Source organism: Lagopus leucura, unplaced genomic scaffold (assembly GCF_019238085.1).
Source record: "Lagopus leucura isolate 7727_CA_CO unplaced genomic scaffold, USGS_WTPT01 Super-Scaffold_100039, whole genome shotgun sequence".
In the NCBI taxonomy this organism is placed as follows: Eukaryota; Metazoa; Chordata; class Aves; order Galliformes; family Phasianidae; genus Lagopus; species Lagopus leucura.
In genome coordinates this window covers 2,695,975-2,766,005 of record NW_024962288.1, presented here as the reverse complement: position 1 = coordinate 2,766,005, position 70,031 = coordinate 2,695,975, and the positions used below count along the sequence as shown (strand labels likewise).

Here is a 70,031-nt window from a genome sequence, read left to right as displayed (position 1 = left end):
GACCCATTTGTACGGAGATGCAACAGATGCCGAGGCATCCTCAGGCACCACATTATCTGCGGTTCCTTCCCCGTTGTGCTCGGCCAGGTCAGCAGCTGGCAACTCTGACGGTAGCTCCTGCAAACCTGTCACCTCCTCATCGCTGACATCCTCCTCCTTTATTTCAGAGATATCGACTGGCCAGTTTGGCACAACGGTCTTCATGCAAACAAGAAAGAAAGTGCAGCCATTAGCAGAAACCAAGTGAACAAGATCAAGTCCTAGGCCATGAGCACTGATCCTTCGGCCCACTCACTCCTCCTGCTTTCCTAACAGCCATTTGGATTGTCTCACATCCCTGTTCTCCCTCATTGCTCTGTGGCATACACCACCTGAAGGAGCCCATGCAAATTAAGAGAAGGACTATTTAACTGAAGATGTCTCTCAACAGTATCCGGAAGGAAGTGGAACAAAGGCTGGGCAGGTAGCAATAACTCTACACTTCCTCTAAAGAGCCTGCCTTTGAACGTGTCATGCTTTCTTCATACAATATGTATGTGTACTTTTCCTGCTTTCCATTTTAAAGGAAGGGAACTCAGTACCTCTTCATCAACCCCTCCATCACTGCACAGCCTGAAGCAACCTCTCCCCTGCTAGCAACAGCATAATGGACCCCCCCAAAATTTTCAGACTCCAACACAGACCTGACACTGGGGTTAGCAAGATAACAATAGCAGGCTGCTGTCTTCCACTTGGGTAACACACTTGGGCACACATACCTCCAACTCCTGGAGGGAGAGATCTCCCAAGAGTCAGTGTCTTGGAGAAGGCACAGACTCTTTATATAAACCCAAAGGCAGTGTTAGAGGCAGCAGCAGGGTGATAGAGCAGCCCTGATGCACATTAGCAGAGCAGAGACAGACCCAACTGCCCACATACTTGTGCAGTACCTGGCTCCCGGCTCTTGTTCCACTTTGGCTCTCATTGTCATCCACTTCCACGAGCAAATACAGTGGCTGGGACTCCTTTGTTTCATTGAGGAAGCCTCCCGTGTCCACTTTGCGCTTGATGGTGGAGTTCCAGTGATTCTTCACAGCATTGTCAGTCCTACAGAGAAAGCAGAAGAAAATAAAAAGTTGTTATTATCAGCAGCCTTAAGGCACAGCTAACAGCTGTGAGCTCCCCAGCTTCGTCCTGTGAGACCAACACATAAATCTCCACAAGCCACCCAGCTCTGACGGTACCAGTGAGCAAAGACACCCTACCTCCCAGGCAGCAGTTTGGCAATCTCAGCCCAGCGATTCCCCAGGACCTTGTGGGCCTCGAAAATGATGCGATCCTCCTCCTCTGTCCATGAGGATTTCTTCACCTCAGGGTTCAGGTGGTTATGCCAGCGTTCCCGGCACTGCTTTCCTAAGCGTCCTTTCAGGTGCTTGGCTATCAGAGTCCATTGTTTGGTGCCATACTTTTTAACCAGTTCTATTACCTTTGAAGAAAATAGGAAGGAAATAAGGAAATGGAGCAAAGGAGAAGGTCAGTACAGGCATTGCTTTGCATTTCACCTGTGTTGGAACCAGGTACAGGCAGACAGAGAAGGATCCATTAAGGCAAAAAAGCTGGAGGGATGCAGCACTGACACGTGACCATGTCACTGACAGGTGAAAAGTGTTTCTGTGAGCAACAATTCAACCGAATGCCTGGAAGAAGCAGTTTTCATGCAGAAATTTTGCCACTTGACACCTATGGATGCAGATGATGGCTCACAGAGGACTGGGACAGAGATGGGCAGGTGCAGTGAGGAACAAGTCAGAGCAAAGCATCAAGTCTCATGTGCTCCAAGACTCCTCTGTTTTCCTCTCTTCCCAAGAACTGCATGGCTGCATGGACAGAGTTCCCACTGTGCCTGCAGGTGGGAACTCTGCCTGCTGGAACAGCATGGCACAGCCTTCCTTTAACAGAGGGTCCAACTCCCTGGAGAAGACATAAATTGCAGATCCATGCCCCGCTAAGGTCAGAACACGTGGTGCAAGCACTAAAGCAGAAATGAGCAAAATTCACTTAAAAGCCATCTGCTTTGCAATTTCCTCTTCACCAAGGGATTTGACACGTCTGCCTGAAACCCAGTGCAAATGCTTCCAGGTAAGGAATCTTTTTTGATTGGCCTGAAATACATCCATGCAACATAGCAATGTAACATAACATGCTGCCTGCAGCATTTAGCCTGCCAAAATCTCAGAGAGGGGCCAGATGACACCAAAAGACTATTTTCACTCTGTCCAGCAGTGCTTAGCTGAAAGGTGCAGGTAGCAGGTGCATCACAGATCCTGCTCACAGGGCTCTTGATCTATAGCTAACATTCCAACTGCTGACTGACTGCCTATGGCAGACAAACGGGCCACAGATATCCATGTCCAGGGACCTGGAGAGTTTGCAGCACAAAGCTATCCACGCTGGAGCCTGGCTTGGCTATGATGGCAATGGGCATCAGGACTAGGTTGGCTGGCAATCAGGACATAAAACGACAAGGGGAAAATAGGCAGCAACTGTTCTTTTGTAGGAAGGTAGGGAATTGTTATAAGCCTCCTCAGGAAGTGTTTGACATAACACAGATGGAAAGCCCAGAAGGCAGAAGGAATTACAATGGGTGCAAAATGGAAAGAAATAGGTGAGCAGGGATGTTACAGGGAATCTGACAAACTAAGAAATTTCACAGCAGAACACACATGACTAGGAATTAATTTCAACTCTTCTTAAGGATGTCTGAGCTGCTTGCTCTCAGCTCACTCTGGAACCAGCAGAGTCTCGGAACTCACAGCTCATCTGTCAATCCACCACAGCACGGAAAAAGCCAGATTTATTTTTGGTTAGGTTCATCATGGCCAGGTCAGACAGAGAACCACAGGCAGATGGATGAATTAATTCCCATTTCTGCTCTCTTCCTTGCTAGCTTACAGCACTGTCAGCAGTACAGTGTGAAAGAGTGTTCAGCTGAAGATGCCTAAGCCTGCTTCTGCTTATCATGACCATGGCTGCATTAGGCTGCTCAGAACAGGTCAAGAGTGGAGCTTTTGTGAGTACCCACAACTGGAAAGAACTACCTACAGTCTGTAAGACCAGAAAGTCTGACACCTCCACTTTGACAGAGGGTCACAGCCCAATGCTCAGATCCTGTCCTTGCCTGACTTACCTTTTGGTCCTCCTCTTTGGTCCAAGGGCCCTTAACCAAGTCTGGATTCAACACCCTCAGCCAACGGTACTGACACTGCTGGTCACTACGGTTCTGGGGAAAGGAATCAGAGCAGACATACATTAGACTGGAGGCTCCAAAAACCCCTGTAGAAACACAGCAGTCCTCACACACACAGTCTGCCCATGGAAAAACTACACAGAGAATGCATACTATGGCAATAGTAGAGGGTATTGGGTATAGAATACAGGGACAGGAACCTCAGTGTCTCACTCCAGCTCCCAACAAACTCACACATGAACTCCTCTAAGCAAGAAGGATGTGTCACCCTGCCCTAGAGAGCACTAAATTAGTTCAACAGTAGCAGCTACAGATCAAAGTCCCACCATACAAGGTGTTGCATAGAGACAGTAAGCAACCTGAGCACAAGAATCAGCATGCAAACACTACAATTCCCAACCAGGCAAAGGGGCACTTACAGGAAAGTGACTGGCCAGGAACTTCCAGTCATTCTGCCCATAATGTCTTACTAACATCTTCAGCTGCTCATCCTGCAAAGAACAAAGACATCCACTGAGCAAAATGTGCCACAATTACCCCAGGGCTAGCAACATCAAGAGAACAATCTAGATATTTTTTTAACTGTTAAGCTTTTTATATCTGCATTACAGGGAAGAGGGTATATGAGTCCTTCAACAGTGCCCCACTGCACAGAGGCCAGCTAGAACACTTTTGACTCAGAGCTCTGTACTAGGGCAAGTTCCTGGTGTGTGCATGATGAGAGCAGAGTACAAAACAAACTTAGTTGCTGTGATCACATTCAGGCTCACACTGAGCTCTGTTCCAAAGTAGTTTGGTTCAAACTACATAGCCAGAGCTACCTGCTTATCCAGCCCCAGTATGCCCCTGACCAGGCATCTCATCTCCCAGCTCACATAGTGCCTTCACCTGGCCAAAGAAACAGACTGTTCTAAGTACACTGCTACTAACCAGGCAGCCTGCTGTCTTTTTACACTGACAGCTCTACAGCACTTCTCTCACAAGCCCTGCACACAGGTTTTCCTGCTCTTACACCTCGCACAAAGCCTGCTATGGGCTTCCTTGCCTGTGGGCAAGGAAATGAAACACCCTGTGGGTGGGCAAACAAAGGTAAGAAATAATTCATTGCCCAACATAAGCCCGAGATTTTGATCTCTGCACAAAGGCCACTCTTACTCCATATTCAGAGCCCAAGAGAAATGAAATGCTTTGTAGCTTTCACAGAATAAGAAAAAAGGACTTTGGAGGGAATAGAACTAGGGCAGAAAACATGCCAGCTCATTTCAGACTCTTTGCCACAGTCCTAATGGCCCCAACAGTGTCCAATTTGACTACAGAAGAGTGCATTTGCACTGCATGAACCAGCTCCAGGCCTCCGCCACCCTCTAGCACCTGCTGCAGGCAGCTGACACCTTGCTGTCAGCCCAGATGCTGAAGTGGTCAGAGCTCTTCACTCCCCAGGCTTCAAACTCGCCTGACCTTCCTCCCATCAAGGCCTCAGAAAAACAGACAAAGGGCCTTTCCCAGCAATAAGACACCATGAGTGGGTGTTGTGGCAGCAGGCAAGGAGCAGGATGAGCTGCTCACCCTAAAGACGTACCAAACTCCACCCACAGCCCTATCAGCAGCACGCACCCTGCCCTCACTCACCTCCTCCTGCGTCCACTTGACCTTGCACCTGCCATCCCGCTGCTCGGGCACATCCGAGTCAGTGTCCTGGCAGTGCAGCTCATCCTGGTCCTCACTGCAGAGCAACAGACAGAGCGTTATCCCATTCCCTCTAGGAAAAGCAGAGGGAGCTGCCCCCCGACCAACACACACACGCAGACCCTCCCTCAGCCTCCCCGCAGCCCCTTCAGCTCCAGGACCCACTGCACTTTTGCCAGTCTCACAGTGACACTGAGAATGGACGCTCCTTCGGTTCCAGCCCATCAGCGCGGGCTCCGTGAACTCAGCCCCGCTCCATCCTCCTCCATCCAGCTCCCCAGCGTCCTCCCTCACTGCATTAGCACAGCGGGCCCGGGGCCGGACAGCTCTGAGCCGCCGGGCCCAGCCCGAGGGCAGCGCGAAGAGGCAGGCGGCGGGACGGCAGCTCTGGGCCGGGCTCCGCCACCCCATCCACACCTCTCAGGGACACCGAGAGCGAGACCGCGAGACCCCATGAGCCACAACCTCCCCCCACCATCCCCAGCGAGAAGCCGTCGGGCCGTCCCCGCGCCGGGGAGCCACTCACCCGCGGCTGCGGCGCGCCATGGCGGCGGGGCCGGGCGGCAGCGGCGGCAGTTTCCTATCTCGCGCCAACAGCTGCCCCCCCTCGCGCGGGGCCGGGCCGCGCATGCGCACAGCGCCGGCGCCCGCACAAAGAGGCGCGCGCGGGAGGGAGACCTGATGCCTGTGCCCCGCCCGAGCCGAGGGTGAACCCGCAGCGCAGCTGGGCCGCGACTGTGCTAACGGAACTAACGGAACTAACGGGAACTAACGCGCGGCGTTCCCGAATGAACTGAACGAGGGAACCACCCGTTAATTAACTGCCGGCACTATAAAAGCACTTTAAGCAGGGGTAAAGGAAGGGCTGCGATCCTGAAAGAAACCTATAGGCATTGAAGGCAAGTAGTGCTCTTCTTATTTCCCAGATATTGCTCCATTTAGAGTCTCAGAATGGCCAGGGTTGGAAGGGACCTAAAAGATCATGAATCTACAACCCCCAGGTGCTACTTAAAGATTTATTTAAGAAGCATCTGGGCCTCTTGAGTGTTTCCCTTTGGGATGATCACATAACTGTCCTGAGTAAACCTGTGTGCTCTCTGCTTTTGCTCTTAAAGGGCTCTGTGATGAGATTTCTGACGCTGTGCGTCCCCAGGTCATCCTGGCATAGCTGTGTCTGTAAGGCCTCTGTGCTGCACATAGTGGGATGCAGCCTGGCTCCACCTGGGATAAATGCTCTCCTGACCTCAGGAATGGGAATAAAGCCTCTCTGATGGCCACCCCAGGTGTCCCCTGCAGCAGGGATGCTTTAAGGCTCCTCACACCCAGGAGAACAAAGCTAATAGCACTATGCAGATCGAGTGAGCACAAACCTAGGGATGCTATCTTGTCCCCCTGCCTAACAAGGGGTCTGAAAAGTCATTTCCTGGTGCTGCAGTGCGGGTCCTGTGCCCCATTAGGAGATAGGGCAGGAAGGTGCCCTGCCTGGGTCTGAGGGGCTGCTAGTGGGGGTAGCCTTTAAACTGTGTGCTCCAACAGGGACTCCTGGCTCCTCCAGCCTTGTGCCATGCTGTCCTCCCAGCAGCACAGCATCCTGACCATTAAGGACCTCCTGGACAACGGATTTGTGACGGGGGCCTCTGGGCACACCCACTTCTCTCCTGTGTGCAGTTACTACCTGAACTCCAGTAGTGCCCCAAAGCAGAGTGCCTGGGAGCTGCTGCCAGATGTGGACACCATGAGGGGCAGCCCTGTGTGTATGGTGGCACAACCCATGGACAGCAGAGTGAGGGCTGGCCTGAGCTCCTCAGACCTCAGCTTCCTCTCCTTCTGCAGGAGCCCCTTCGGCCCTGCTGTATTCGACCTGCCAGCTGTGCCCTGTGAGCTGACTGCTGGGCCTGGATGCTTGCTGGATACAACATCGAGGAACACCTCCACACCGTGCAAGGCTAGGAGGAGCCTCCAGGAGAGAGCACTGTCCCATAGCACCGAGCTGCTGAGTGACCTGCTGTCCCCTGGGAAGCCCCCAGCAGCCAGGTGGGAGATCTCAGAAATAAAGCCTCCCCTGGACACCAGCCTGCCCCTCGATATGAGCTTCCTGGGCTGCTCCAAGCCAGACATATCACCGTTGGGCACCCCTGTAGTGCTCCCTGTGTCCTGGCCCAGGAGACACGTGGCTCTGTCCCATGAGGCCCAGCTGGGCGATACAGAGCTGGGCTCTGTGCTCCTGCGCCAGGCCCTGTGATGCCTCAGCCCTGGCAGTGGTCACAGCTGCACGGTGTGGGGTAACGGTGAGGTTTTTCTCCTCAGCGGGATGTGACTGTGGTGGGAAGCTGACGGCAAAGCCCCATGCTCTGCAGCCCACAGCCTCCAACCCAGCTCCCCGCTCCTATCCTACTGCTCTCTTTTGTATTAAGGTAATAAAGCTTTCAACTTCCCCCTCTGCGCCTTTCCGCAGGGTCACGCTCAGCGCCCTCCAACCCCCTGGGCTCGTTCTGACTGACGGAGCGTGAAGGCCCTCGGCCGGCCCCGCGCCACCCCGCCCCAACATGGCCGGCCCGGCCCCGCTCCCGGCCGCGCTGCTGCCCGTCCCGCGCCGTTACCTGCCCCGCGGCCCCGGCGGCCGTGCGAGAAGGAAAGCCGCATCCTGCCCTCCCCGGCTCTGCTATGCGGGAGCCGGGCGGCTGCCTGGCCCGCGGGTATCTGCGGGGCCGGGGCTCGGGATCCCTCTTCTGGCACGTGGGGAGAAGCACAGGCAGAGCGCGGGGCTGCAGGGGCTGTCCGCTGTGAGCTGTTTGAGATTTTCTTGCTGTTCGAACTTAAGTTTGTACTTCAGCTTTGAGCCTGGCAGAGCGCTCCCACCGCACTCCTGCAGCTGCTGGAGCTGCTCTTCCTACCTCGCGCTTCCACTCTTTTTTGTCTCTAAAGTTACTTGCTAATGCCAGCTTTCAGGGCATTTACAGGTTGCAGAAGAAACACTATTGCTTCTCTCCTTTCAGGGATGAAAGGAGAAGTGGTAAAATACAACATGAGAGTAAAAGGGGAAAGTAACCTGTTAAGCCCAGTTACCTTTGCTGGGTGCCTTCATTTCTGATGGCTAGCTTCACTTACTGAAAGCCTTCATTGCATCAAACTCCTTCCAGTTTCTGTCAATCAGCTTACATGTATTTTATTTCCTTGCCCAAAGCAGTATTTCTGTTCATGGGAAGCGTTTAAACTGTTATTCTAAGGGCCAAAGGGAAGTTTTGAAAGACAGAGTGCAGCTATTGCCTCTGCACACAGTTCATAGCAGACATTCTGGCCAAAACAACCTCCATTCAGTGGGGGGGAAAAAAAAAAAAAGCTGTTCTTTTACTTCAGCTGTCAGCATGGCACAAGAGACAAACAGCAAACAGGGAGCTGCTTGTATTCTCTAGCTGCTCAGATGACTTCTTTCTAAAAATCATGTTACAACATCAGGAACAGGTGACAAAAACAACTCTGAAAAGGGGCACAGAGGGAGAGTGTATTTACAGTTTGCAGTCTAAACACCAAAAGAACAGCACAAACCACCTCTATAATTAGCAAGAAGATCACACAGTTGTTTGGTTCAGCTGTAGTTGGTGCCGGTTGACTGATTGGTATTGATACTGCGGGGGAAAGATAAGGCTTATTATGTAAATCCAGAGCTGGAACATACAAAGTGCTTCTGTGAGTGAAAATCACAACCATATTATTAAAGAAAAATCATTGAATTAGGAAAAAATGAAAATCCTGAAACATGCTGCTATGATAAAGGATTGTCCATAAAGCATACAGATGCAAAGCATACAGTATAATCCCTTCTGCCAGTATTACGTTGGCACATCTCAGCTGGTTAGTAGCTCGCTAGGTGCATTGGGAAACCAGCTTTAGGAAAGCATCCTAAACATGAAACAGTGTAAAATGATTGGTTTTGTGTTGTTTTTTTTTTCCCCTTGGAGGGGAGGAGGATAAGACAAACCTTTTGGAAAAGCAGCAGCTTTTACATTAAAAAACATGGCAGATAAAGATAAGGCACAAGTGCACAAAGGCCTTACAAAGTGCTCGAGTGGGGCAAAAATCAAGTTTTACAGTCGGGGTGTCTGATGAAATACAGAACTCTTCAAATATCAGAGGGCAACCTCAGAGAGTTGTTAAAAATCTCCAGCAACACTGACACACAGTGCTAATGATAGTGACAGATCTGTTCCTCTCAGTGCTTATACCCTTGGCTATATTGTCACCATGCACTGAGCTTCAATATCTCATGGATGATGAATTCCATGTGAGTTTCCATTCCTGTGCAATACCTGGTTTAATGTCTCCCCGAGTTTCCTGCACAGTATCAGCCTTTCCTAATAGAGATCCATTAAATCTTAACTTCTTAATCCCAACACCATTCGCGATGTCCTTCCAACCTTGAACAAGGCAGCAGTCTGTAGCATCATCACTGTCTGATTTCAACTCTTCCCCTCCCTGGAAAGAAACCTTCTGCTCCTACAGTTACAAACCTACCTCGCCTTGGTTCATTTTTGCAGAGATCCAAAAGCCTTGGGGGGCTACAGTAATATATTTTCAGCATCTCCTATATTTACTGCTGTATTTTCTTTTTCCAGTTCACCAACCAGAGTAATGATCTTTCTCACAGTGCAGTTAAGGACTACATGTATGCCAAAAGGGCCCACAGTAAAACTTAGTAGAAGAAAATAAATACCAGAGCAAGAAATGACCAAACTTAGATTTTCTTAGCATAAGATTTATTTATATATATTTATATATATAAATATAACAAAATTGCAGTTGCAATAAAGAAATAGAAAAACAGGAAATAACCTGGAAAATACAAACATTTCCTCAAAAGGCATTAGTTATCCCAACTACTACATGTAACCGATCCGTACATTCAGTGAAATACTCAGACAGTCTCAATCAATGTACTGAACACAGAGGTTGAAGAAAATTGCTAAGTATATTTTTAACAGATCCTCTCCACCCGGGGAAAGCCAGGTCTCAGTCACCATTCTGGGCTTCACTTGCGTCCGTATCACGTTGCTTAGGGAAGAGGAAAGGAGGAACAAAATCAGAACAAAACATCTCATTGTACAGATTATATACTATCGTTTGTACAACTAGTGTCAGATTTGGACCTTAACTGAGCTATTTGAGACACTTGTTAGTAAAAACAGCTGGTCTGCCTATAAGCATAAAGTACTTCTTCACTGTCAATTTGAACACAATACTCCTTGTAAGTAACAACGCAGGTTTCGCATCTACATCGTTGCGTTAGCAAGCATAGGAGCACCCATGAGGGCACACTGCTTTTACATGTTGTGCATGTCAATGACTGGAATTACTCAAACTGCACTGTCAGTACCCCCCAATTAAAATAAATGGGAGACTTAGTAAATTGAGCACTACGCAATCTATACCACTGTAAGTATTCTGTATCAAACACCAGGCGTCGACTTTATTGTCCATCAAGTGCCTTTACGCACTGCTGTATCTCCTCCCTGTGACAAGAGCAGCTGCTACAAGGACGTATCATCCTAGTGCTGGCAGTATCAACAATTCACTTGTAACTCTGTTATGAAAAATACCTGATTCCGTTTCTTAAATTCCACCACTTGGAAGAAGACGTACTCCAGAATATGTTTGGCATCCTGCTTCTCCTTTGGGAGCTTACTTGTTACTCCTAGGATATCGCCACACTTTCGTATATAAAACTCCAGGTCATCATCAGTACCTAAACAAGCATCGCAAGCAAAGAGGCAGGTGAGCATCACACATCTGGACCAGCAGGGCAAAAACATACTGCCAATCTCCATTCATTTCTGGCATCCTGGGGATACAAACAGATTCACAGAACTAGTCATCATGTATTCCTGCAGCCAGTACGTTCTCATCTGGTCAGTACCAGACACTGAACTGCTGACTTCAAAAACCAGTCCCCAGAAGAATAGAAAGGGAGGCCAGCAAGTCTCTAAAATAACAGCAGGCTTACAAATCAAAGCCCATTGGGAAGAGGAAAAGACAGGGATAGGAAGAGGAAGATATGCTGCTGCTAACCGATGTGTCGAGCTGTAAGTCATGAACCAGCTTCCAACACTCAAAGCATACTTGGCCCAGGATTACAAAAGTGCATTTCCATAAATTATGACCAGGTCAAACACCTATTTTCTTACAAAAACTTGCATAGACACATGTGAAAAATCAGTCTGCTCTGCTTACATTTGTTTGTAATCTCTGCAAGACGAGCTTTCTCAGAGGAAAATATTTCATCCAAGTCAAACAGCTCCAGAGGAGGAGGAGGCAATTCTCTGAAAATAGGTGGAAAAACCTGGAAGAGAATTGAGAGAGCATGTTTTATTGACAATTATTTTCCTTATACTTCAAAAATCTCCAAGGCAACAGTTTTAGACTGCACTTCAATAAACCTTTTCTTAAATCAGAAGCAACTCCAAAGCCCAGAGTACAAACGTACATCCTTTTAAAAATCTCATGTGTGGTTTGCAAAAACAACTCAATATTTCAAGAGTTTAGTCTCCAGAATGCCAAAATTATCTCCTAGAACAACTACAGATGCTATATTTGCAGTTTGTTCTTACTTTTGTTCCAAGACATCCAGGTGATTCCATTTAGTACTGAGATAGTCGAGGTACTAAACAGACCATAACAACTCGCCTTGAAGCATTTCTGTGCTCATTTGGATGAGGGTATTTTCTTTCTCATGCAGTCACCACATGTGCCACAACTGGGACTCTGCATTGAACAGGGCTGACAAGTGCTTAAAAGAGCACTCTATTTCTAAATGAACCTGTTTTTAAAGAGCACTGCAAGAGATATTACTTCCAGTTGACCCCTGAAACTAGCTGTAAGTTATCACAGGAACATTTCTTCAGTGGTCAAACCAAAGCACAAGCCACAGTGGCAGAGCTCAGACAGAAAACTAAGTGTGACACCACTGAAGCTCACGGTGTTGGTGCCAGTCCAAATCTCTGCAAGTAAAAGTTTGGCCAGCCCTTGCTGTAGAAGACCAACACTTTATTTTCTTCTTCCCCCGAAAATGCAGAAGCTCAGAGAACAGTGGAACTGACTGGCTCCCCCCAGCAGTACAATTCCATTGATCACAACACCACTATTTTCTGAAACACCACTTTCTGTTTTCACAGTGAAAGCAAAAACCCAAAGCCCTACAGGGCCAGGAGCAGCTACACAAGTGATTATACATGCAAGGCATTCGTAGAGATTTAGAGAGTTTCTGTACCATACCAGATGCCACACTTTCAAGTTCTGCTGACTAAAACCATAAGTGTAAAAAAGCTACTTCTTAGGAGTCAAATATGTGGCAAGATCAGTATTGCTCTCCCTTTTTTTTCTTGAAAGAAACACAGAAACAACACACAGTGTGTCCATATGAAACAAAAACCCTCCAGGTCCCGTGTCAGCAAGAATACTTACAGCTGGCTGCAAGGGAGGCAGTGGAGTCTCAAATTGAGGCTCAATGAGTCGGAGAGGTTCATGCTTCACATTCAACTCTTCATAAGCTCTGCAGTAAGCACAAACCAAACCAAAACAAAAACCCAAAGTATGAGGAAAGAAATAACACCATTTGTACTTGCGTGCATTAAGGACTATAGAAGTTAATCTTCCACAAAGACACAAAGGTCAACATTTTGCAGAAAGTAACGGCACAAAAAAAATGGACACCCATTGATCAAAGGAACCCAGAGCACTACATATGAGTAATAGCTGACTTTGAAAGCAAGCAAACTGAAGTTATGGCAGAGCAGACAACGATAGATGGACATGTAGAATGACAAAACAGAAGGAAGTCACAGCTCTCCATTATTCAAACAACTTTTGAAGGGATGGACGCACAAAGGAAAAAGCGATCCAGTTCAAAAGGAGCTGACTGGGGATTTCAACAGTTCTTCAGAGAGTTCCTAACAAAAGCCATTTAAAAAATTATTTGCTATGGGACCAGAAGGGACATTCCAGTACGAATTCACATCTAGGGAAAACAGAAAAAACACAGAGTAAGAAGAGATGTCCATCAAGCAGTGGAGTTTCATGAAATCTGTGCCAAGCCTGCTATTATTCAACATGTTCTTACACGATCTGAGTAGCATAAGTTAGATGGGACAAAGCTGCTAGGGATAGAAGAGTGATGAAACCAAGCAGCAGATAAATCTTCAGGCAGAGAATTTGCTGGGAAGTGCAAAGATGAAAAAAACAGAGCTTCAGTAAATGCCAAGTAATAATACATGAATGGAAAAACAACCAGCTCTCAGACAGTATCTCCTCTTATCCCTCCAGAAAGTACCCAACATCATTGCATGCAGTTCTACAAAAAGTACCAGTTCCTTGAGGCAACAACTGATAGAAGAAGTAAAAAAGAATGTCAGAAACTACGGCAAAATTCCTATCAAAGAGAAAACCTGTGAAACCATAAAAAGAAACAAACCTGCAGAACAAGAAAAGACCACACTATCACCCTAAGAGCTCTGGTATATCCATAGTCAGAATGCGGTACGCAGTTCAGGTTCTTCTGCTAAGTGGTCACAATAAGCACAAAATAAGCAGAAAATGGAGAAAGAAAAAACAAAAGAACGTAGCACATGGAGAAATGAAAGAGTTCAGAGTTGCTGACTTGAGAACTGCAGGGAGGGCGGTTGTGTCCAGCTCATACAGGGACGTATCAAACAGCTGTGTGAAGTCTCTTGGGCTCTCATCTCCTTCTTGCAGACAGACCCGCAGTTGCTCAGACAGTGCAGCTATATTTGGGAGCAAGGTATAGTCTGAAATCTGAACACACACACACAGACACGCACATTATTAAGAAGACCAAACCAATTACAGTCTCTTACCAGTTTACACCTCTCCTAACGCCATCCAGAAATAATTACTCCATTCTCCACCAGGCACGACCCCTTGCAGTGCAGCTTACACCAGAAAACTGCAGACTCCATTCTTAGCTGCACCCTGTTCACAGCTGCACAGACACTGCATCTGAATTTGTCAGTTCTTGTTAAAATCAAGAGACAGCTTAACACTCAACCATGCAGGACTCTTTCTTTTCGTACACACAGTCTACAATTTTGTCATGTGTATTTCTAAATAAAAAATAATCTCTGCATATGCAGATATAAAAAAAAATAATAACCACAACTAAAATTGATACAAAGGCTGATGTTTAACCAGAAAAACAAAATCTGTCTTTGCTTCACACATTTCTCTCGACTGAAGGCTCAAAGCTGAAGCACAAACTGGTTAAGTTTGAACAGCAAAAAAATCCCCAGCAGCCAAACTGGGAAAGGTCTTTCACAGCCAGCTTCAGGAATAAGCACCAACCCCAGACTGAAATAGATATATTTTTTTATTCTCCATTTTCTCTCCTAGTCTGTCTAGGAATTCTTCAACTTCTATCCAAAATAAAGGGTCTGTAAAAACAACAGCATTCATCTGGCTGTTAGCTATTCTGCACTAAATCACGGTTGGGCAAAACCAGCACTGCTGGACCTCTCTGTTATTTACTGCCTTCTGAAGGATCTCTCTTACCTCAGGGTCTTCCATGTCTGTCTGGTTTAAACAAATATCTGATGTTGTGAGCCACTGGAAAAGCACATCCTGGAAAAGGGGAGAACTTCATTAAAATCAGGAAGGCCCAAGTTCATTCATATTAAATCTAATAACATATAGCAAAAAAAGAAGTAAAGTGGGTAATAAATCAAAGAAAATCTAGAGAGAAAAGACAAACTTGGATTTTTATTTGCTCATGGAAGCAGTGATTCAGAACAAGAAGCACACCCTGTGTGAGATGTATGCTTTCAGGAAAACCCTCTTCTTACAAATAAGGGCACTATGCATGTATGGGAACTGCTGAGTCACGGCCTGAACCTCTGATTGATCACCTGAGGTGAGCCTTGAGTCAGCCAGAGGAGCACAGGTGAAGGCAATTCACCTGTGCTGCCAGAAGGGGTGGAGCCAGGCTGCAGCCCTCCTGGACCTATTTAAGAGCTGGCTACCAGAGGGGAAGGATCTCTTCTGGAGATCCCCTCTTTTGGTATCTTCTAGTGAGCTCAACCCAAGGGTAAGCTCTTCCACTTATTCTCTTTTTGTGATCGTTGTCTGCTTTGCCTTACTCTCTTGATTATATTGCAATTATAACATCTTGATATCTATTGGTTATACACAATTATATTGTGATTACAACATCTTGGTTATACAGTGCACTACACCTTGGACAGCACACTACAACCCATCAGGAGCCACATGTACAAAGGTTTATTATTAATCACAAACCAAAAATCAAGCACTCAAGAAGCTAAGAAGTCACAGACCACAAAAGACCGACTGATCAATTTTCATAACAACGAGTGCTGAACAGGAGTAGGAAACGCTTGTCAGAGTCCTGAAGCACAAGCAATACCCCGTACTGTTACAAACTCCTTTCTGTTAGTTGTGCTGTGACAAAGCCTCCAGGATGTCAGCTGTTAGCAATGGGTGAGACTCACACCACATCACTTTCACAGCTTTCTTGGCCAAGAGGAAGCTATTCAGCTAGAATTCCTTTGTAACCCTGTGAAATACACATACTTGTTCACTTACCAGGATCTTACCATTTTCTTCTTTATCTAAGTATTGATCGCTGAACATGTGGCAAGATCCCAGTGCTGCCATCTTTCCACCTTGGCTCTATTGAGAAAGAGCACAATATTAAAAAAAACATTCCTAGTTGCAGTTTTAGAGGCAATTGTTAATGGCATCCAATTGCAAAGCAACTGAAACAAATGAGAAATGTTGGAATAAGCATCAAAGGCAGTTTCAAACATGGAAAGCTCACAAGAGCGCAGCATTCTTTATAAGAGCACATGCTCTGCAGGCCCAGAAATTCAGTAAAATACTCATCTTTTTGAACATTAGAAAGACAAAAAATCCCGTATCGTCAACAATAGCTGCACTTATGTTATTTTGGCAGTAAAAAGAACACTTCTATTGATGAAGCAAAAAAATAAGTTCAAAAAATGGAAACCTAAAGGACAGCAACATGCATGCATGTCAGCACAGCACGTGAGTACATCAGCCAACAGAAGAGTTGGATAATTTCACTGCTTCTAATATAAAATGCAAAAGATTCAGGCTCCTTTATTTCTCTTCAGCCAAATTGAATGTGCATGAAAAGGCATCCAGGAAACAACTTTGGTGTTCTTCTCTATCCAGATTACCCCTCCTGCCCTCCACGAGGGCACACATAAGAAACAGGAAGCTTTCAACAGACCCAGGCACCACGTGTGCTTCCTGCACCAGCTGTGGAGCTCAAGGCATAACACATCCATACAGACTGCTGCAATGGCACTGAAGATACTCAGAGCTCCAGTTTGCCTAACAAACTGCTGATATTCTCCACATTTTGCAAATAAAGCTCAACTTGAATTCTAAAGGTTTGATTCCAAACAGAGTAACCAGACAGCATCCCCTGCTCTTACTTTCCACTCCTTCAATTTTGGTTGCTGCTCTTTACCGCATCTCCTCTTTGCTTCCATAGATTCTGTTTTCCTTCTGGCACATTGCTCTGCTCTGCCTGAGAAAGAAACTCTGTCTCTGGCTTCATCTTCTACCTTTTTTTCCTACAGTTTCTGCAAGCTAGACAGGAAAAATGATGCCATCTATTTGAATTCACACGGCGGTGTTACGATGCAGGAAGAACTACCCGGCTGACATGGCACTGTTTCCATCTCAGTGCCCAACCCATGCAGAAGATCTCTGGGAGGTACAAAGAAGTTACATGGATGTCACTTGGAGCGCAGTGCATTTGCTGCATTTCTCAGAGGAAAACACACTTCTCTGTACCCACGAGGTGAAGCACGTGGAACTTCACGCAAACAAGCACGCTCCTGAAATGAGAACACTGACCAGCAAGCCTTTGATCCCAGCGAGGCTTTACGTCACTTTGGCAAACATGTCACAAGAAGACATCTCTGCATTCACAGAATCACACAGAATCACAGAATCACCCGGGTTGGAAGGGACCCCAAGGATCATGTAGTTCCAACCCCCCTGCCTAGCAGGGCCACCAAACATACACATTCAGATCAGGTTGCCCAGGACCCCGTCCAACCCGGCCTTAAACACGTCCAAGGACGGGGCATCCACAACCTCCCTGGGCAGCCCGTTCCAGGGCCTAACCACTCTCCTAATAAAGAACTTCCCCCTAACATCCAACCTAAATCTTCCCTCCTTCAACTTAAAACCATTTCCCCTAGTCCTGCTGTTATCAGCCCTTTTGAAGAGTTTACTCCCCTCCTGGGTGTAGGTTCCCTTCAGGTATTGATAGGCTGCAATGAGGTCACCCCGCAGCCTTCTCTTCTCCAGGCTGAACAAGCCCAACTCCCTCAGCCTGTCCTCATAGGGGAGGTGCTCCAGCCCCCTGATCATCTTAGTCGCCCTCCTCTGGACCCTTTCCAAAATCTCAATGTCTTTCTTGTACTGAGGGCTCCACACCTGGACACAGTACTCCAGATGGGGCCTCACAAGAGCCGAGTAGAGAGGGACAATCACCTCCCTGTCCCTGCTGGCCACCCCTCTCCTGATGGAGCCCAGGATCCCATTTGCCTTTCGAGCTGCCAGAGCGCACTGCTGGCTCATGTTCAGTCTCTCGTCCATCAGGACCCCCAGGTCCTTCTCTGCCGAGCTGCTCTCAAGGACCGCTCCTCCCATCCTGTATAGGTGCCTGGGGTTCTTCCGGCCCAAATGCAAAACCTTGCACTTTGCCGTGTTGAACCTCATCAGGTTCACCCGAGCCCAGCCCTCCAGCCTGTCGAGGTCCCTCTGAATGGCATCCCTTCCTTCCACCGTATCAACCGCACCACTCAGCTTGGTGTCGTCAGCAAACTTGCTGAGGGTGCACTCAATTCCCTCATCGATGTCATTAATAAAGATGTTAAAGAGCACCGGTCCCAAGACAGACCCTTGGGGGACACCACTTGTTACCGGCCTCCACCTGGACATAGAGCCATTGACCACCACCCTCTGTCTGCGGCCTTTCAACCAATTGCTTATCCATCGGGTCGTCCACCCATCAAATCCACTTCCCTCCAATTTGGAGATGAGGATGTGGTGGGGGACCATGTCAAAGGCCTTGCTCAGGTCCAGGTAAATGACATCGGTCGCCTTCCCTTCGTCCACCAATGCCATCACTCCATCATAGAAGGCCACAAGATTAGTTAGGCATGACCTTCCTTTGGTGAAGCCGTGCTGGCTGTCTCGGATCACATGCTCATTCTTTATGTGACCGAGCATGTTGTCCAGGAGGATCTGTTCCATGATCTTCCCAGGCACGGAGGTGAGACTCACCGGCCTGTAGTTCCCCGGGTCCTCCCTGCTCCCCTTCTTGTATATGGGAGTGACATGACCCTTCCTCCAGTCGTTTGGGACCTCACCTGACAGCCACGACTTCTCAAATATGATGGAGAGCGGCTCGGCAACCACCTCATTTGCATTAATGCAAACAATTGCAAGATTATCGTGGGTGTGAGATTAGACATCAGTCTGCAGGTCCATTGGATTTACGTGCACATATTGTGTCGGGGGAAGGGATTTTATTCTATCTTACTCCAACAGTTGCACACAAAATGCAAGCAGTAAGTGCACGTGTAAGTTCGCTCACACTGCTGTATTGACTTTGATTTACGGGGTGCATTTCAGACACAATGTGGGGAATGAAGACAGACATCGTCAGTAAAAAAATAAAGAAAAATTTCCTTCCTAAGGTACAAAAAAACATCCAACCCACAAGAGTGTTAGCAAGTTATACACACAGTAAAGAGCATGGTAATGTTCACTAACAATACTAATTCCTTATACCCATCCACTACTAGCAGTTTCCTTTTTTTTAATGAACTAAGAAAGCTGCACAGATAACAGACATCTACCAGCTCTGAGCTGATGGTCCTCTTCTTCATCCACTATTAACTAAGTAACAGTCTCATTAAATGCTCAAATTACATGGCTTGCTTCATGCAGAATCGTACCTCGTGCTGATAGAACGCAAGGACAGGTCTCTTGAGGGGGAAGCAGATGGATCCTGTTGACAGAACAGCCACTGCTGGTTTCATCACATTTAGTGTGGCACCAAATGGATACACAAAAGTGAGAGCTCTGCAGAAAATACAGACTCCTTAAGTGCCTGCATGCATCAGATAGGCTCGTCTCATCTATAAAACAGACTATCTGCCTAAGCTGACAAGTTTAACCGTGCGCTGATGGTGGAATGCCAAGAGCCCTGTTTGAGAAACTCAGACCACCACAATGACATTACTTCCTAGGAGGTGTTTCTCTTTAGAAAGAAACAGGGTTCCTCTTCTCTACAGGTAGAGCACTCACTAACCAGAGCTCATGCCTATTCATGTTCAATCAAACTCAAATACAGAGAGAAGGGGGGGGGGGGGGGGGGCAATATCTGGTCAAGAAAGTAATAATTCCCCTCAAAATCTATCTATCATTCCTGCTCTTTACTTGCTATCAAGAGTCACTGAACAGCCTTCTTTCCAGATAAAGCCCTGGGAAGCAAGAAGCTAACTGACATACATACATTAGAAAAGCTCAACATAAGCTAAATAAATTCCTGCCCACGGAGGCTATCAGTGGAGAGTGAGGCTACAGCTTTTCACACCAGCTGCCCCAAAGGAAAACACTTACTGTGAGTCATGCCCGCTCCCATCTTCACCTGTTGTCTCAAGCCCTGTTTTTCCTGCAGCTTCACTGATTCCCCTACAGCAAATTGAAAGCAAAGCCTACTGAAAACACTACGGGCTAAAAGAGTTAATTGTGAAGATGCACATAGCCAAAATACCTACCTATTCAAAACTCCATCAGAGATCAGTGCTTCTTTTGGATGGAAGTACTTGTAATACACATTTCGTACAACAGCATCTCGGATAAAAAAATGAAATAAGAGGAAATCTGTACCTTAACTGATCAGTGTGCTAAACGTAGCAATGTAAATGAGTTTAGCTCTGGGCTCCCTTGAATGTTTCTTTCTAACACTGCAAAGCTGGCACGTGGCCCCCAGAAAAGTTCCTGTCAGTCTTCACTATTGCTTCCTTCTGGACATAAAGATTTAGACCAGCAGTATATTTGCAAAATAAAACTATGAAAAACGACCACGTGTCTTCTGCATGTTCTTAGATTAAAAAAAAAAAGTTAAAAGAATTCTTATCAAAGTTTTTAATACATCTCCTAAAGCGTGATGATGACCAATAGCACTGACGCACAAAAAAACAGAGAGCAAAAAAAAAGGAAAACAAAAAATACCAGGCTAAATGCCATCAAAGAGCCTACAAATATTTCCTGTACACCGAGGCACACAGTTTATTTACACTTTGGCAGTGCAAAAGCGAATGGATTGCACGTCACTGGTCTCCTCCAAGAAAGTGCCACAGCTGCTTCAGGTGAGGTACGGGGATGGCCAAATTGTTACCAAGCTGCTGTGCCTGTGGAAAGCCCCCAGTGTGCCTCAGTATTACACTATAGAGCACATACAGATATCAAGAGAAACACAGCCTGAAAAGATCCAAGGGCATATTTTGTGTGCAGGACCTGCAGAGCTCACACCCTACAGACTGAACTGCTCTTAGCTTTCCTAGGAAATGAAAGAATAAAAGGTGTCAGTGAGCCCCACTACCGTTATTGAAAACGATCCCGTATTCTTCTAACAGAAAGTTGATGTTTGTGCCAGATCTGGACTCGCCGCCTTCACTGAGCATCACCAGGATGGCTCCACCATCCTCCAGGAATTTCTTCAGAACCGAAAACTAAAAGACAACAAGCATCCAGAAAAAAATCGTCAGTGAAAGAAGACAACAGCAAGACTGCAAGAATCACAGAATGGCCTGGGTTGCAAAGGAGCACAGCGCTCATCCAGTCCCAACCCCCTGCTGTGTGCAGGTCACCACCCACCAGACCAGGCTGCCCAGAGCCACATCCAGCCTGGCCTTGAATGCCTCCAGGGATGGGGCATCCACAGCCTCCTTGGGCAACCTGTTACAGTGCCTCACCACCCTCTGAATGAAAAACTTCTTCCTAATATCCAACCTAAACCTCACCCGTCTCACTTTAAAACCATTCCCCCTTGTCCTATCACCATCCACCCTCATAAACAGCCATTCTCCCTCCTGTTTACATGCTCCCTTCAAGTATCGGAAGAAGCTACACTGAGATGATTCTGACAACCTGCAGTGAATTTGATGCTATGAGAAAAGCATTCAAATCTCAAGCTGTGTAAATTCATACAAAGCAGTAACGTCCAAAATCATCTACGCTGTTATCTTCTATTTTGTTTTAAGATTTGCTTAATGCACAGCCTATGTGCAAACAGGTATGGTTTTAAGTTGCGGGAGGGAAGATTTAGGTTGGATGCCAGAGGGAAGTTCTTTACAAATGATGGTGAGGTGCTGGAACAGCTGCCCAGAGAGGCTGTGGATGCCCCGTCCCTGGAGGTGTTGGAGGCCAGATGGGCAGCCTGGGCTGGTATTAAGTGTGGAGGTTGGTGGCCCTGCGTGTGGCCGGGGGGTTGAGCTTCATGATCCTTGAGGTCCCTTCCAGCCCTGGCCATTCTGCGACTCTGTGATTCTTACCTCAGCAGCGCTGAACTTTTCTCTTGGACCAGCTGTTATCCACAGTTTCACTCCGAGGAGCTTCTCAGACGTGATCTCATCTTTTAAGCTACAAACGGACAACAAAAAGACACGGCATTCTTGCCCTGAACCACAATATTACTAAGAACTGACAAATAAGTATTAAGCAAACCACTCCAGTCGCTTCAATCCCTTCGTTTCGGTTTAGAATTCACAACCTATCGAACACAAAGCACCGTCAGCGAGGCCCCGCGGCACAGCCACAACCCGCACCTCACAGAGAACAAAATCCGTGCCAACGAAGGCCCTTCCTTCTGCGCCCCGACACCCCGAGCCGGGCAGCCGAGCTGCGCAGCACCGCCAGGACGGGGAGAGCAGCGGCCCGGCCCTCACCTCAGGATCTCCCAGTTCCCTCGGAGCCTCTTACGCCAGGCTTTGTAGTCGTTGGCGGGAGAGAAGGCTTCCCCTTTGGAAGCGTTGAAGACGATGGCGTTCCGCGGGCACTCCGCCATACCGCACGCAACGGCTCCCGGTCGCCCGGTAACGGACCGCCCGCGCACGCGCAGCAGCCCGCGCTTGTGCTGCATCTCCCAGGAAACACTGCGGCTGGGATCGTACCGACAGCCGCCGGTAGGGGGCGCTGCGCCGTCCAGCCACCCCCACCCCCCCGGCCACACAGAGGCGGGAGCGCACAGCGGTGCGTTGCGCTTTAATTGAAACCGCGTGGTGGTTGCGGCGCTGCTGCACGTACAAGAGAAACGTTCCCGTACGAGCTTCCTCAGCGCGAACAGCACTCGCCCCCTTTTTCCTCCTCCCAGCAGCAGTAAGAAAAGGACTCGAGGAAAGAAAGGGGGGAAGCGGTGCTCAAGCAGTACACCGGCATTTAAATTCAGGCAGAAAAGATCGTGTGCACATCGCGACAGCCATCGCCAGAGCAACGCGGGCACCGCAAGGCTTCTGTTGCTGCTGAGGAGCAGCCCTTAGGAGAGCACAGAATCCGCAGCCCTGCCAGCAGCGACTGACAGCTGCTGAGCCCAGCACGAGGCTGCTCTTTCCTCCCACCAGCAGCGCTCCCTCCTTCCACCAAGGCGGCTCTGCTTCTTCAGCGGCGTCCATCGACCTCCTCGTTCCTGCTCTGAAGTACTGAAATCCAACGAGCACCTCCAGGCAGGAGCAGGGGAACGCCTGCAGCTACGAGCTTTTGTATTGGCCCTGGGCAGAAGGCTTGCTGAACTGCCCTGCTTGATCTCCAGCCTTGCTCCTGGGATCAGATTGTCCTTTTCCCAGCCATTTAGATGAGCGCATCCTACTTCAAAAGGAAGAAGCCCACGATCTTCCCACTGCTGTGCTGTGAAGTTTCCCTTTGTTACAAGGCAGCATTAGCTCCACACCATAGAAATGACCTGTTCCAGAGATGTGGCTGTGATGTGCGTGATAGTACATATATCTTAGTCATAAATACAACCACGGTGAATACAACCCTACCAAATAGTACAGAGATAATTATTAGTGTCTCACTTTCCTTGCTACAGGAACACCCACTTAGAGGCAAATCCACCAAACAGCACAAATTAAGAGCTCTGTTCCATCCCAACCAGTTAGTGTATTAGTCCCCTGGTTTAGACCATGAGAAAGTGACATTACTATTCCTTTCAAAAACTGAAACGAGAAAAGCCACAGCAATAACAGCAAACATAAAATTGCATTCAGTTAAAACCTGGCTTCTCAAAGCCTTTATAAAATCTAGAAGTCCTCTTCAGTTGGTGCATAAGAAAATCCTAAAAAAGCATCTGAGGCACTGGAGCTGCTGGCTGCTAAGTCAGGTGTGTGGGTGATGGAGGCAGAGATCGCTTCCTGGGTGAACTCTGGGTCGAAGTGCCGCAGATCAGCTGGGCCAGCCTACAGGGGCAGAGGGACGCATCATGTTGGGCAAGCAGACCCCAAGCACCTGCTTGCGGCCCATCCCTTATCACCACCCTTGCACTGTGTAACCTGCACTTCAGCATCCCTCGCTATCAGTGAGGGACGCCTGGGGAAGAGCCTTTGACCTTGCAGCCTCAATTCCGTGTGGGCCACTATAAGGCAGACCCCAAATTAAATACCCACTTACCACATTAGGGTTGAACGGAGGGGTAATCCTCTTGTGGTACAAGTCATCCCAGTTTATTGGGCTGAAGAATACGTGGTTCTTTATCTCAAGCTGCATGGAAAGGGGGGAGGAGATGTCAGTTGCCTGCTAACGCTTCTCTCTCAGCACCTGCCAGCTAGTTTCATAGCTGTGAGTCATTGAAACAAGACTTGGAGCTGCCACATGAACCCTACGTGGACATGTAGTAAGTCTTTAATCCACAAGGGTCATAGTCCTGTAATACCTTGAAGGGATGAGATGACACCATTGCAGGTATTCTAGCTTGCCACCACATCTTGAATCATAGCATTTCCCTTCAGGAATGAGTCAACCCCATCTACCTCTTTTAGGGAACTGGAAAGACCTACCTACATGGAAAGCCTTTCCCAAGGCAGTGCTGTTACCATAAACATATATAAAGCTCATCATAGGAAGCCTTCTTATCCATCCTCCCTCCTAATCATAAGAGAGGCCACCTACAAAGTCTGTTTTGGCACCCAGCCTCCTCTTCTGGTCCTTGTGGAGAAGTCCATGGAGGATATCACAGGCTGCCACAGTCTTGCTTCCTTGGATCTGGAGTTGCTTGTGGAGAATGTTGTCATACATTTGAGACACATCCCGGCTATAAAAGGGAGGCTGATTTGAAAGAGAAGAGAAGCAGCCTGTCAAGTATAAGCTATGGTAAGGAACCACACATCATTGGCCAAGATGTGTCCCACAGTGAGAAGTTAAGGGCAACCTGAACTCTGTTCCAATGGTTAAGGGCATGATTGAATCCTGCATTCAGTTACCTGCCTCAGTTGCCCATACCAAGTGCCATAGGAACATGAGGTCGACATCACTTCACACGTTTGGAAAATAAGTTCTCCACTAAAATAAAATATCTTCTAAACTTACCAGTCCAAAAAGCATCTCATAGAGGACAGCTCCAAGGCACCACCAGTCTACTGTCCTGTCATACGGCTGCTTCTTTAGCACCTCAGGAGCTAAGTACTGGAAGAGTCAGAAGTAGATACTGTAGTCCACTCACACAGGAAGGGGTTCACCTTTGTAAGTATACAAACCTGGCTGCAGTTCAAGTTCAGCAAATCCATTCGGAAGAACACAGCGGCATCTTCAAATAGGCTTACAAGGATTCTCCATTTGCCAGAGACACCCACCAACACCCAACTCCCCACAGAAAAAAAAAAAATCGCTTTCCTGGGCTACAGAGTGCTTTCTTCCTAGGAACAGTTTGTACAGGGATTGGCCACCCACCAAGAAAACCAGCAAACCTGCCCCACACTGATGTATTACACTTCTAACAGACTCTTGTCATTTTGAGGTGGTTGCAGTTTCCGTACCCAGTAGGTCTATCCAAAGCAATGAAACTACTCAGAGCCCAGGTGCAACAGGTAAGCATTCATGTGGCCTGCAGGACAAGCAGCACATCAAGTCTGCTCTCACATATGATCATTTCCATGTTATCAGGCTCCCTGTATCAACGAGGCTCTCCCCCTCAGCTCATAGCAGAGCTCCAACACGGGCCATACCTCAGGAGTGCCGCAGAACGTAGAGGTAGTCTCTTCTTCCTCCATTCCTTCCTTGCAGAGTCCAAAATCTGTCAACACCACATGTCCCTGACAAAAAGAATTTCAGCCTGGCCCACTCTCTCATGAGAAACAGCAGGATTGCCAAGCATTGGCCACCACATTTAACCCAATCTATGTTTTGCTGTCCCACTGGTCACTTGTTTTCCTTTCCCTCACCTTCTGGGTGTCCTATCATGCAAGTAGGAAGTCTATGGAGAAAATAAATAAGTACAGACATTTTCTAAAGTTTCACTACAGCTGCACCACTGTGATGGCATCCAACACTTCTGTGCCTCAGCACTGCCTTAGCCCAAAGCCAGGTGGCATAGTGTCACCACCAGAGTAGCAGTGACTTACTCTTAGCACTCAAGTCCCTCCCCTCAAGCCAGGTCCCAGCTCTTGGGACCAAGCAGAGTGTTTTGTATGCGGAGTTCTGCAGAGTGTGTGCTTGCTCCCTCTTGCAAGACCTGGACAGAAACTTAGTGGTATATAGATGCAAAAATCCATGCAATGGAATGAGCCACGGCTTGTCAAACTATAGCTCTCTGGTTATGATGCCCATGCTTTGAAAAGGCAGCACAAGAGGTGCATATACCTGGCAATCCAGGAGAATGTTCTCAGGTTTTAAATCCCTGCAAGGCAAAAAACTTTTTGAGCAGATCAGGATTTTCTAAATATCTGGCCTAAACAGCAACAGCATCAGGTGAAAGGAGGAGCTAACAAGACTTCATAAGCCAACGCACCAAGACCTTTTCAAAGTGCAAACTCCCATTGCTCTTGGGCATTAAAATTTACATATTAATGTAGAACTGCTGTCATGCAGGGTCAGATATTAATTTTCATTTCACTGTGCATGATTTGTCATAGAAATTCTGATTTCCTTAGTAAGGTTTCTCCTAAATCTTTGTATGCAACTAGAGTCTTGTCCCCACTGCTGGGCTGGGGGTGTTTATTGCCCAGCAGGTCCCTCACGCTGCTGAATGCCACTATGCTTCACACAGACCTAAAAACCTCCTTTCCCTCCCCAGCCCTGCACCCAGCTGGCTGGTGGATCCATTGCCCCTGCTCTCCCCAGCATGGACGTGTACCTTACCTATAGATGATGTTTAAGGAATGCAGGTAACCAATTGCACTAGCAACCTCTGCAGCATAGAATCTTGCACGGGGCTCACGGAAACAACACTCTCTTTGCAAGTGGAAGAAGAGCTGAGACAGAGACAAGAGGATTTATGGCCACTCTAAAAGCAGAAAGTTATCTTCTGGCCCACAAGCCAGCTACTCAAGGGAAAGCTGATTTATAGCAAGAGGCACACAGACAGCACCAAATAAGCCTAAACCAAGAAGCCTTATTTCACTATCTAAGCACCTTCCCAGGAATTGTTGCATTTGTCTTCCTCATATCAGTCCTGCACCTAAGAAGTCATTGCCCAAAACCTGGCCATCTGCTGATCTAGTTAAGCTTCCTTGCTAGCTCTAGCTCATGAGCCAGTTATAGGTGTACATACAGTATGGTCACAAAACAGTGCTAACCTAAAAATCCCATGCGAGTCAGAACTCTGTGTAAACAAGACATTGGTGTTAATAGCACCTCCCAGCCTGTTTCAGGTAGCACTGAGAGGCACAGCTGTAGAGAGAGCAGCTGTTACAGTTCAGAAAAAGAAGCCTGACATACTGCAGGAGCATCACATCAGCTCTAGTCTGGGACTGAGAGCTGGCACGAGTGAGTTTTCCATGAAGTTCACCAACACTGGAATTTCTCATGCTCTCCATGGGATTTCAAAGCGTCCCTAACTTTTTTCTCCGCCTACTTGTCTTGATAACCAGCTGGCACAGGTCATCCTCAGCAATATTTTCACTTATAAGGGAGATGCTTGCCAGCCCCTCCTAGCTGTTCTTTCCAACAAAGTAATGTTATGCTTCAACACCGTTATCTCCTGACAAGAAAGTTTCAGGCAATGAAACAGAATGGCTGGGCAGAACTAAACAGAAGATTTAAAGTTGGTACTCACCTCTCCTCCGTTTACATAATCAAGCACAAAGTAAAGCTTCTCCGAGGTCTGGAAGGAGTAGTGGAGGCCCACAAGGAAGGGGTGCTTGACATTTTTCAGAAGCACGTTGCGTTCTGCCATGATGTGGTTTTGCTGTAAAAAAGCAGGAAAGGAGACAGCTGTCCAGGACAGCCTGCTCTACAGACTCCCTGTTGTTCTGAATCCATGGGGAATCCGAGAACCCTACGGATCATATCCAGCCCCAAAGATGAAAGTACTCCCCCCCCCTCTAACTTTGCTTCATCCCACAGATAAATCCATGCTTACTGCGTGCATTGTTGATGTGAACACTCACTTCAGCCACCAGATGGTTCAATTGCATTACCAGGATTGCTTAGATACCAGTCACCACCGTGTGTGTATGCATGGCCGAGGAGAGCAGACATACCTCCTTTTTCTTTAGGATGGTTTTCTTATGCAAGACTTTCACAGCATAAAAAGTCCCATCACACTTGCGTTTGGCCAGGAGAACCTGCAACAGAATCACGTCACAGCTTTGAGTCCCTCCCTCCTTCCCCACTATCTGGGCTTTTGGAAGCGATTACACAGCTTTGGAGGGTCAGGTACAAAGTTTTAAAAACCTGGCTCCAGCCTACTGTCTTCCCCCACCCAGGGGTTGCAAGTTGCCAGAAAAAGACACTCAGCATCTCCAAGTATCTTACACACTGGACAGAAAGTGGTATGAGAACATTTAGAGGCAGTCCTGTTTCAAGTTCATCACTGACATCTTATGAAGCACAGCTTTGCCTAGGCACCTTCTGCTAATTGAAGCCACCTGAGGCTCCATTACAATCATTCTTTTCAGTCAAGTGCTGCTCATCACCACCTTGAGCGTGAAACACCCCACTTCTTCCTAGAGCGGCTGGGGGGGAGCTCAAAGTAAGAGCAGACTGTGGAAACCACTCTCGAGTCCCATCCTGTCTCAGTCCCCCTCCAAACATGGCCAAGATCCTCAGGAGAGGTACAAGCAAAGGACAAATTCCTTCAGTTAGGGCATCTCTAAAAAGCTATGGCCCACCAGCGAAAGCCTACTTACTTTTCCAAAGCTTCCTTTGCCAATAACCTTCAGGAAGTCAAAGTCTGTTGGCTTGGCACTGTTGAGCAAGAATGAAAGAAGTTAAAGTTTCCAGAAGAAAAACATGCAACAGCAGCACCTTTATCAAAGCAATCATCCTTCTTGGGAGCTGAAGCATTTGTGAAAGTGACTGAAGGACACAAGACAGGTGGCCCTGCCAGCCAGCAGTCAGCAAGCAGGGGATTCAAACTACATGTCAGTGCACTGAGCAAAGGGCAAGGAGCCTCTCAGGAAGCCACCTTCTGAGGTAGCTTACCCTCCTTTGTAGAGTGAAAAATCAGTTTGGAAGCCAGTAGTAATGGGGAAAATTTCACCCTATTATCCATCAGAAGAGGGAGATGTGATTAGAGGCTGCAGGGGACGTGGACAGAGGATGATCATGGAACAGGAATGAGCTGTAGCTGAGTATCTTGAAAGCTGATGCACAGTGTTAAAAGCTAAGTGATGTAGCTGTTAAATCTTTTGCAGATACCACCCTTGCAGGACACAGGGAGTGCCTGCTTCCCCCTGCCAGATCTCTTCACAGAAAGCTCCACACCCTACCTGGCTTCTGCAGGGAGCTTACTTTGGGTTAGCAGAAGGTCCAAGGTTGATGTTGTCAGTTGGTGTTGTAGGCTGGAGAGGAGGACAGCAGTTTTAGTCACAAGAACATGCTGCAGTTTGTGTTTTCCTGTCCTTTAACACAGCACCCCTTATCTTTAATAGGCATTTCAGTGAGATATGTATGAGATTGGTAAACTAAGTGATGGAGAAAGGGAAGATTTATGCACTGTGGCAATATCATGTCCAAGCTGGAGGTAACCTTACGCATAGTAGCACTGCAGGTGCGGCCTCCTTCTTCCCAGTGAGAAATTCACTACATACACATCAGACAAATACATCGCCCTCATCTCATTCTCACAGACTCTGGGGACATTATGCTTACTCAAAAAAGACTACAAGAGGGCTTCTTCCTCTTTTTTTCCCCACCAGCATCACCCCCAGGGACAGGGCAGAACTGGATCTGCCAACAGGCTAACCCAGGCAATCCCTCACCTTTCTCCTATGGTAACTTTCCCCTCTCCATCCCCATGGTAGGCATTGCCAGCTCCAAGCTGGGATCTCACCTGGGCACTGCTGTCTGGGGTCCGGGAACGATCCATTAAAATAGCAACTCGTTCAGCACTGGGGAAGAGAGCAAGGGAGCAGTGAAAACCAAACCCAATAGAAGCAGCTTCCTACCATTTACTGACCAGGTATGATCATGCCTCCATCACAGAACATCAGCTGAGGTTCTCAGCTAACTCCTTAGAGGAGTGAGTGTGGTGGGAAGCAGGACAGTAGTGGCACATCAAACATACCAACAGGAGATGGGGGGGGGGGGGGAAAGAGAAGCTTCACAGGTGCACAAGGAGTTTGAAAGATTACAGACTTCCTAAACACCATGGCTGGCCTTCAGTTTGGGATGGCAGCAACTGGTCAGGGCATTGATACAAGGAGACCAGCAGAACCTCAGGCACCCACCCCACTGCACAGGGATGCCACAGCCCCCAGCCCTGCAGTGCAGCCAGGTGAAGCTCCTTGGTGCCCTGATTGGCTTAGACCTGTCCTGCTTGAGCATTGCTGGGTCCTGCCACAACAGCAGTTCCCGTTAGCTTAAAGGGCTCTGCAAAAGTCAGGATTAAAGGGATGATAACAGGAAGGGGGACAAAACCAAAATCTGTTCCTTCTCCCTTGCTCCAGAAAGCGTTATTCCCCCCTTCTCTCCCCTCCCCTAAGGCTCTGAATCCCAGGCAGAGCAGCTCTGAACATTCCTCCCTCCCCACTCTCCCACCCTCTCTCTGCCTCACCCCATGCACAAAGGAGTGCTGAAGCCCCCACCAGCCCCCCAAAATCTCACCTGTCAGCAGTGCCCCTCTCCGCCCCATACACAGACCCATGGTCACCCCACACCCAGCAGGGCAGCGCAGGGCTGGAGCTGCAGGGTGGCAGCAGGCACTGGCGGCCATCCCTGGGACAGCCCACATCCGGCCAGTGCCAGCCAGTGCCATCCACCACCAGCATCACCAGGCTGGGCTTTTAAAGGGCTCCCGGACTCAGTGGGTTCCATACTCACTATGAGCAGAGCCTGGAGCCGGACGCCTTGATGGTTTGTTCTATCCTCTCACGGCCGTGCTTGATGAATTCTACGGGGAAAGTTGGAGCACGGAGCAGATCAGCAGGCAGTGCAATCACAGGCACAGAGGCATGTTTGTTCTTCACTGACCTTGCTCCTCTCCCCACAGCCGCCTTCCTCTCCTCCCACCCACATACCAAAATAACCAGGAAATTATAGGAACCAGGACAGCTCCCTCCCAACCCACCTGGAGCCCTCAAGAGCTCCCAGGACGGGGACAGAAGCCCCAAAGCAGGTGCTCCCCTCCTCCAGGGCAGAGCAGGACCAGGGCTCCCGCAGCACCTCCAAGCCCCTGCCAGCTATTCTGTCCGCTGGAGGGATGAGCAATGCTCACAAGGTTGCTGCTGTGCTGAGACACATCACACACTTGGCACACGTACGGCCACTTTCATTCAGGGCTCTGCAAGTAACGATGGGCCTGAATGAGACCTTTCAGGGCCCGCAGGAGGTGAGCCAGAGCCTAGGCCAAGGGAATGCAGCCAGCGTCAGGATCCCCATCCAGGAGCAGCTGCCAGTACCCATCATCATCACCATCACCTCCGCCCTGGAGGAAGAGCAGAGCCCTGAGCACACTGCACATGGGATGGCCTCAGGAGCTCAACCTGAGCATGGGAGTTCTCTGTTTGCTCAGCAGCAGATAACAGAAAAATTCTAAGGCTCATTCTCACCCTCTGGACAGATTAAAAACATCCACACATGTGTACTTCCTCCCCTCCCTTAAAAACAAGTGCTTTTGTGGACACAAGCAAGCTGTAATACCAGAATAGTTCTACTATGGCCAAAGCAGTGGCTGCCAGAAAACACCTCCCCAAACAAGAGGTTAGTAGGATGACACATTCTGGGAGGAAACAAGCCCAAACCAAACTGTAGAGCCCATTCACGTTACAACAGGAAATGCAAATACCCAAAGCAAACCCCATGAGGCATTTGGCAGCACCTCACCATGCAGTGAATACAGCAGCCCTGCAGCACACGCCAGAAGGGGCAGCACCCGGGCAGCTTGAGCCTGCTCCCTCCCACCGGGCACAGTCCTCGTTTCCCTGTTTGCCTCCCCAGCCCACTGAGGTTTGCTGAAGGTCACCTGAGTCATTTACTGTCTGCCCCACATGCTGGCAGACAGACTGGGATAGTGCAGGCACAGTGCAGGGAGCTGAGCCCTGACCCAAAGCTGGGGAGGGTCAGTGCGGGTGACTGGGGAGCATGTGAGCAAAGCACAGAAATACATCCATGTAGCAGTACCTGCAGGAAACATGGGACATTGGGCAGGAGGGGCTGGGAGCTGCAGCGAGGCACAGCAGCGCTGCTGAACAAAGGCAGGCAGCTCCACAGGAACATGCATGTATTTCCACCCCCTCTCCCCACCCCACCCCACCATGCCCCACTCTGCTCCGCTGCCAGTGGAGATGTTCAACAAGTCCTCGCTGACCACAGGCAGCACTCCATCAGGTGCACACTCTCTGAGGCAGGAATCTCTCTGCACTGAGGCACCATGCACAGCACTAGGCAATGTCCATCCCCATCCTATCCCACTTCTGTTCAGACCCAGAGCCACTTCCACCATCAGCCTGAACTCACCTGCAAAGCCCGGCCAGCTCCTGATTGCTCAGTGGATTAGAGCCCAATAGGCTCTTCCTTATTGCTAACAAACCCCTCTCCCCCGAAAGCAGAGATTTCCCGCTGCACACATACACAGAACAACAGAATCAGAACTAGGTCAGGGAAGCACACAGGAGCTCCGGGTTATCCATGCCTGGCTGCATCACTCCCTGCACACACGGGGCAGTAGGGATGCTCCAGGCACAGGGCCATGGAGCATCACCAAGTCCTGAAGAGTTCTGTGGCACAGTGACTTACTGCACGCCAGGAGCACAAACCATGCACACCGTAGCCCTCCCCAGCTAGCATCACACCCAGCACCGAGCTGCTACTTACAGGAGCACTCGCTGCAGTGCAGTCTCTCCCCAGAAGCATCCCTCAGTAACACTCCTAGCACACAGCAGCAGCTCTCTCTTCCTACAGCAGCTCTGCCAGCGGTGACCCACATTCCCATGCCAGCCCAGCATTATTTGCTACAAACACATTACCGATGCAAGGCGTACCTTGCGGAGAGGCAACCTCATGGACGCGTCATGTGCAGCTGCCTCCCCCCCTCCTCCTGATGTCAGCACTCTCAGCACTGCTTCATACCTAACCCACATTGCAAACCCACTCCCATGCTGGAAACGCAAGGCAGGATGGCCAGCGGGGCTTTGGAAGGAGCACAGGACTTAGAAGGAGCCACCAGGGCAGCCCACAGCTCCCATCCTGCACACAGCACAGGGGGATGTCCCAGTTTCAGCGCAGAGCAGGAGCACAGGTGGTGGGAAGGACTTCTGCAGGCACAGTGTTCTGCTGGCAAGGAAACATTCAGCTTCCCTCTGCTACAGATCTGAAAGATAGCCGCAGGCCAGCACTGCTTCCACACTCATTAGAAGCCAGAGGAAGGTGAGAAGACAGAGGAGGAAGAAGGCTTTAAGGGCTCCTTCACTTGTGGAAGTGCTCTGAGCTGTCCCTCAGAGCTCCTCACCCAGTTATCTCCTGGGGATCCCATCTCTGATGCCTACACAGCACTGCAGAGTGGGAAGGTACAAGCTGAGCAGTCCCAGCTCCAGCTGGAGCCTACAAACAGCAGCCCTCAGGGTTCTAGAGAGAAAGCTGTGTGCAAACCTGGAAAAACAGCAGGTGGCTGAAGCCCGCAGCACTTTGCAAAGATGAAGACAAAAAAGCTTAAAACTAAAAACCTGCAAAAACAGACAACATAACATCAGCCACACACCTGGGAGCACATTGCCCAGCATAGGCTGTGCTGGGAGGCACAGGAAGCATTGTGCAGGAGGTGAGCACGCAGTCCCCTCACTCCCCATCCTTGCCCCAGCCCAGCCCACCCCCAGCAGCTCTGTAGCCCCAGGGGCCTCATCCCCACACCCCAGCAGGGAGCAGCAGGGCTGCCTGCAGCATAGCATAGAGTTCATGGGCACCCTCCTTGCTCTGAGTGCCGCTGGTACACTGCAGCCCTATAGAGAGAGCAGGAAAGCTCATCAGCAGCTAGCATGACCAGGCACCTGCCAGATATAGTCAGGGGCTGGAGCCCAGCTGAGGGTGATGGGCTGTGGGCTGCTGGGGTCCTGTCAGGTGCTTTAGAGCAATATTTTGCTTGTTTTAGTCAGCTGGGTATTTGGTCATGTGGTTGGGAGGAAGGTTAGAAGTGCTTGAGCCTAGAAGTTCCTTACAGAGTGCTCCTCCTGCCAGTGGTGTGTGGTTAAGTGCAAATATGGACATGTGGAGAAGGAGAACCAGAGACAAAGCTCTGAGCAAAATTGCAGAAGGGCTGGTGTCTTCTCTCTCTCATCATTAAAAATAAAAGAGTCTCCTTCGGCTTCTGTTGTCATTTCCTATAACATCTCCTGACTGTGCCTGCAGCAGGAGCGGAACCCACCCAGCAGCAGCTCTGCCTGGTGGTGTGCACTGCCATGGGGCTGTGGGTGCTGCAGTGCCAGCAGTGGGTGCTGCAGTGCCAGTGATGGAGGGAACCCCACGCTCTATGTCAGGGCTGTGCTCGCTGCTGCAGTGTGTGTGATGGGAGCAGTGCTTGGGCTGTTCCCTCCCAGCCCTCATGCCTGCTCCCACAACTGCCCTTCTCTCCCACCCCAGAGCCTTTTCCCACCCATTACCCTTTGTCTTCCCCAGGGCGCTGGAGGAAGGCTCCATCCAGGCTTGGGCATCAGGGCAGCCGGCCCTGGGTGTCCTTAGGCAATCCCTGTGTGAAGGCAAAGAACACATGGTAAAAGGAGGGATGATTGTGGGTGGCTGTGCTGGAGGGCACATGTGTCATATGGGCACACGTCCCTGTAGGGCCACACACCTTGTGCACCAGGCACACAGAACCCTTCATCCCCCACACGCTGTGTCCCCCATGGTGCGGGTGGGAACTGGCACTGAAACTCAGCTCTTAAATCGTTAACCCTTGATGCAATTAAGCATCGGCCAACAGAGCTCCATGGCAGTGAAGCAGCAGGACATTGCCATATGGCTGCTGGTCCCACTGTGACAGTGTGCCGGGCTCCTCAGCCCTGCCAGTATCACCTCCCAGCCCTGGGGACACCCTGACAGCTATGGGACACAGACAGGGACATCAGTCCCATGGAGGGGACATCACCCCAAGCTGGCTGTCCCCATGTGCCCTGGGGGGATAGCAGTCACAGAGGTCCCCCTGGTGCGGGTTAGCCTGGTTTCCTAAACAGAAGAAATGAATTCCAGGTGCTGCCAGCATCACTGTCTGGGGAGCAGGGGGTCACTGCCCTGCTGCCATGCAGCTTCTATCCAGGAAGGACCCCCTGCCCCATCGCGTGTGTATGCTCTGTTTTGAATTGTTTCAAGCAGCTATTGCGTAGGGAATGTGTGTGGTTAAGATAGGGCATGCTATCTTCATCTCCCTATCAGGCAATATCCATACCCATAATCATAGATGTGTCACTTGCAGAGGAAGCGCACGGTGCCAAGCAGCTGGGATTACAGGGAAGGGCTCTGATAAGGGGAAAACAAACACTTCTGCAGAAAGCACTGTGTCAGTCTCCTTCAGCCAGCAGTGAAAGGTGACCCCAGCACTCGAGGTGTCAGCAGGGGTTCTTTGGGGCTGGGTTATCAGTGCTGCAGGAGGGATGAGGTGGGACAGAGTCAAGTGGGACAGGGATAGGAAAATCTTTAAAAGATCTGAGCCCATTTCTTCCTCTAAGAGGATACAACAAAGGCTGAACAGACTGTACATGGACAGTGTGGTTCTCTAAAATCTTAGAGCAGTGCAGGACTGGCCCTGAGGACAAGGGCAGAGCAGCAGTTCTGCACCGGATCGAGCAGGGCTCAGCAGCACGGTGATGGCTCTGTGAGCTGCCCCCAGAGCCTTGCTGTGCTGCCCTCATTAAGGGCACTCACGTCCCATGAGCAGCCCCTCCCAGTGCCCAAGAGAGGCTGTTTGCAGAGATGTGAATGCAGCCACCTTGAGCTCCATGAGATCAAAACTCCATCTTTGGTGCACATTTAATGCAAGAAATCTTGTCACCTCCTGCCGTATTCCCAAGAGTGAGGATGCTATTTCTCTCCTCCCTGGAGCTGTTGTGATTCCTGGGAAATGAGCCTGATTTCAGGTTAGATATTAGTAAACATTTCTTCTCCAAAAGAGTGGTGATGCAGTGATACAGCTGCCCAGGGAGGTGGTGAGGTCGCCATCCCTGGAGATGTTCAAGAAATGTGGGGATGTGGCACTGAGGGACGTAGTCAGTGGGCATGGTGGGGTGGGATGGGGTTGGACTTGATGATCTCAGTCTTTTGCAACCTTAATCATAAAATCACAGAATCATGAACTATTTGGGTAGAAAGGGGCCTTCCAGCCCATTGCATTCCAACTTCGCCTATGGATTGGCTGCCCCCATCAGAACAGGCTGCTCAGGGTCCCACCCAGCCTGGTCTTGGGCACCTCCAGGGATGGGGCACCCAACCTTCTCTGGGCAGCACTGCCAAGGCCTCTGAGTAAAGAATTTCTTCCTAACATCTGACATGAATTTCCCCTGTTTTAGTTTAAGTATCCCTATGATTTTATGATTCAGGATACCTGAGCCCTCCTGCTCCCAACTGCCTCTTCTGCACCCCCTTCCTGTGCCCACCGACTCACCCGGTAGTGAGGGATGAGCCCTCCACAAAAAAACCTCTGTGATTGTCCCAAGCTGGCTCAGCCCTCAGGAGAAGAAGGGAAAGTCGTGGAGAAAGCAATGCCTTTACCTGCAGCAGCGTGGGGCAGCAGTCCTGCAGCAGCAGCAGAGGCAGTGCTCCCCTCCTACCTGCCCTGGGCTTTTGTTCCGGTGATTCAGTCTGAAGGTCGAAAGAGAAGTCAAAAGGAGTGGCCTGTGGTAGGAGTAAATGAGTGGCCTGTGGTAGGAGTAAATGATTAGCAAGGGACGGAAAGAGGTGGGTGGGAGAGGAAAATCTCTCAGTGGGGCAACCAGAGGACAGCTTGGCTCCAGAAAAGAGCAGAGGGTGAGAGCAGGAGTCACTGCTGCTCACCAGGGCACACAGCTCCCGATCCAAAATGCAGGGCAGTCTGCAGGTCTGAGGCACAAGTGTGTGCTCGGCTGTGGGCTCCTAACTACAGGAAAGACAATGAGACCCTGGAACCTGTTCAGAAAAGGGCAGGGAAGCTGAGGAAGGTCTGGAGCACATCAGGGTCTTATGGGGAGTGGAGGCTGAGGGAACTGGGATGGTTCGGTTTGGAGGAGGCTGAGGGGAGACCTTATTGCTGTCTGCAACTCCCTGAAAGGAGGTTGTGGCGAGGTGGGGGTCAGCCTCTGCTCCCAGGGCTTCAAAGACACAGAGCAATAAGGAAACCTGTTCCCCCCTGGTGCAGATAAGGCCTTTGTGCCATTCATTTTTGGAATGAGAAGGTCTGGAGGATGCTGCAGCACATGACCAGAAGCTACATATCTGCAGTCAGAAGCCATGGAGATCATCCTTTTCCATCCTTTTCTTCCATTTCTGCTACTATTCTAGGCTTTGTTTTGCTCAGCCCGTTGCATCTCTTGCTGAAAGGCTGCACATCCCCAGCAGAGCCGAATCCATGTGCTGTCACTACTGCTAGCACAGCACTGAGATGTGTGCTGGGCAGGTGGGGGCTGCCTGCACCACAGTACCACCACAGGGGCTCCACCACGGCCACAGCCATGCTGAGAGGACAGAGCCTGGGCTCGCTCTGTGAGCTGCTCATGCATTACCCGACAGAAGCACAGAGGGAAGCGCTTGAGCAGAACTGACAGCAAGACGAAGCCCAGGGGGGCTCCCAGAATAATACAGCACTTCCCGCAGCTTACGTCAGCCTGTGCCCCTAACAGCAGCCCTTTGGCCCCTAACAAATACAAAACAAAGGGCTGTGTTGGCCCATTGAACATCCAAGGACAGAGCACAGTGCGATCCCAATGGGGAATGCAGTGAGAGAAGGGCCCCGGAGCTGCAGGGTGCAAAGCAGATGTGAAGCACAGCGGTGATGCGGCAGCACCCAGCCCTCCTGCCAAGGCTGTCCCAGTGCTGGGCACAACCCATGGGAAGGGAGTTGAGCTCAGCTAAAGCCAGGGCTCCTCCAAGTCCCATATTTCGGTTTGTTCCCCCTTCTCTACCTTTGGTTGTAAGGGATTTGGGGACTGGCCCCCTCCCCTTTCCCTTCCAACACCCACAAACCTGGTGCCCAACCCTGCCCCTGCCCAGCCCAACGAAGCAGGCCAGCTCCTCGGATATGTTTTCTCTTTATTGTTTGATATATTTATGTACCACATTATATGTTAAAGATAGACTTTTTTTTTTTTCTGATATACATTTTTCATCTTATTTACCACAATGACACCACACATACATTGGAAACAGCTCCACGGATCTGGTAGATTGCACAGAATGAGTTTTGTCTTGGTTTTGTTCCTGCATCCTGAACGACGTCAAATCCAACAATATATATTTTTCTCTTTTCATTATTCAGAAATAATTCTTAAAATGAAACAAACAAACAACAACAACCAAAAAAATAAAATAAAATCACTGAGAAGTGGACTCCAGGTCTGTGAGTTGAACCAGAGGCAAAATGCAATCAATGGGAAGCGCCATTCCTCGTGTCAATCCGGGTGGAAGAATTAAGCAGTCTGACATCGATGTGACTACAGTGTAAACATTGCAGATGACTGCAGCGCTGGCCGTCGGCCGGAGCGTGGGTTGCTGGGCTATTCCTACAGTCTAGGTCTCATCTACGTCTGTCTCGTGGTGTATGTAAAGGAATGTTGCTGCTCCCAGCACCCGCAGCCTGTCTGCTTCCATCTGTAAACACAACCCCATCGGGTCGGCAGCTCCTGCGGCACTGCAGTGCAGATCTGCAGGCAGTGCTGGGAGCTGTTATCCTTTCCCGATGGTTCATTCGTGGGGCTGAGCTTCAGGCAACTGGTGAGGAGGTCGGGGTGGGGCACCGTGGATTTTCCTTCCAAATATTTGAAAGAACAGAAAAATAAATATATATATATTTTTAATCTTAGCTTATTTAAAAAGACGGCAGGGCACGCGTTTTCATCTCTTCTGATTTCATTTAATTTGCAGATTCTATAATGTAGGATTTGTTGGATGTAACGAAAGTAATGACTCCTCCTTGAAGGGACGCAGAATCTCACGGCTATGCGGATGTTCGATGCTATTCTCCTACTGCCACCAGCTCTGGCCCCTCCTTAGTCTTCAGCATTGGTTCTAAATGCCTCTATGAGGCCTTCTAAAGAGTGGATGAACCCGGAGACACTGCAGATCCCTCCTATAACGAAAATGGCGACGTCAAAGAAGACGTGGTGCCACAAGAGCTTCCTCCACAAGAGCTTGAGGTGGAAAAGACTGGGGAGCAGGAAGCAGAGACCCGCACCCGTGAGGCTCCCAGTGAGACCCATCAAGAGGGCAAAGTGCGGGACGTAGATAGCCATGAGCAGGGTGAACACCACCAGGGCACACCTGAGAGTGAGCCCCCAGGACTTGAGCCGCCCGTCACCTCCGTAGCAGTTGGGGAAGAATGCCCTGTTTCCATCCTGGAAAAGGGATCGCTCCAGGACCTCCACAGCTGCAAAAAACGGCAAGGGGTAGGAGAGCAAGGCTTTGGCCACCAAGAAAATGTTGACTACTGCCCTAATGGTGGATGGCAAGTTGTCTGTGATGACCTCCTTGGTCTCGTCAGCCCAGGTCAGATAGGCGACCAAGGCAAAGAGTCCTTTAAGGATGCAAGCTGCTATGTGCGTCCAGTTCATCATGCAATGGAACTCCTTGGGATTCTGCATGTTCCCCTCCAGGGAAGGCAGAAAGATCTGGGAGGTGTAGCTGAAGACAATGATGCCAATGGAGATGGGAAACTTCTTCACATCTATGTAGAACTTGACCTTGTCCCACGCCCAGTCGCGTGCCCGGGAGAGGCAGTAGGCAATCACCAAGATGTTGATCACAAAGTGGGCCAACGTGCAGAGCAAGCTGAACTTGGAGACTGCCTTCAGGTTCTTCAAGAACGCGCAAGGCAGGAGAACGGCTGTGGCAATAATGGACCACGACTTCTGGGATACGGGCAGGTTAGGGAAGCTGTTGTACATCAGGTTCCCACTGACCACCACGTAGAGGATGCAGGTCATGACCAGTTCAATGATCTGAGCCACATTCACAATTCTGCCCCCCAGCGTGGGGAAGCGAGGCGCGCAGCACGCGTTTGCTATGTCCACGTAGGAGTCTCTCACCCTGACTATCTCCCCATCCTCATTCTCTTCGTAAAGACAGGCAATAAGGATTTTTCCAGTGTAGCAGCAAACCACCGCAGCGAAAATTATTAAAAAGAGTCCTAGGTATCCACCATGAAGGATAGCATAGGGCAGGCCCAGCACAAACATCCCCTAGAAAGAGACAAAATGGAAACCGTGTTGCTCTCCTGATGGAGGGGCCAGGCAGTGAGCAGGCGCACACCCGCTGCCTCAGCCACATGCAGTGACACCAATGGCACAGCCCACAGCCCCACAGTCACACCGTGTGCTCATGATGACACGCACACCCTTCTCTCTCCGACGTGCCGCCCACTCCGTCACACCTATCACACCTATCACACCTATCACACCTATCACACCCATCACACCTATCACACCTATCACATCCATCACACCTATCACACCCATCACACCCATCACACCTATCACACCCATCACACCCATGCACACCCACAGCATCCGCCCCAGAGCACCCACAGCAAGCAAGCACCAGCTTTTACCCAAATCTCCACCCTGTGTGTTCGCAGCAACCTCCGTGCACCAAGAACCCATCACGCTGCAGTGCCATCCTATCACGGGGGGGACCAGCACAGACCCCCCACAGCACACCCCCCTCCTCAGCCCCCCCATCCCGCATTCTGCCGTGGGGGCCGGCAGAGCAAAGCGATACAGACATTTTGTTTTGAATTTGGGGAAGGGAGATTATTGTTTCCTTTTTTTTTTTTTTCCCCCCTTTCTCCCATTTTTCTTTTTTTCCCTATTCCCCCGCTTTCTCTTCTTCTTCTATTTTTTTTTTTCTCCTTTCTTTTTTCCATTCTTTTTCTGCCGAAGGGTGTTGCACCCCGTCACTGCTGAAGGGGACGAGGGCTGAGCCCGGGGATGGGAACGGAGCTGGGATCGGGGCTCGCGTCCCGGCGCGGGTGGCAGCGGGTGCCCGGCCGTACCTGGATGGCGTTGGTGACGTTCCAGCCCGCCTCCCACGCCGTGATCTTGGGCTTGCCCTGCCCGGACAGCTCGGAACAGACCCCCGCGTCCTTGGAGGCGGAGGGCGGCAGCGGCCCGGTGCCGTCCCGCTGGTAATGGATGTCCCCCTCCAGGGGCTGCTCGCCGCCCTCCTCACCGCCTTCGGACTTGAGGATGTCCATCTGCAGCCCCTGCCGGTGCTCCATGTCCAGGTCGTCGCAGTGAGCGAAGCCCACCGCCTCCTCGTCGGTGGCCGCCTGGAAGCCCATCCTGGCGAACATACCGCTCATCTTCGCCTGGGACTTGTTGGACACCGAGGTGGCCACGTTGGACAGCTTGCTGCGGAGGAGCGTGGCCATGGCGGCTGTCGGGCTCGGAGGGCCGTGGAGACGCAGAGACCCGACGGGGCGGGCGGGCGGCGAGGCGGAGGCCGAGACCTGGGCGCCGGGAGAAGGGCAACGGCGGCGGCGGCTGCGGGAAGCTCTGCCGAGCCGCTACCTCCGCTCCCGAGCGCAGGGCGAACGGCTGCGCTGCGGGCTGCCCTGGGGCATGCCACCGCTGCGGGAAGCCGCGGGCCCTCCCGCCCCGCTCCGCGCCGCTCCGCTCCTTTCCGCCGGTCCCTCCCGGACGGCGGCTGTCGCCGAGCTGCGGTGGTCACAGGTCTGCGGCTGTCAGCAACCGACGGCTGTCAGCGGGCGGCCGGCGCAAACCCCTGGCGGAGAGAGCCGCGTCTCCATCGCAGTGCGCCCACCTCGCGGAGAGAAAAGAGGGGAGAGGATTGCTGCATTTCTGGGGGAGGTACCAGCGGCCCCGGCCAAGCCCAGCCTCCCCCCCCCCCGGCACGGTGACACCCACGCCCGCCGGGTCCCGCCAGCAGCGCCGCAGCGCGGCTCCCCCCGGCCCCGCAGCCCCCCGCAGCCCCCTGCAGCCCTCCGCAACCCCTGACCCGCAGCCCAGCAGCCCCGCTCCTAGCCCCTTCCCCCCGCGAACCGAGCAGCAGAGGGAATACGGCCCCACTGAAGGTGCGGACAGACGGCTCTCGACAGATTCTCAACGAATTTCGCCTCCTCGCAGCCCCTCCCTTGTCTTTTTTCCACCCAAAACCCCTCGCACCCCCATCGGAGCCCTGAGGCACCGGGAGAAGCACCGCTTCGGGAACGCAGCGGCAGCACCGACGGCTGCGGTCCCGCTCTGCTCCGCTCCGCGCCCGGGCTTCGCTCTGCCCCGCACCGCTCCGCGGGCGGCACCGGGGCGTTCCTCGGGCTCCGCTCCGTCTCGCGGAGCCATTTCCCATTTTTCCTCATAAAAATTAATTTTTCCGTTCTGCTCCCCTGAACACACATACTTATATTGAACAGAAAAGCCCTCCGCGAGTTTTCTTTGTTAAATTGTCCCCGAGGTGCGCAGCCCGCACTGCACATATCGGCCACGGGAGATCCGGGGAGGCGCGGGGGGAGCGACGGCATTTGGGGTTCGGGGCGATGGGAAACAGCAGCGCTGCGGCACTGCGTGGGGATCGCTGAGGTTTTGTGGATCGGGAGAAGAAAAAATAAATAAATAAATAAACAAACAAATAAATAGACGTTCCCGAAGTGGAGGTGGGGGGAGCGCCTGTTTGGTTCGCTGCTTTTCGGAGGTTACAACGAGCATTTTTGTTTTACTACAGACAACGGAAAACACAACGCTGAATGATTTCCTGATGCCGTTCTTTGGAATGGGAAGGAAGGGGCAGAGGGGAGGGCTGCGGTTGGGGTGCGGCACGGAGCGGAGCTTCCAGAAAACGCCTCAAATACCGCCGCCCCCGACCCCCCCTTATTTATTTTATTTTATTTATTTATTTATTTATTTATTTATTTATTTATTTTCCTTCTGACGGAAGCAGGAGGGGAATTAGGTGCAAAGCGGGTGAAATGCGTCAAAAAGAGCCGTCGTCGCAGAGGGGCTGCGCCTCACGGGGGTCTTTCGGTCGCCGTTACCCTCCGGGCCAGACCCCAATGGGAATCGCGCTGCGCCGGGGCGGGGATTAACACAAATCAGTGCACAAATAGGTCGAGAAACAAAGAAAAAAAAACAACAAAAAAACAGGAAAAGCCGAACCATCAGACTGTGCAGATGAACACCTCGGCGTTCATGCGGAGATTTTTAGAACATTTTCGTTATTATTGTTATGATTTCTCACGTAACCTGCGATGAGTTTATCGCAAAAGACGCGAAGGAGATCGATGTTCGGGAGCCGCAGAGGGCGTCAGGGACGAAACAACGAAAATTCGCCCAACTCGCGGCGTGCTGCGGGGACATCGGGGCATTTCCCCCCTCCTCCCCACCTCTCGCCCCGCAGAGCCCCGGCCCTGCACCGCTGAGGCCCCGCACGGTGCGTCGGGCTCGGGAAACCTATTTAGAAACATCATTAAAACAATGACGATCATCATCATGATTAAAAACACCGAAAAACGTCCACGGAGCCTGAAAATGACCCCGGTCCGGTGGGGGACAAACGTGTCCCAAGGCAGCGCTGGCCCGGGGGCTGGCTTCTAGGCGGGGGCGAGGGGCTTTGTGCCGCTGTTGGATACAGCGGTACCCCCACAAACGCCTCACAGCCCCGGCGTACACGTGCCGAGACACGGAGATAAACGGGGGGGTGAGGGGTGCCGGCGGGCTCAACGCTGCGGGCACAGGAGGGATGCGGGCCGCCGGGGCTCTTCTTCGACTCCGAAATTCCCCCCCGCTTCTGGGGCATCGCTGAGCCCCCCCTCCACACACACACACACCCTCCCCCCGCCCCGTGGGGACCGCAGCCAGGGCAGCCCCGATCGCTGCCTCGCGTCCGAAGGTGGGAGAAGGAGATTTTGTTCGGCTGCTGCTGGAAATAAAAAATCGCCCCGAACTTCTGCCGGCGGCTGAAAATAGGGATAGAACGCAGCGAAAGGAGGGGAAATAAAAAGAGAAAAAGGAAGGAAAAGGAGGAGAGAGGCAGAGGAAGAGAAGAAAAGGAGAGGTACGGAGAGATGGAGAGGAGGCATTTACCTCTGCTGCTCGCAGCGCGCTGCTCCGCCGGGAGTGGGACTGGGAGGAATGGGTACGTGGGATGGGGAGATGCGGGGATGGGGGAATGGAAGGATGCGGGGATGGCGGCTGCGGGGATGGAGGATGCGGGGATGAGGGTGCGGGTCTGCAGCCGCGTCTCTCCTGTGCCCCCCCCTAATTCCTATTTAACCCAAGCAAGATCGCGAAGCCAAACCTTACCCAAAGGTTAGCGGGTCTCGGGGGAGCGTTTGAGTCGCAAATCTCAGATGGAGCTAAAAGCAGCACAGCAACGAGCTGCAGCCCATGCTCTGCGGCTGCCGAGCGCTCCCTCTGCCTGGCGCTGGGGGCTTCGGGCGTCGTTCCCCTCGCAGAAGGGAGGGGTGTGGGGTCCCGGCACCGCTCGAGGAGCAGCCCCGGGGGAGCAGCCCGCCCGGACCCCCCGGCTGCAGGTGCAGATGGAGGAGAGACGCTGCCTTATCTGCACAGAACAGGCTCAGGGGTTGGGGCTGGGATTTCTGATTAACAAAGTGAAGGGAAAAGAGCTCCTCGTGCTTAAAAATCGTTTGAGGGAGGCAGGAAAGGCTGAGCTTAAGCAGGCTGTGCTTCTGCAGCCCTCGCTGCCAGCCCCTCTCCGAGCTGGGGGGCACCATGGCAGCGCAATTACCCGGGCCAGGAGGGGTTGCTCCCCGGGCCAGGCCCCCGCACCTCAAAGCATTTCATTCCTATGGCTTTCAGTGAGCTGCGCTCTTCCTCAAACACAGCACATGCAAACCACGTCTGAAAATGAAATACAGCCATAAGAAAGAAAGGGATCGAAAGCAACCCCTGCATGCTCAGCCTCGCCCCGCAGCCCACACAGGTCCTGGGTGCAGCGCCCCGATCCCCGCACACATCCTTTCCTCGTGGCACAAAACTCCATAGAAACCCCCAAGAGCAGCTGCTGGGCGTCTCAGCCCTGCAAGGAGAAGGCCAGGGGGAGGAACTTCACCCTACCAAAGCCCTCCTCGGCCGCATCCCCTCCCAGACCCACCCGTGTGTGCTTAGCAAAGCAATGGCCGCAGCCCGACGCGCTCCCCTCGCCCGCAGCCGTCGCCCCCAGCTCCGCTCACTCCTCGCCCCGTCCTCCCGCAGCGCTGACAGCATAATGAAGAGCGGCACGGTGCGACTATAAAAAGGCAATTAGACAAACTGCTGGATAGGGACCAGCTCTCGTGACCTACTTAATAGCTCGGGGACTTTCGGGAGGATAGGGAAGGAAAAGCAGCGGTGGCTGTGAGGTGGTGGGGAGGGAGAGAGGATGCTTCAGCACAGCGCCCTGATCCTCCAAGCAGCCCTGTGGCACCGAGAGAACAGCTCTGCCCCACGTTGCTCCCTCCTGACCCGGCCATCAGCACTCATTCCCACGATGGGTGCCTCCTCCTCATTTAATCGTTGGTTTGTGTTTTTTCTTTAACTGAATGCAAAATGGCTGCCTAAATTGGAGAGATGTCAAACAAAGAGATGAGGGGCCGGGATACGGGCATCACCAGTGAGCACGGCTTGGGACTGTGCCCAGGGGAGAATTCACCTGAACAATCCATGAAAACAAAATAAAGGCTCCTTTAGACTTTACTCAGCAAGACTCCAAGCTCACTATTTACAAAATAAATACAGATCAGCTTCTGATCTGTACTGTGGGAGGTGGCTGTGCAGGGATTTCTGTGATTTGCACGTCCCAGCCCAGCCCCGATCAGCAGTCACATCTACAGACCAAACACTTGCTATCATCTGACCACAACACCTCCTCAACAATGCATCCGATTAATTGGAATTAAATCTAGCCCAGGGTTTGCCTTTATTGCTGTCATGAAAATGAAGTGAAAGTCCTTGGTTACCTGCAGCGTCGAATTCCCACAAATTGTATTGTTCCCATGAGCTTAACTGCATTTCCATTGACAAAATAGGTAAACTTCATCACTGTCAAATTCAATACGTGTGTGTGAGCTGAAGGGTTTCGTAGGAACCGACTAGGAACCAGGAGAAGCATCCCTCATGCTTGCCAAGATTTTCATTTCAATTTTCATGCACAAAGCACTTCTCCTCTATAGCTGTAGAGTCAGAGCTGCTTTCCAGAAGAAATGAACACTCTCCCTGCTCCCAGATCAGCTGTTTTCCCCCGGCATGAAGTTAAGCTCTCTTGGGGATTTTATTTCCTGGTCATTTTACACAAATCAGGGCTCAGTCACGTGCTCAGTGTGTGCTTTATTTCCTTTATTTTTTTAATTCATATTATTTTAGACCTGTGCAGCTGAGCAGAGCACGGCTCTAGCAGCCTTTTGCCTTTGGGGCTCAATGTCAGCAGGGTCCACCCCCCATCCACTCACTTTCCCTCTCCATTTCATGCCTGCTGCTGCAATAGGCACAGCAAGCACACAGCGCAGTGCCCTCAGCTCCCGCAGCACCTCCGGCACACTGGGAACACGCAGCCCCCTGCTCTGATATTGCTGGCGGCTCAGCTGAGGGCACCAAGGGACAGCAGCGGGCACAAGCTTCTGTGCTTTCCCTTAGCAGAACCTCGCTTGGGGTTTTGGGATGGCACAGGGTGCACCAAAGCCATGCAGGGAGTGGTGGTGAATTGCGGCTCTGAGCACAGCTCTGCACCCCCTGCTGTTTCCAGATCTGCAGTCTCTGTGTGCTGATGCTGTGAGTTCTGTCCTGCTAGAGGCCAAAAATACAGCCATGTAAAGGATGCAGCCAGCATTATAAGGCGCTGTGCAAAGGCACTGTGGTGTCTAAGGAAAAGCAAGGAGCAAAACATGGTGCAACACTGCTGAGTGCAGAGGTGAGGCTAGCGGGCTTCCAGCAGCCAAAACGGGGCTCAGCACACAGCAGAACCAGCCTGCCTGCATCTGACTGGGGATAAATACAGGGAATATAGCTACATGTCCAACTCAAGCAGTAGAGAACCACCTATTTCCTTCACGGCATGGAGAAATGAGCAGTTTGGAGCCTTCACCCATTGCTGCACGCCCGCACAGCAGAGCAGCACTCTGTACTGCAGGCGCTCCCTGCTGATTCTGGGTGCACTCACAGGGCTCACAGCTTAGAGCCCACGTGGAGCCTTTCTGTAGAAATTCTAAAACACTCTGGCCTGGAAAGTTCTTCTATCAGTGTTTCAGATCAGGATCGCAGGGCCGGCATGGGCAGCTGTGTCCTCACCCAGGTGTGGGGAGGTGGGCCCACCTCTCCTCTGCCCAGAGCTGCAGTTCAGCACCGTGTTGTGTGCAGACATTCAGGTCTACATCACCGGGACAAAAAGGGCTGAACCCCAAGGCTGATTCCTTTGTAAATGCCCTTGTCTTCCAGCCTGAAAACCATCAGCATCATCATCATCTTGTGGGATATATTTTTATTCTCTTCTCTCTCACGCTGACTCTGTTTTACCATTACAAACCCCAGCCCAGCAAAGATCCCAGCAAAACAGTGACCACACAGCACCCTGCAGTGCTCCCCCTGCACCAAAGCAGCATTTCTGCTCTTCTCCCAGCTTCACTGGAAGGCAGGAGGCAGCCATTCGCTCCACACTCCAGAGCCACTCCTTTAGCCATATTTATGACTTTTCAGTCATTTATAACTTGGTTTAGACTTGGAAGTGCATTCTGGAATATTCATTTCTCAGGGGAACCCTAAGCAGGCACAAAACCCTGAAACTTGGAAGAGAAGACAGCAGTTCATAACCTCAAAGTGTTACTATTAAAAGGACAGTTCTCATAGTAAACCTTCAGGCACCATAACAGTATCTTCTTTTAATAGAAAAGTGCTTCTTAAGCAATTTAGCTAATTTGATTTATAAAAAAAAAAAAGAAAGAAAGAAATTTGGAGAGCATAAAAATCTCAGAAAAAAAAGCCAGCAGGGAAGGTAAATGTGTGATTAGCTCCCCTGCACACACGTAAATTGAGGCTGGGATAAATTAGCAGTGAGACTGAAAGCTACTGCCACTTCTGGAGCACCTGAAAACAGAGTACTGTGAGCTTGAAGGTGAGGATGTGCCAAGTGAGTGCCAAGTGAACTTTGTTCTTGTGCTGAAATGCTCCATCTTAGGATTGAGGTATTCATTAAATTGCATTGGGGCTGGCTCTCTCCCTCAGGCTGGCTGTGAGGGAAAGGTTCTGCCCCAGAGGGCGGTGGGCATGGCACGGAACAGGGAGTACTGGGACACAGCTCACAGCCACAGGGTTTGGGTGGTCACACGTGGAGCAGGGGGTTGAACCCTGTGATCTTTGTGAGTCTCTCCTGTCTTGGGACATTTTGTGGTTCTGTGATTCAAAGACCCTCAGGACGTGTTCCCCTCCCGCAGCCACTTTCCCATCCCAGGTGTCACTCACGACATCCCTGCTCCCAACCTGAGGGGCGCTGCTAAGGCAGGCAGGTGGAGGACAACATGAATTGACTCTAACAGGCAACCACAGACGGGTCCGAAGCTGCTGGATCTGACAAATTGACATTAAAATGTCCTTACCTTCCTTCATTTCTCCAGATTGACTCAGACTGAGACTCTGTTCAAGGACTCCTGCTCACTGTGACTTTGCAAGTCCCTGTGTCCCACACAAGCCATAGGAGAAGCACCAGCTCTTGCTCTGAGTAAAACCTAGGGCTGGTTCAGACCGTCACCCGTGGTTCCTCAGTTCTGTTTGTACTCATCAGTAAATCTTTTTTTAGGAAAGTCAACCTTTAAAACATTTTTTTCCATTAACTCTGCCTATTAAAAACAACCCAGAAGAAAAATAAGATGGTCGCTGTGAAACCATCTCTGAAAGCAAGTGAACAGAGATTGTCAGAGGTGATGGCAACCCAAATAGGAGCATTGCTTTGGGAAGAAACTTCTGGAAGGCCTGGCTGCAAGCAGGCCAGTGCTGCAACCAAGTCATGTTTGCTGCTGGAGCTCAGGTGGTGCCTTCAGAGGTGTCCATGAAGCCGCCACTGGTGCCGAAAGAGGGGAAATGAGCCAATAATTGGCTAATCAGCAGCCTCTTACTTTTTAAATGAACCTGTAGGATCTCCCCCGATGCCCTCCCTCTCCTGTCCTCGAGCTCATCTTTCACTCTGTCATGCAATTCCCCGCTGGCCAGCCGCAGCCTGCCGCGCTCCCTTCCCATTACACACATGGCTGAGCCGGGGACGAAAGGGCCCCCGGATTCCAGCGGGAAGGTAATTAATTGACTTTCCACTCTCGTTGCTATGCGGCAAAGGTGGAAGCTGCAGCAGCCACAGATCATTTCTAATCCTGGAAGATTGCTCATGAATGGCATCATTATGAAGACAGTCAGCTGCCCGCAATGGGGATGCCGACTCGAACTGGGGTGCTTGAGGGACAGGGGGGACGCAGTGAGGAGCCAGGAGCTGTGGTGACACGTGTCCTTCTAACCCAGCTGCTTGTGTCACGGGTACCATCACTTCCCAAGGCGGTGGGTAAACCCAGAGTGATTCTCACCCTGTCCAGCTCCAATGAGTGCCACCCCCTGCATGACAGCAGCACATTGCATCCACGGGCAGGCCAGGCCAGCTGCCTACAGCAAAGCAATAGCACACGCTACCGACGTTTGTTAAGGGGTCATTTCTCAGCTCAAAACATCAAAAAGCATTCTCTGTAGTAGTGATGGGACAGCCCAAGATGTTAAAATTTCACTTCTAGACTTGCACTGAAAACAAATCTGTCCCCAGCAGCAGTGATGGATGACTGTACAAAAATAAACCAATTTTGGTGCCGAAAAAACTATTAACCCAGGGAACGTTTTCCTTTTGAGATTTGTAAAGTTTACAGTAAATCTGAATACGAGGGCAACTGTTTCAGAATTTGTACAAAAGAACTTCCTATTCTTGGAGAGCTATGCATTGTGACTTGTTTTGCAAATACCTTTGCAACTCTGTTGTAATGGTGGCAAGCCCATCCATGGTGCCCAGTCCTCCACATTCGCTGTGCATCTCGGGCTGACCCCATACTGCCACTGAAGCCCTTTAAGCATAATAATTACTTCCTAGACTTAAAGAGGTTTGATAAGGGAGGTTTCTTATGGAGGCAAGGCAGGTGCCAGCAGACCCAGTGGTCTCTCAGCTGTGCAGGGAGGGCATGTCTCATTGGGACAGATGGGGCTCAAAGCCCGTGTGGGCACATCCATCCACATAAGAGCCTCTCCCTGTGCTGGAACTCAGGGAATTCACAGGATTCCTGCAGCAGTCAGCTGCTGCTCGTTGACTTCTCACTTCCCTACAGTGTGATGCCTGCAGCCGCCAGGGCCTGATGCACTATTTGCCTGAGAAGGTCAGAGGCAGAGCAAATATTTGCACTTCTTACATCTCATCCAAGGCTTTATAAGAATTCAAGTTGTATCTTATGAACAAAATCTGTATTTCTTTCTCTCTCTTTGTTTTCCTTTCCCCAGTTCCTTGTTATTCTTGGGTAGCTTCTTCTGATTTTCAGTGAGCGACAAATTCATTCTGCCAGTGTGAGAACACACACAAACAAGATTTGCCAGGCTCCAACCCCGTGTCCTAGTGACAGCACTGAAAAGCATTATTTTAACCTCATATTTCCAAGTGGATGCATCAGCCTCAGATTTTAGTCCTACAGTACTATATGTACATGTAGTAGCTTCTGTGGCCTGGAATACAAGGCAGCCTGTTTCAGAAGATGACACAGCTACCCACGGAGCAGGGGAGCACACCAAGGCTTCAGCAGCCATAGAAGCACAGGGCTGGAGCCAGGAGCCATCCACCACAGTCCCAGAGGATCACAGCACAGGCACTGCATGCACAGAGCTGCTGCCGTGCCCCAGCACCAGGAGCAGAAGCATGCAGCCTGGTCAGGGCAGAGTCATTTTCACCTTCCTGAAATCTTTACAGAGCCTAAAATCAACACCTTCCACTATTCCCTGAGCAGTGTGAATGACCTTATTCACCCTGATGTGTTGTTTACTCTGAAACCTAATGAAGGTGACTTGCTAACAGCTGTTTCTCTGAGATCCTCACAGCCCACGTGCTGCACAACCAGTGCTAGGCAGCAGTGAGGTGTGCAGCAGTAACAGAATCCCATGAAGCTATTTTCAGATGTTCCCATCTGCCCTCTGCATCACTACAGATGAGGGATTTCTGCTTGCGTCGTCAACAGCATTAAATATATTTACCTTCATAATAGCTGTGCTTCCCTCTTGTCCCCCCCAGCAGTTAGCTGTCAGAGATGGGAATGCAGCTCCGAGGTGGGCTCTAGAGAGACACTGAGTAAAATCCAAAGCTGCATTTAACACCTCACACCGATTTCATCAGCTCCGGATTTACAGCCCACTATAACATGAGGTTGTAAAGTGGGCAGGCACTCTGCTGCAGAGCACTGCTTTGGAAGAAACAACCTTATTGCCTGAGCTGTAACGAAATGGATTGTCCTTCAAAAGGGGAAGTTCACAAAATGTATGGGTATGCCCTGTACCAACAAGAGACTGCTATATATATAAATACAGTGAATCCTCCTTTTTACTTCTCCCCAGGGAAAGAGTTGTTCCTCTCTCCTCTGGGTTCCTTCTGGAGCACTGATCTGCTGCTGGGCAGGAGCTGCAGCCACTCATCCACATCCATCCACGTGCACCCCGGTGGCTCTTTGTTCAGAGAATCCTATCACTCTTCTGGGGCCAATAACACAGAGCAGCAAGCTGACACTCACCCCTTTCAGAGCCGTAGAGCTGAGCAGATTCACAGCACCAAACCTAAGACATTTTGCTGTGCTGCTGATACGCTGCACAGGCATTGTGGGGCCAGAGCGCCGAACACTGCGCACACACAGAGCAGGGGGTGTGATGATGTAAGATAGCGAGCCCAAAGCAGCAGGAGGCAATGAAGAATTATTCCTCGCCTTATCTCCTCTGCTCAGAGCACGTCACTGCTCCTGCCATTCCCAACACACGTCCCTGAGGATGCATCTGCCAGCACTGGCACCCGATAAGGGACGCTCCACCACCCTTGTACCCTTGTACAGCTCCTTTCCTTACACGCTTTGCACAGCCACGACGGTTCTTCTGCATTCCTTAGATCTAAGGAGATTTGGAAGAAAGCACATGCAAATTAATTCTAATTAAAATGCATGTATTGGCTGGTGGTGTCACAGCACTGAGGAGGCCAGGCACAGAGTCCTGATATTTGCACGCTGCAGTGTAAAGTGCAAGGTTATGCTGAATGCTGCATGGTGCTCAGCGGGAAGAAATGCTATAGTTATCCCGGAAGAAAATCCCTGCACAGAAAATCGAGCCTCTTTCCCTCCCTGTTTCCTCCTGCCCTGTATTTTAACACCAGGAATGAGTCTGTATGAAGGGACCTGGAGATGCTCCCTGTAGAGCAGCTGGGAGCTGCTGCTTTCTGCCCTACCTGCAGCATACACTCGGCCTGAATGCAGTCTTTGGCTTCCTCCTATAACAGTGTTATGTTGTAAATAAGAAGCAGAGCATTCTGAGGCATTATAGGCTCTTCCTCTGCACACTCCTACAGCCAGAGTGAGCTCTGTCACCACTGACTCAACCCACAAAACCAAAAAAGATGGACAGCTTACAGCTACACTGTGCTAAAGGTATACCCTATGCACATCAAGGCATCGAAATATTTACCTACTCACCCAAGTTTATTAGGAATAAGCTTAAAAAAGGCCCCACAATGGGGGTCTGGCACAGAAGTCCCACCCAGCCGAGGGTGAAGCTGTGACACTGGGGCGAGCTGGAGGTGCAGGTGTCAGTCAGAAGCCCACAGCCAGGGCAGTGCCCACCGTGGAACAGGGGGCATTGTCTGCCCTGCAGAAATCCCTTGGTTGGAAATAGACTACAAGCAAGTTCTGGGCATCAAGCTGGAAAAAGAAATAAAAAGAAAAGAAAAAGCTCAGGATAGGATAAATAAAATGCATCGATGAACTCTATTTGAGGATAAGGAAAAGTCCCTATCATCCAGTTTAAAAATAACAACAGTCAAAAACCTTTTCTTTTTCCCCCATGCCTCAGCATGTCTATACAAAAAAAATAGGAATACTAAACCTTATTTTCTTCACAGGTTTTGGGGAATTTTATTTTATTTGTGCTGTATCATTGTGCGCTCAGCGCCTCCTCCCAGTCACCTCAACCTGATCCCATCACAAGAGATGGCAGAATTTCTGTAGCTTTCAGTGGGTCTTGGATCAGCTCCATCAGGAATTTCAGACCTTCTCCTTTTTTTTTGTTGTTCTTTTTCCCTGTGTTTAAGAATTGGCTTATTTTCCAGCCTGCTAATGTTTTCAATTATGTGAAGCTCAATTCAATATCTCTACCTGACTGGGAGACAGTAGGAGTTGGCTTTTTGTGTTCTGTGACCTAGAGCTGACTCCATTTGCTGCCTATCTGACTAACTAGTGAAGCAGAAAATGCACACAATACAGCACAATTAATGACAGAGGCTGAAAAACACACCAGATCCCAGCGGAGAGGAAGAAATTAGGCTCTTGCACAGTGACGGAGTTTGTTGATGATGTTTTCCTATTTATAACATCTTAAGGGGGGAGGGAGGGGGTGAAAAATCCTTTTTTATTACTCGTCTAAAATTGGCTTAATTTTTTTAAATTGAGGATGATGATATTAAAATCCACACCAGCTGCGTGGCTCCACAGAGCGCCAAGGAGGGGACAATCTGCCTCTTTTGGCCAACACAGCAGGGTATTTAAATCTACGTGAAGAAAAATAAAATAATCATCATTTGCAAAGGATGGACCTTACTATTGCGTCGATCTGCCACCCATAAGCAGGACATTATTGTGAAGATACGTAAAAACAACACCCCAGTTTGATCCTTGTTTTTGTCCATTCAACTAAAGGGCAAGCAGTGGTGCAGGTGTGTGAGCCCAGCATGGCCTCCATGAGGACTTTGGCACTGCACTGCAGTCACTGTTTTCACTGAGGCCACGAACAAGATGGCTTTTCCCTGTGGGATTTTAACTTACACCCACCTTGGGTCTCTTAACTCTTAACTTGAGACTCTTCCATGCAGAACAGCTTCACACAGATCCAGCATTGGGAACACAAGCTGAGTTTGGGTGATAAAGTGGGCAGAGCCCAAGTTGTCCCAGCAGCGGGCAGTAAGGGGAAAGAAAGTATATGGAGGCATCTCAATACATCACCTTTGTAAAGCAGGAACGTTGTGTTGATGTTCCTACTTCCTCTGCCCTTCTTCTTAGGGCTCTCTCTCTCTCTATATGTATGTATATTCATTTGTTTATTTATTTCTGAGGATTAAATACTACTCCTGCAGATGCCAGTGGGACACAGTCTTTACTAATGCTTTTTAAACACATTCAGCTTTCACACTCACACCAGCACATTGCCTACTGCCTTTAACAGAGGGTGCCAAAGTCCAGCATAACCTTCTTGCTAAGAAAATACTCAAGCATTCAAAGAGCTTCATGACCATCGCAAATGGAAGCCCATAGGCAACCAAAGGCATCAGAGCTGATTTTATGCCTAGAGCCATAATTCAGCATCTCTAAGCAAATCCAGAATACAGTTTTCCTACCAACACTCCTTTTCCTCATGTCTCCTACACATGGAAAGACTAATGAGCAAATGAATAGCAACATTTTTTGTTTTAATTGAGGAGGACATGGCAACATTATCCCCACCATAACAGAGTACAGCTCTTTGTTATACACTCAACTCAAGATGCACCAGATTTTAAGTGGATTTTAGCGTTATAAAATGACTGCTATGTTCAAAATCCAAACTCAATTGGCAATATCTGCATTCTTGGGGCACTGGACCCCTGAACAACCTGGTCTCAGAACATCGAGTCACAGAACAGGGAAAGAAGAGCACCAGTGCATCTACAGGTGGTTAAAGAGCTACACTGCCAACCCAGACTGTGCCGTGATTCTATGATTTTCTATGAAAATAAATAACCTTCAACTTAATAATATTTATTTTAGTGCCAGTACCTTTTGCCCATCCTCTCTGGGGAGCACAGTGCTGGGCCAGGGCTGCGAGGAGCAGAAATGTGCCTTTTGTCCTTTGGGGCTTTGGCATTTGGTAATTCTCTCTCTGTCCTCTTCACAGGAACCCCAAAAGATGTTTTATTATCAATTGCTAATATAATAAACCAATATCCATTTTAGTTCAGATAAACAAATAAATAAATCAGAAATTCCATTTTCCACGCAGACCATAACTGCTTTTCTGCACTTTTGGGCTGTTTATTAGTGAGAACTCTCACAGGATCTAAGTGGCAATAAAAGGCCTTGAGAGAGCTTGCAAATGGATTCTAAATTGATGTTTAAAAGCCTTTTTTTTCTTCCCTAAATGGGAGAGGCTAATGAGTTTTAATACCTCAGAAGGTTAGCTCCTTCTGTAAAAGGGGTGCTTCTTTCAGTACCAAGTCATCTGGTTTGCAGGCTGGTTTCCTCTATGCATGTAAGTCCCGACCAAAAACCATTTGATTAAGGCTGTTTTATCATTCAGGAAATTACAGAATCACAGAAATCACAGAAACACCAAGGTTGGAAAACACCTACAAGATCATCCAGTCCAACCATCCACCTATCACCAATAGTTCTCACTAAACACAAAATCCTCAATACAAAATCCAAACATTCCTTGAACACCTCCAGGGTCGGTGACTCCACCACCTCCCTGGGCAGCCCATTCCAGTGCCTGACCACTCTACATGGAGCACTGCAAGTTTACACCATCAGCAAGGACAGGGAAAGAGAACAAACATGGGAGCCAAAAGCCATGATTTGGGCTCAGGTGCTGGCACTCTCAAACATTACACTTCTCATGTGCTCAGAGAGGGGTGCTAAAACACAACAAAAGCAGCCTAGGAGCCATGAAGAGATCAGCTGGGTGCTGCTCCATGCTGAAACTAAGAATAATATTTCAGGTCTCGACATACAGCGTGGGGTTTTATCTGAGTATTGCTATGTTTGCCCATAGTCTGTGTTTGCAAATCTCACATTAATATCCTTTAATATCCAGTTAAAATTCTGCTGTAAATTCTTCCAATAAACCTCACTACACAAGGGAGCAATGGAGACAGGCAATGCCAGGGGAGCTCTCCTAATTCTCACCAAACATTTAAAGCCTGGCAATGCCCAGCCATCCTCTGGCCACAGGATGATAACATCCTACAGCATGTCCCCAACCTGGAGAGCTGCGCTTCTTCATCCTCAGCGAATGCCTTCATAGAAAGGCAAGAGGAATTGTCACAGCCTCATAACCTTCCTGGGGAGGAAAGCTGGGATATGACACGAAGAAAATGGGGATCCTTGAGGGAGGATGTGACATTCCCTTCAAGGATCCCCCACACACTTGAACATTGGCTTTGGGGTCCAGACACTTTATGGCTGCTGATGGAGCCCAGGAGTCACCAAGAGCCCTGCAAAGGGCGCTGGAACTCTCCTTGGCCAGACAGGGCTGAGAAACCTTGTCTCTCCAAAGCATCCAAGCCCTGACACTGCCCCAGGGTCTCCATTAGGCTCTGTGGTGAGGACAGATGAGGGACAGGGCATCCCAGTGGATGCTGGGGAGCACGGGATGTTCACAAGGTTTGCAAAGGACGACATCTGGCAGCAACAAGTTGCAGAGGAGCGACGTGGCATAGTTGGCAGATGCTCACCTCAAGGCCACAGTGCCTCCCCCTGGGGATGAAGCCACAGACTGGGTGCCAGCCCCATCCCAGCACTGCCCTCAAAGTGCAAAACAGAAGTTGTGGGAGAGAAAGCCAAAAAGAGAAGCCTCAGGAGTGAGATTTATTGCTGGGCTAATGATATCCTTCCCTTACCAATGACCTCAGTGAAGAAAGAAAGAGCTGAGTGGCTTTATCTTTATTCAGCACCGTGGTCCTTCTGGGACACTTGACCATGATTGCATCGTTTGCAGTGTCAGACTCGATAACACGCCGGCCGTGTCTCTGCACAGCACAGAACTCCCCCGGCAGCCAGGCTGGTTAATGGGAACTGATGGGTCTTGCAGCCGCCCGCGCGTTCCCTAGCTTCCTGCTGCAGCACATTAACAGGACAGATTAACATTGTAATTGCCTTTTAACTATTTATCGCTGTGGAAAAGAGAGAGAGGGAAAAAAACAGAGACCGACCGCAGGCGGGGACCCAGGCAGGCAGGTCTCCATCTGCATCTCCCTGCATTTCTATTTATAGCTGGCCATTAAGCTATGCTAATAAAGCGCCAGCCATAGGGTATGGCAAACCCCTTGCTTAGGGACAGGAGAACAGCGGGGCAAATGTATTCACTGTGCTTAACTCACAGGAGCAGGGCACAACTGCTGCCAAAACCAGAGATCAAACAGCAACCTCCATGACTTTCAGTTAGGTCCATTGCCGTGTCATCACAGGAGTACATTTGGCACACAATCCCAGTGAATAAATAAAAGGATAAAGAAAACACGGCAAATTCAAGTCTGATGACTCAGATTTAATCAGTTACTTTGGGAAAGGACAATTCACAGCAGTTCATAAAGCTATTTGTGTGGAGAGCCTTTTATCCAAATAGCAGAACGCATCTGCCTCCGATTCACCAGAGCCATTGCATCAAGAACAGCATTTACTGTCATTCTCCCTGGCACGCAGTTGGCTGTTACGCCATTTTCACATGTGTGCAGCAGTTTCTAAGGGGAGTTGGAATCGAGTCCTCACATAACCTATATATTTAATCAGATTATCCAATTAAATAATACTGCCTTAAATGGAAAGTTTGCCATCCCCTCAAGCATTGCTGGGCTTTCATTGCATGTTCTTCTGCTTGAAATGCCTGAGCAGCACTGCAGTTATTTTTAGACACCGAGATGTTTGTAAAGCACCCACCACTCTAATTTCTAGACACCAATACCACACGTTCCTCATCAAATTAGAGCAGCCAGAAGTGTGATGTTAATCTATCAAGAGGAGCAGATAAAAACAATGATCGCAGCTTTGTCTCCTGACTGTAAGCAAGCACGGGAGGAAGAAGTGCTTGTTTGTCATGTAGGGAACAACACAGGGCACTGAGCTGCGGCCCCAAAGCGTGGCCGAATGCACCCGGGTGAGGAGAGGCTGTGGGATGGGTTATCCTCTGCTCTCCCTGCAACTCCACTTGCAGGTGTCCCAAAATTATGCTGTGCCACAGGTTTGGCTTCAGTCCCTCCTCATCGTGAGACCAACACCAGAACCAAACCGACCCCTCATGGGGCTTCAGCCCCTCCTGGGTGCAGATGCTGCAGGCTTAAGCCTTTCCAGCAAGGAAATGCAAGCAGGGCAAGGTCTGTTATCAATGCTGATCTTATCAAGTGCTGGAATTGGACAGTCTGGGAGAAGCTCACAGGTGGAAGGCTGCTGCAGAGTTCTGCCATGGGATGCAGGTCTTGCAGTGGCAAACCCTGTGAGGGCTGAAATGCCTCCGGTCAGCTCATCCCATGGTCCCCTCTCTTGCTAGACACACTGCTTTATTATTGATTTATGGCTTAATCCACTGTCTCCAAATCAGTTATTTAACGGTGATCTAACAGGTCACAAACATGACCAAGAAAATGGCTCAGAGGTGTTCCAGCACTGCCGTCTCTGGAGCAGCTGAGGTGCAAGGCAGTGGTTCAGCACTGTGCTTCAGGGAACACAAACACGCGTTACAACAGCAGTGTTTGCCCAAGGGCAAAATCAGAATAACAAGAAATTCAATCAGGACCACACACTGAGCAGCCCAGCTCAAGGCTATGCTTGTGTACTGATACCCTGCAGCGGAGCTCCCCTGGTGCTCAGGGCTCTCCCACCACACCCAGGTTTGGTAATGGCCCCAGAATGCTTCATTTAGGCACAGTGTCAGCAGACCCATCCCAACCAGGCTGTCACCTCTACAAGCCACTACAGACTAGAACCGATGATCCCTTTGATATCCACTGCCATTAAAAAGCAATCTGAAATTAATCCAGTGATTAAAAATATCTATTCAGTTTCTCTGCTCTTCCTATGGCCACTCAGCCCTAGTAAAGCAAGCAGGAGGCATCCCCTTGCACGACATCACATGGGCAGTCCCCAGCCTACAAAGCTTCCTCTTGAGGGCAACTGGCTGGAAAAGGGGAATATTTTGCAGTCACTGAAGTTTCGTTTTGTTTTGCACTGGATGAGCTAGTCTCCAAAGCTCCTTAAAGGAGGTGGAGTGGTAGTGCAGAGCCATGCAATGCAGCCATGGCTGGAGCAGCTGGGATGCTGCTGGAGGGGGTGAGCTCGGCCCCCTGCCAGCCCACTCTGCTGTCTGAAGAATGGCAGAGCTAATAACCTCAATTACACCCTGGCCTCTCCGGCGGTAGGCAACGATGCCTTTGTTTATCTGAGTCCTGATGCGAAAGCAAAGATTGTTTTCTGTCTGCTGGGGCTTATGTTGTACAGACACCAGAGAAATGAGCAGCCTGCAGGACGGAAGGGAAGGTCAGCTCTGCTTTCTTCCAAATTTCACCTTAGATGTTGGCAGCTCTGACATGCCCTAAGTTCTGATCCCTTTGGGACCCTGACTTTTAATTTGTCAGCCAGAAGGCAGTAATTCACTGCCCATGTTTCAGTCTCAGCTCCAGGACCAGAACTTTGGGTGACCTTAAATATTGGGGTGAGACTCCAAGAGGCTTGGAGCTGTTCTGTAATACCACGTGGGGCCCGATTACCTACATATTTATTTTGTGAATGGATCAGGTGGTCAGGTGCGCCCAGAAGGAATAAGAAGGAAGACAGATGTTACTGCCAAGATACAGCCCAACAGAGCTGTGTTTCAGCAGATACTTGAGACTGAAACAATGTTGGACCTTTTGCAATTTTCCTCCTTAACTACAAATCTAAAATCGCACAGATGCGATTGGAAACATTCCCAAAAACATGAGGGAAACTCAGAAGGATTGGGTAGAGAAACTGCTGCCTTTATTACCACACAAAGGACTGCAACACAGAGCATGCAGCACCCACAAAGGGATGAGAAAACCACAGCAGATGTAGAAGCGAGGTTTGCCACAAGGAAAAATTAATAACAGAAGACTTCACAGAAGGCAACCATTGCTACAAAACCCTTTGCTGTATCTAAGCACAGTCCCTGCTGACAACACAAGCAAAACCCCTCTCCCTCATGGCTCCCTCCATGGGTCAGTGGGCACAGGGCCCTGCAAGCCTGCCTGGGCCGTGGGACCCCACAGATGGATGCAGCTGCAAGGTGACAGCTGGCTTTGCTGCAGCTTCACTTCTTTTTAACACATAAAACAACACAGTGCTATTTCAGTCCCAGGTCCACTCAGCACACCAAAGCTGAGCTGCCACCCAGCCTGCTGGCAGCAAAATGCCTTCAGGCTGCGTTTGTGTAAATTGCATTGAGGCTGAGTGTATGTAATTGATGTTAAATTTCTGCAATTCCCCTACAAAGCAGAGGCCATCAGTCAACACTCGTGGCCATGTCATGAGTCAAGTGTACGCCCTACAAACACATGCAAGAATCCATTTGTTCACCTGCAGTGGCATAAACCCAAAGGGACATCAAATAACTCCCGCTACCTCTGGAGACATGGGCGCTTTCCCCTGGTGTAACACTAAAAGTGCACAAAGCAGCTTCTTTTTGACGGCCTAAATGGAACACGTTACCAGGGTGGAGGGGATCACACTCACACATTTGGGCTAAAACCTCGCAGCAAGGAACAACGTGGGGTCACAGTGTCCACAGTGTCTGGAAAACAGAGTCTAACAAGGCACACAGCAGTGCAGGTCAGACACCCCTGCCCCAGGCTAAGGGTCGCATTTTCGCCTGGCTAAGAGAGCTTTGCAATTTAACTTTTGCCTGATTTCACGCATGACCAGCTTGGAAAAAAAAAAATTATAATACAGCAGAACAAGTGTTAAAAGAGAAGTACGGTGCCTCTGGCCTTGACTGCTTGCATTAAGAAGACCAACAGGAGGAGGCTTGGCTTCAGCACAATCACCTCACCCTCACTATGGACACACTGCCACAGAGGCATATTTCGTTAGCCACAAAAATTTCATAGGAACCAGGCATAGGGGACCATAAGCCAGAGGAGATGCCACTGCCTCATCTTTCTGTGGAGTTGCCATTGCTGCACTGCACCTTTGCTGTGCACCTCAGCCTGGCCCTTCTGAATTCCAAGTGTTCTTCCTCCTTTAAGGACATTAAAAGCTAAACAGAGCTTAGAGCTAGCAGTTCACCCTGTCCACATCACCCAGTTTTTCAGTAAAATCACAGCAACCTCACACAAATGCTTGCATTCATCAGCCAAATGTTGTCTCGACATCTTCTCCAGTCCAGGACCCAGTTTCCTCCTGTTTCCCATGCCATCCTTGCCACATTTTGGCACTGTGATGACAGCTGTCACATTAAAGGCAGTCAGAGGAGCAGAAGAAACAGGAGTGGCCACAGAAAAATGAAAAAAACCACAGCAGTGACCAGGGCAGGCTGGAGCAGCACCAGTGCTATGGTGTGTGTATACCTGGCCTTGATGACAGGAGGCTGAGTGGACAGCTGCGTGCCCCACAACACTGAATTTAAGTAATTCTATGACTAAAAATAAGGTGCAGTTAACAGCTGTGTAGCCACACAATGAGCACAGTAGACAACACTGCACATTTTGAGCTTACAGACAGTAAAGGATGCTTTCCCCCACCCCATCCCCATAGTATGAAAGGGAAAGAAACCAGGGGGACAGCATGAATGCTGCTGATGTTTCTGGAAGACCTTGAGGCTGGGAGCTGAGGAGTGGTTGGCAGCACGCTGTGTGTGCTGGGGAGATAAGCCAGGAGCAGAGCCCTGCAGGCAGCTGATAGCACAATTCCCAGCTCAAGGCTCACAGGGCTGAGGATGAGGAGCAGGGGAAGATCTCCCAGAGAGAACGGTTTGTGATGCTGAGTGGTTCTGAAATCTGTGCATCTGAGCCTACTAAATAAATCTCATCACCAAGATTGTCTCCTCCCTACAGTCAATTATTTTGCTCTGAATGGAGAGAAGCATCCCCCAGTTTTAAGCCCAGATCAATAAGAATTGTAATTTAGTTTGTAATTAAGCTATTGCTTATAACCCTAACCGTTTAAAAGCCCTTATGTTTGTTCTTGAGAACATCATCAATTTTGCACATTATCGATAGCAGGAATGGATTTCATAAAAATCAGTGATTAGTTTTAAAACAAAACAGCCACTCACGAACTGGCTGGAGGTTTACATGGGACAGCACGTGATGTATGGGACCTATACAGATTTGATTGCTAGCCACTTAAAAGAAAAATCACTTTAGTGTGAAATTTTGCAGTAAAATTAAGCACCGCTGTTCAGAGCTCAGGCTGGTGATTTCCAGGTAGCTATCAGAGCTGCTCAGAGGGAGGGAGATACTTTCAGGCTTGCAATAACATTCATAATCCAAAACAAAACTAAGCCCTTGCCACTTGCCCATCCCAGCCCAAGGCTTTCCTGCTCCGCGCACCAGTACTGCTGGGCATGCAGTCATTCTCAGCTCAGCTTCCTTCCCTTTCTTTTTCCTTGGCATTTCTGAGTTTTTTTCAAGAGAAGCCACAACTTGAACCACTCATGCCCTAGTCCTGCAGGGCCTCCAGCTCTGCACTGCTGATGCTGAGAAAATGGGGAGCTGGGGTAAGGCTTTGGCCAGCACGAGGAATAACTCTTCTCACCTGCATCAGCAAGTTCACCTCCTGCTCACTGCCCACCAAAGGGACAGAGATGGAGCCCAGCCAGCCCCTCGGTCCTGCAAAGCATTCCAAACCCTCCACCGTCAATAAAAATCAGGGAACAGAGTCCCCAAGCCTGAGCAGGGCCACTTCCCCCCACCAGCTGGGCAGTGGAGGGGCTTTGCATTGCAGAATGAGCACAGGCTCATTTCGTGTAATAGCCCTGTGATTTAGATATCAAGCCCAGGCCAATGAGGGCTCTGGAGAAGTAATCACTGCATTTTCAGCCTAGCACAGAAACCCTCCTGTAATTCCCTCTTCCTAGCACATTATCTTTAATCATAGGCATAATAGAGATTCAATTTGAGCCCTCAGCTGCATTTTGTTCCTTATTGTTCACAGTGCTGCGTTTTCTTCTGCAATAAACAATTTCCCAACCCCCATTCCATTTTTCATTGATCTACCTCAAAGTTCAAAGAGAATCTTTTAATGTTCTTCCATCCCTGCATGGAAGCTCCTGGCCAGAAATGAAGACAGAAACTGAGGTCTTTTATCCAGGAAACTGAATTGCACAAAAAAACTGCCAGCCGAGTGCCCGCTTTCTTTGTTCTCTTTCAGATAACATCCCTGGAAACGTGACAATTATTTACAGTCATTTGCCAACATCTTTTACATCCAAAGCCTACCACCAAGGGTTGCTCTGCCTGGACACTGCTGGCCAGCAGACACCTGGTCCTCCCCATTCCCACAGGAACACATCCTCCTCAGCAGTTTGGGATCAGTCTGTGCTCTATCTCCTCACCCCTCCAGCACTTTGTGAACGAAGCCCCTTTAAGAAATACCAGCAGGCTCAACTGTTTAAAAAAGAAAGATGCCGAAATGCAAAATTAACTCAGGCTGAGTAAATACACAGCTTTCTCTTAATTGACTCTTTAAGTGCACCTGTGTAGTGCCGGCACCACAGCAATGTATCAGCTTGAAAGACTGAAAGGTCTACAGCCCCCTAGAGGCATCTGGGCTAACATTTCCTAAATTACAAGCATGTTTTCCTTTTCTGTTAATATTTTCATTCCAAAGGTCATTTAACGCAAACACACACTCACAAAGCACAGGAAGGTGAAGGAAGCTGCTTCCATCAGCAAATACAAAATCTTAGTGCAAAGATGTGTCTATCTAGCAGCTTGCTCACTCACCTGGAAACAGTCTGTGACCATCCCGGCAGTGGAGACAGGTGGGAGCCGCTTTTCCAGCCACTTTTCGCTGCTGAAGACATCAGATCTCCTGTGCTAAGCTGAGTGCTCGAACAGAACACCTGCAGACCACAGGTTCCTGGGCCACTGATGCTGCAGATTGCCTCTGTGGCACTGCAGATGCGGGGTGTTCAGTCCCTGCCAGCCTGCTGCCCGAGCAGCTCTGGGATGAAGGGAGTGTTATTTATGCACTCAGACCTGAGAGCTTTTGATGAGGGATCCATGAATGGCTAATGCACTTCCACAGAGATGTGAGGAACACAGCGTTATGCCTTGCTACTGTCATATTAGGCAGAGAAGGTTTATGGGCCCCAACATAGAGGGTGTCAGAAGCTTAATATTAATTAAATAGCAGATTTAAGGTTATTGCTCATAATCACAGCTGTGATCTGAATTATTGCTTGATGATATTCCGCTTTTGTTTGCTTGCTGCTTTTGATTGATTATTTGCATTTGCTGGTTTATAACAGGCACGTATTGCTCTGGACAGAGGAATCTTTTTTGATTCTAACTTCATTACATCCTCTGGTCAGATGATGGATTGGACTTCTGCACAGACCATAAACAGCAGCCCGCTCTTGCTAGCGCGATATGCATCTTATATTCCATATTCGCAGTTCAGTGTATCCTGCATTCAATCATCCCTATATTCATTTGTCCTGATATTATTATTATTAGCCTTGGGGAACTTGTTTTATAGGCTATTTAGTTTGAATTAAGCATGTGCGTCAGTCACTTCTTGTTTCTAAAAATACAGAAGATAAACGATGGGATTTATGCCCCAGTTCAGCTTTGGACTCGTGTCTCTCCATACTTCTTGCTGTTATTATTGCTATTCCTAACAAAATAACTGTTTGATTCTTTATCAAAACCTTCCACCCCCATTTCCAAGGCTTTAGTAGATTCATTAGGCAGAGAAAGAAAAAGCAATTTCCACCTAATAACTCTCCCGTCTAATCAGAGGTGTTCTCCAAAGAAAATGGTCTTGTCCCCTTTTCCCCCTGTAGGGTTCAGGGACTCTTCCCAAAAAGAAATTCCAGTACTGACTGAGATATTGATATTTGAGCCACATTTATCTCCATTTCAGGCTCTGTGTACACTGAGAAACTCATTGAATGTTTTATTCTTCTTAAGTCAATATGGTCACCTAAGAACAAGAGAATGCGCAGACCCTAACTGTGGGTAAGCATCTGATCCTTCTTTCATTCAGCCTAAACAAGGTCAAACCAGTGCACTCTGCAAATTGAACACCCATAACCTCAGATGACCAGGTGCACAGGGTACAGTGAAACACTCCGACATAAAATCAGCCGTTCCATCCTTCCTCTCTCAAAGCAGCCTCAACTTCAAACTGCATCCCCTTCCCATAAGACTCATGGCACTCAGATGACGCACTCCTTGGTTTGCTCCCCATCATCCCTGTGCTTTTCCTCCCACAGATGGCTCACAGAAACACCACAGGGGCACTCTGAAGCCATCAGCATCCTTTACGACGGAGGGGAGGGAGCTGCTGCCTGATGATCTGCACCCATTTGGAGCGGGGGTGAGTCATCATCTCCTATTTTTGGCCTCAAGCCCACACAACGTCTAACATAACTGAAAGCAGGGAGGCCGCGTTGCAGGCACAGCATTGGAAAAGCGTTGTGTTTTTGAGGCTTTTTGCTTCGAGTTTCCAACTCGCACTGACAATCACAATGATGCACTCACAGTGCTCCTCTTTTGGAGGCGTTCACTGTACGCAGCGTGACAGCCCTGCGTCTCACACAGCTGAAGTTACCCACCACAGGACAAAGCCCTGCATTAGTCAGCCACAGATCTGCAGGATGAGCAGCCGAAAGCACGGCACAGGATTATGAAACTATTTTGTCACATCTGCACTGGAAGATTAAAAGCTGTCAAATGATTATAGTCTTGGAAATGGGTTCTCTAGAAAAGTGAAGATTGCAAACAGCTGGGACTGCATCATCAGAGCTGAGCAGCTAATGCTGGCAGACTATCTGCTTTCTCAGCTATTTGTACGTATTATCCAGCCACCTGACCAGACACTCTGGTTTGCAGGGAAGCCTTAAATCAGGTACAATTTTCAGACAGAAAATTTCCTCGGCTTGTGGTTTGTTTTAGCCAGGCTATTTGGGAAGGAAGGACAGACAAAGTCATATCTCTTAAAATCTGGAGCGAAAGCAAAGGGCTGCTGAGCCAGAATGTGAACTGAGAGCACTGTGAACAGACTAGATGACAATTCTTGCTCTCTGTGACTCCATAAGCAAAATGAACCCCCCCCATACACACACACTGACAACATTCCTTTAAATCTAAGGAATTAAAAAGTCAAAAGGCAGTCACCAATGCATGCCCCTGCATGGCATGCTGCAATTCAGCCTCTTACTACCCTGGGACTTGGTCAGTGCCCTGCAGCCAAACACATCAAGTAATGATTCAGAAATGGCTCTGAGAGCAGAGATCCTCACAGGCAGGGCTGCGGGAGGACCAGGCATTGCATTTTCTCCATTTAATCCTTGCTAGGGCAAGCAAGCTGTAGGACTTGGTTTATCACAGTAGTTCTAAAAATAATCCTTTGACCATCAAAGAAGCAGTATTTGTCACTGTGTTGCACATTTGCATTCTACCGTAGGTATTTACACATGCATTAATTCACTCAGCCATGGATATCACAGGCTTTAGAACACGGAGGAAGAGAAGGGGGGCAGGCAGAAGAGTGAAGATACTTTTATGCCTGATCTCTCTTAGAAGGACAGGATTTAGGGTGTAATTTTTTTTTTAAAGAAACTGATTTTGATCTCAGAAAGTCTTGCTGAAATGCTACGACACCAAGAGATACCATTATTAGGTACCCTTGCTTGTAGGGCAACGATACACCAAGCATCACAGCCAGAATACAGTCCAACATAAAAAGCATTATTTGGGATAACATTGACTGAAGTCACAGACTAGCAGTCATGGATCTTGACAGCACTTCTCACATATTTTTCAGTTTGCTTCATCCATTATCCACGCCATCACTGAAGAAATGTCCCCCATAACTCCAGCATCACCCAGTCCAGCTGGCACTGAAGCCCATTTCAAAGAAGCAAGCCCATACATAAGTTCATCAACAGGTTGAAGATTCCAGACTGTGGTGCACTCTGTCACCTGGATAAGGTGAGGAGTATCATGGGAAACCTGGTCACAGATCTGGCACAGAGCAGTGAGGGCAGGTCCCTGCACATTTCTGGACTAAAAGTGTTTGAAAGGAATGGCCATCAGCACAATTTTCAAAAGAAGGATGTCACAGGAAGGCAGCAGATGTCTGTTTGCAGCCTCCTTGTTAGAATAATTAGGAGAAACCAACAACGACTCAGGGCCTGCAGCATGCATTCGTAAGCTTCATTTGAAGTACGCAAACACATAAAACATCTCATGAATTCCTGGGGATTCACAGTGTGAGCCCTGCAATAAGTGAGCACTCAGGAGCATCATGAGGAAAAAGTTAGGATTCAAACAACTCTTCCTGCTGGGCACCTGATTTGTAACTGTTGTGTTCCACCAAACAAAAGGCAGAGCCACCTCTGCCTCTTGCCTTCACAGCTGGTTCTGAACAAATGACAGACAACTTACCAGCACAATTATTCACAGAGATATCCAACAGATAGGTGTTAAATATTAGCAAGGATAACACTTCAATTAAGGTTAATATTCTGAATAGCAGGGAACTGTTTGTGGTATTTCATATCCCATAGGGAAAAGATGGGGGTATTGTGCACCAAGGAATAATCTGAAAGGAAGCTTCTCCAACAGAAGCCAGTTTCCACAACCTGTACCTTAATGACAATCTGGCCCTTCCATTTTTTCTTTGGAAATTTTTTACAATTTGGACTTGCTACCTTGAACGTGGTGGACTTTCCTGGGCTGTAGAGCCCCACATTTCTTTAAGAGGAGCAGGATACAAAGGTAATTCAGCTCCATTCTTCAGCATGTTCTGCACTAACTCAAAAACACCAACATCTGTGCTTGAACATCCATAAACAGGAGAGAGGTGGATGCTGTTACACATTCCAGTTGACCTGCTCAGCGTCCCATATGGTTTGTAGGTGTTTCCAACAAACAGTATTAACTCACTTCGTTTCCTACAAGATACCGATTTCCAATATTTTTAACAAGTCCTTTGAAACATACTGCAACGCTTGCATTTATTGCTTGAATAGGTCTGGGGTCTCAGGTGCAAAGCACTGCCTGGGGTTATACACCTCTCCGCCAGGAACTTGATTAAAGAAAAAAATCCAGACTGATACACAGAACAATCTTCCTACTACAAGAAACAAAGCAATTTGGACAAGAGATTAGCAGAGTTCTCTCTTCCTTGCCACGTACACCTCCAAATGTTCACTTCTTGCCAATGATTCAGCAGTGAAATATTGATCTACAAGAAAATAAAGTTTTTCAAATGAGCCTCTAATTGCATGGCCCTACAAGCTATGTTATTTCTTGCACTTCCATATGTTCTTTTCTTTGAAATGAGCACTCTCTTATGCCAAATCTGCCACCCTGCCTTGCTTATTTTTGACCCGTCACAGTTTAGAAACACAACTTAAAATAAATGAGCCTGGATGCCACTGGCTCTAGAGTTATTAAACTGCCTGGCATTGAGGAAATTGCTTTTCATAAACATCCTGAGCCCTTCTGCTTTTTTCTTAAAATGTTTAATACAGTGTAAGTCCAAGTTAATCTGAATCAGTCTGCAGACTGAATTGCTAATGAGAAGGGAAGATATATTACGGTTCAATACTGAAAGGGAGAAGTTAAAGGATCAAGCAGAAGAAAGAAAGGAGCTTCATAACACACAAACAGCATTCTTTCTGCCAATGCAGACGTTAAGAGCTAACTAGCATGAGGACAGCATGCTGCCCTGCACCGAGTGGGCTTGGGGGCATTAAATCTGACAGACCACACGAGGTCTCAGCAGCCCAGCTCCTCTGTCAGGACGGAGATCTTTCAACCCCCACAGCCATCATTGCCCAATGTACACCAAAGCCGATGCCTGAAAAATTAAAAGTAGCAATGAAGTTCCCAGACCTCATTCTCATTCCGAGTCCCAAAGAGATGAAAACCAGCTGACAAAAAAAAGAAACAAAAAAACCCAACAACACAACCAAACAATCTGAGATTGTTCCATCTTCATTCAACCTGTGAGCGTGCACCTACACGATGCCGAAACGAGGCCAACACCGCCTGCCATTGCATCGATGAGATGTAAAATCTAGTGAATCTCTCATCAGTGATGAATTCATGTTTACAGTGCCTCTAAATTGAGGAAAATGAGTATTTCCTCTTGCTCTGGAGCAGCAGGACCGCAGCCTGTCGGGTTGCTACGCAACGGCGGCCTGCACCAGGCTGATAACCCGCCTGACTGCTCCTCGGAACAAAGCCTGGGTAATGAAGCTTTCACATGCTCTTGGCAATGCCTTTGACGGCTCAGCGCGGGTTTTCCTTGCGCCAGTGTGACAGTCACAGCAGCCACTCGATGTCCCCTCCAGCCACAGACGTCTCCGAAGCTGGACGGAGGGAACGCCCAATGGATAGCGATGGGCAGGATGGGAGAAGAGTGGCAAAATGCCTGGCACACAAAGCCAGCATCCAAAATGGAGGGCAGCCATGCACACCGTGAAACGTGGCCTTCAAATGATGAACCGTCAGCTTTATAGATGAAGCCAGGCTTCCTCTGGTGCCCACTGACCCATGGGGCAGAACACCCTTATCACGCCACAGCCGCCCATGCACAGCAGGTACAGGTAGAGCTCAGTCAGAATATGTCTGATGGAAACTACCTTACACAGCACATACAAGCAAACCTCTTTTCTGCTGGATGAGAGGGTGTAGCAAGAACCATCACCAGAAGAAGTATCAGTTTCCCCACATCCAAGCAACCTTCCTCCAGCAGCCAGCCCATGCTGGAGCAACCCCATTTTGTAACTGGAGCAGCCTCACCTTCCACCATTGCCAGACCCAGCCTTCACAGAATCAATCACGGGAGTATTTCTTGAAGACGGCACTTAGTTGCCCTCTCCTTCTTTGTACTAATGGCCAGAGCTGGTTTCTTCTTCCCATGTACACCCACCATTTACCAGCTGGTTTCACAGGACAGCAGAACACAGAAGTGCAGAGCATCTCCTTGGCTCTCCAGTCCCTTACCCGTTGTAACAGAGTTACCTTAAATACATGCATAGATGCCACACACACAGAGGCAGCTGGGATGGGCTGACGACACAGCATAACCTTA

The 70,031-nt window shown here is 49.4% G+C and overlaps 4 protein-coding genes across 5 annotated transcripts in view; all 4 read right to left on the bottom strand.

Annotated features, from left to right (window-relative positions):
- The window catches only part of MYBL2 (MYB proto-oncogene like 2), a 17,149-nt gene extending 9,537 nt beyond the window's left edge, over positions 1-7,612 (bottom strand). Inside the window, exons 1-7 of one of the 2 annotated variants that reach the window (XM_042883731.1) lie at positions 7,513-7,612; positions 4,856-4,949; positions 3,646-3,717; positions 3,167-3,259; positions 1,245-1,465; positions 930-1,086; positions 1-198 (exon numbers count right to left, since the gene is read on the bottom strand). The exon at positions 1-198 is cut by the window's left edge and continues 72 nt beyond it. In XM_042883731.1, coding sequence (XP_042739665.1) covers positions 1-198; positions 930-1,086; positions 1,245-1,465; positions 3,167-3,259; positions 3,646-3,702 — 726 coding nt within the window. In that variant the 5' untranslated portion in view covers positions 3,703-3,717; positions 4,856-4,949; positions 7,513-7,612. Of the gene's footprint in view, positions 199-929; positions 1,087-1,244; positions 1,466-3,166; positions 3,260-3,645; positions 3,718-4,855; positions 4,950-5,438; positions 5,460-7,512 lie in introns of those variants that run through there. The other variant, XM_042883729.1, reaches the window with a different exon arrangement.
- Positions 7,613-9,859: 2,247 nt separating this feature from the next.
- IFT52 (intraflagellar transport 52) lies at positions 9,860-22,113 on the bottom strand. The gene is made up of 13 exons (XM_042883664.1): positions 21,937-22,113; positions 21,544-21,631; positions 20,592-20,721; positions 19,765-19,840; positions 19,607-19,678; positions 18,940-19,066; positions 15,518-15,604; positions 14,468-14,536; positions 13,560-13,714; positions 12,368-12,455; positions 11,138-11,246; positions 10,507-10,652; positions 9,860-9,961 (listed from the first exon to the last, which is right to left on the bottom strand). Exons 1-13 carry the CDS (start codon positions 22,053-22,055, stop codon positions 9,920-9,922), a joined length of 1,308 nt encoding a protein of 435 aa, XP_042739598.1. The 5' UTR covers positions 22,056-22,113; the 3' UTR covers positions 9,860-9,919.
- A 121-nt stretch (positions 22,114-22,234) lies between these two features.
- On the bottom strand, positions 22,235-37,268 carry SGK2 (serum/glucocorticoid regulated kinase 2). Its single transcript, XM_042883609.1, has 16 exons — positions 37,237-37,268; positions 36,332-36,478; positions 34,231-34,316; positions 30,461-30,530; positions 29,472-29,529; positions 28,931-28,980; positions 28,327-28,384; positions 27,679-27,762; positions 27,252-27,383; positions 26,336-26,448; positions 25,838-25,874; positions 25,204-25,290; positions 24,569-24,664; positions 24,152-24,307; positions 23,654-23,743; positions 22,235-23,442 (listed from the first exon to the last, which is right to left on the bottom strand). The coding sequence occupies exons 1-16, from the start codon at positions 37,266-37,268 to the stop codon at positions 23,287-23,289; spliced, it is 1,452 nt and encodes a 483-aa protein (XP_042739543.1). The 3' UTR covers positions 22,235-23,286.
- A 1,531-nt stretch (positions 37,269-38,799) lies between these two features.
- Positions 38,800-41,177, bottom strand: SLC32A1 (solute carrier family 32 member 1). Its single transcript, XM_042883721.1, has 2 exons — positions 40,800-41,177; positions 38,800-39,987 (listed from the first exon to the last, which is right to left on the bottom strand). Exons 1-2 carry the CDS (start codon positions 41,175-41,177, stop codon positions 38,800-38,802), a joined length of 1,566 nt encoding a protein of 521 aa, XP_042739655.1.
- Between the last annotated feature and the right edge of the window lie 28,854 nt (positions 41,178-70,031).

Bases quoted from the DNA above. Each gene is read 5' to 3' on its own strand.
- SLC32A1 (XM_042883721.1), bottom strand. From the start codon at position 41,177: ATGGCCACGCTCCTCCGCAGCAAGCTGTCCAACGTGGCCACCTCGGTG. The intron at 39,988-40,799 runs GTACGGCCGGGC...GTCTCTTTCTAG, and splicing joins ACGTCACCAACGCCATCCAG to GGGATGTTTGTGCTGGGCCT.
- SGK2 (XM_042883609.1), bottom strand. From the start codon at position 37,268: ATGGCTGTGGCCGTGGTGGAGCCCCTGTGGTG. The intron at 36,479-37,236 runs GTACTGTGGTGC...CTCCTACCACAG, and splicing joins GTGGTGGAGCCCCTGTGGTG to GCCACTCATTTACTCCTACC. The intron at 28,981-29,471 runs GTGAGATCCCAG...CCTCCTCTCCAG, and splicing joins CCCCAGACAGCAGTGCCCAG to CCTACAACACCAACTGACAA.
- IFT52 (XM_042883664.1), bottom strand. From the start codon at position 22,055: ATGGCGGAGTGCCCGCGGAACGCCATCGTCTTCAACGCTTCCAAAGGG. The intron at 19,679-19,764 runs GTAGGTATTTTG...AATTTGCTGTAG, and splicing joins TCTGATGGAGTTTTGAATAG to GGGAATCAGTGAAGCTGCAG. The intron at 10,653-11,137 runs GTAAGCAGAGCA...ATGCTTGTTTAG, and splicing joins TGCAGAGATTACAAACAAAT to GTACTGATGATGACCTGGAG.